The sequence below is a fragment of the Procambarus clarkii genome, chromosome 23 (genome assembly GCF_040958095.1).
Source record: "Procambarus clarkii isolate CNS0578487 chromosome 23, FALCON_Pclarkii_2.0, whole genome shotgun sequence".
Lineage (NCBI taxonomy): Eukaryota > Metazoa > Arthropoda > Malacostraca > Decapoda > Cambaridae > Procambarus > Procambarus clarkii.
Window position 1 is genome coordinate 16,241,985 of NC_091172.1, and position 72,089 is coordinate 16,314,073.

A 72,089-nucleotide genomic window follows, 5' to 3' on the forward strand; every position below is an offset into this window, starting at 1 on the left:
TGTGTTCCCTCACTGCTCAGTGCAGGTCATTGTGCTCCCTCACTGCTCAGTTTAGGTCATTGTGCTCCCTCACTGCTCAGTGGAGGTCATTGTGCTCCCTCACTGCTCAGTGGAGGTCATTGTGTTCCCTCACTGCTCAGTGGAGGTCATTGTGTTCCCTCACTGCTCAGTGGAGGTCATTGTGTTCCCTCACTGCTCAGTGGAGGTCATTGTGTTCCCTGTCTGCTCAGTGCAGGTCATTGTGTTCCCTCACTGCTCAGTGGAGGTCATTGTGCTCCCTCACTGCTCAGTGGAGGTCATTGTGTTCCCTCACTGCTCAGTGCAGGTCATTGTGCTCCCTCACTGCTCAGTGGAGGTCATTGTGCTCCCTCACTGCTCAGTGGAGGTCATTGTGTTCCCTCACTGCTCAGTGGAGGTCATTTTGTTCCCTGTCTGCTCAGTGCAGGTCATTGTGCTCCCTCACTGCTCAGTGGAGGTCATTGTACTCCCTCACTGCTCAGTGGAGGTCATTGTGTTCCCTCACTGCTCAGTGCAGGTCATTGTGCTCCCTCACTGCTCAGTGGAGGTCATTGTGTTCCCTCACTGCTCAGTGGAGGTCATTGTGTTCCCTCACTGCTCAGTGGAGGTCAGTGTGCTCCCTCACTGCTCAGTGGAGGTCATTGTGCTCCCTCACTGCTCAGTGGAGATCATTGTGTTCCCTCACTGCTCAGTGGAGGTCAGTGTGTTCCCTCACTGCTCAGTGGAGGTCATTGTGCTCCCTCACTGCTCAGTAGAATATAAGTATTTATGACTCGAATGGTCGCTTCAGTAAGATTTTGTCCCACGTGTTTAACAACTACTTCTGCTATGTTGAATCTAAGTTGAAATCTTATTGGGTTTGTAACTGTGCATCTGTGTTAGATAATGTTCCAGTGGTCTGTTGGGCATTTCTCCACAGTGCTGACATTTCCTCTCATCTTTCAGAAACTGTAAGCGTATTTCCCATGCACATGGGTATCCAAGCCTGATGCGATGTAAGTGTACTTCTGTTGTTCTACTGCTCCCTTTCATCAAACTAAGTGGTTCGTAGTTGGTTGAATTCTTGTACCAACCCGCAGATCCTGATGTTGCAACTGCTTTGTTGTGGTCACTGTACATCTTTTGCATTGCTCTGTTTCTAATTACTTTCTTAATCTGTGATAGACTCTGTGGTATGTAAATATGTACATTTCTTCTCTTTGTTGCAAGTTTTCCAGCTTCGTCGGCAATGTCATTTCCTATTATTCCCACATGACTTGGCACTCAGTTGATAAGTACCCGTCGGCCTTGTCGTTTGAGTGTTTGCATTAATGATATGACATTTGAGATTAAATGGATGTTATCACATATGTGTTCTTGTTGCAAGGTTTCAATGGCGGTTCTCGAATCTGTATGAATGAATAAATGTTGTCGGTGTTCAGCAAGAGATATTCCAAAGCCTTTTGAATGGCTAGCATTTCTGTTTGTAAAGTCGAACACCCATTTGAGAGTCTCCAACTATTTACAGAGTTTCCTGCTTTAACTGCAGCTCCGGTTTCTTGTCCCTGCTGGTCTACTGATCCATCTGTGAAGTAAGTGAAGCTGTCGGATGCCAAGTTTGCTTCTATATGCATCTGTGCAATGTTACGTAGCAGATGAGGATTTGTCTGGTTCTTTTTTCCTTCAATAACCATAATCTTAAAGTCTTCTGGCAGAGATTCCCAAAGGGCTTGCATAACAAAGTCTGCATGTATTTCGTCGACACCCTTCTCAGTGATTATGTTTGTTATATCGAATGTATTGATGGTGTTTATCGCACAATGTGTCCACCTGTTGCTATTGGAGGGAGCCAAGAGCAATATTTACTTCTGTCCAGAGTTAGTACTCCAGTGATCATATCTTTAAGTGAACTGATTCTAGGTCTAGTCAATCTCTTGTTCAGCATGCACGTAGCGATCCCTTTTACCCTTATTTCAATCGACGTTAGCTTGGTTTTTAGTCTTAGGTTCAGTATTTTAGTCCACCTGGGAGCTCCTGTTATGACTCGCATTGCATCGTTTTGAATAGCCTCAACGTTTGCCCACTGACCAGGAGAAAGAGTACGGCAGGCGCTGCCTAATTAGAGAACGAACGGCATGTATGTAGAACATTCCTAACACTTTGTGTCCCGCTCCTAGACGGGGCCCTGTGATTGCTCTCATTATATTTAGTCATGATTTTGCTTTCTCCTTCAGATATTGAATTTGCTTGTTGAATGTCATTTTTTAATCTATCCACACTCCGAGATATTGATATGGTATAACCCACTAAATACTGCTGACCGGACAAGATCAGATATTACGGACTGGGTAGCTCGCTTGACGCGAATTTTTCTCTGGTTTTGTCCTGATGGATTCTTTTTGCCTACTCTGTAGGCAGTATTTATGTCAGTTTTGTTGACCTCAACTAGCAGTTAGTCATTTATGAGAGCATGTACAATGTCAATACACTTTCTCACCTTCACTTTATCTTAGTATTTCCATCATTGATAATAGATAGACTATTTTACTTTTATCCTTTCCTGATCGTTTATTTTTATGAATACTGTACTCACTGTTTTTTTAATTATTTCCCTGGAAAGACAAATTTTCATTACAATTTAAGAGAGTAATATTTTTTTCTGACAAACTACTTAACTGAAAAACTTAGATTCGTCTTTTCCTTTGCTTCTGCCTAGGAGATGCATTACCACTTTCCTCACAAAAATCTCTTTTCTGCAGAAGCTTTTCCCTTTTTATTGTTAAATTCCTTCTCTGACGGAGTTTGGTCCGCTTCATCGTTGTTTTTTTGTTATTATTTTATTATGCACCCAGTACCCATCCCGTGGGCGGTAATGGAAAGGGTTACAGAGGCACATAATGGAATCAGGAACTGAACCCATAGTTCATTTAGTAAAGCAAGTGACAATCTTTTGAAGCTAGTTACACAATTATTATTGTTATATATGTATATATATATATATATATATATATATATATATATATATATATATATATATATATATATATATATATATATACATATATATATATATACATATATATATATATATATATATATATATATATATATATATATATATATATATATATATATATATATATATATATATATATATATATATATATATAGGGAGTACCACCTCTGGCTGGAAGAAGGGGGACCCATAGCCTCGGAGGAAACCACACTTAACGCATTGGAGGGAATGTAGGTCCCCTCCAATACAGTTTCTGTGTGCTTTTCTCCTACCACCCCCTTCCCTTTTTTTTTTCTTTTTTCCTTTATTGTGTATTTAAAGGTTACAAAACATACAAGACAAATGCCTAAAGGTTATGGATCTCTTGAAGCTCCTCCGCTTCTGGACAGGAACCGAGGACGCAGCAAGCATTTCCCCTCTGGATCGCCACACTGAGACGCTGAAATAAAAAACTGGAAGCCCTTGGGTCTCTGGTGACGTCAATGAGCTTGGAACCCAATTCCTTGAGAAATCCCAAGGCACTCTTGCCCCAGGGGCCATGCGTCTCAGACGCTATGGGAACAAAGAGGAATTGACCTTCCAGTCGCCTGTACTTGAGTGATTTTGCTGTTTCCTTGTGGTTGGCCGCCCCACCTGCTTGATCAGCTCCGAAGTGTACATAGGTGTCAGCCAGGGTGGATACACATGTGTAGTCCCACACCAACTGTCTACCCTCCTTCCATGGGTATATGGTGATGCCATCAGGGCGAAGTGCGGGGAAATCCAGGTTTTGGACCCCTAGGATGCGAGGTTCTCTCTCCGCTGGGCACCCAGCTGAGACGAGGCTTCTCTTGATGATGTCATTGACCTCGTTGTGTCTTGCATGACAGCCCTTTGTGCTTCCGCATTGCAACCCATGCAGTCCGTATTGGTCTGCTTCCACCCTGTTGCAAATACACTTGTATTCAGTGTGAATTGGGGCACCAAGGCGGAGGGCCACTGCTACACGAAGGGATTCTGGATCTAGGCGCGTGCCCATTGCTGACATGGGTACTGCCAGGAGGAAGTCTCCTGCATGGGGGGCACGCACTGCTCTGAGGCGGGCTTTCTCCTTGTCTGATGTTGCGACGCTGAGCATGGCATCAGCTACTTTTTCCACTAGAGGGTGGTCCCAGCCGGACTGTTTGTGTTGTTTTGTTGGCTCTATAATGGTTGCTGGGGCTGCAAGAACATCCCACTGATTTGAACATTCAGTGAAAGCAGGATCGTGTATTCCTGCTGAATCTCTCAGGGTTGCAGGTGAAATATCTCTGATGAGGTCGTGCGATGCATGAGAAGAGGAAAGGAAGGCTGGTAGAGCAATTTGGGAGGCTGTGCGGACACCAAGGCCGCCGAGTCTTACAGGAAGGGTTGCTTGCTCCCACTGAGAGTCGTCCAATGGCAGGTTAAGGACTTTCACCAGCATGGACCTCAGAAGGGTGTCATACACATTTTACTTAGGGCTGCTGTAGGATGGAGAACATCTCAGAAAGTAGGTCAACTTAGGGAGAGACAGGCATATATATATATATATATATATATATATATATATATATATATATATATATATATATATATATATATATATATATATATATATATGTTTCGTACCTAGTAACCAGAACGCACTTCTCAGCCTACTATGCAAGGCCTGATTTGCCTAATAAGCCAAGTTTTCATGAATTAATTGTTTTTCGACTACCTAACCTAACCTAACCTAACTTTTTCGGCTACCTAACCTAACCTAACCTATAAAGATAGGTTAGGTTAGGTTAAGTAGGGTCGGTTAGGTTTGGTCATATATCTACGTTAATTTTAACTCCAATAAAAAAAAATTGACCTCATACATAATGAAATGGGTAGCTTTATCATTTCATAAGAAACAAATTAGAGAAAATATATTATTTCAGGAAAACTTGGCTTATTAGGCAAATCCGGCCTTGCATAGTAGGCCGAGAAGTGCGTTCTGGCTACTAGGTACGACATATATATATATATATATATATATATATATATATATATATATATATATATATATATATATATATATATATATATATATATATATATATCCACCTCACCTTTGGGTGAGGTGGATGAGGTGAAAAACGAACTTTCAACAATGGGTATTCAGTGTTTTGTGATCGTCAATTGCATATATATAGAGATATATATATTATTAAATATGACCGATAAAGTAAGATTATTAATTCTAACACGAATTTTCTCAATGTTTCTTACATTTTTCTTCACTGTTGATGGTAACTGAAAAATCAGTTCTCCAAAATTCTCCAAAAATCAGTTCTCCATATATATATATATATATATATATATATATATATATATATATATATATATATATATATATATATATATATATATATATATATATATCTATATATATATATATATATATATATATATATATATATATATATATATATATCTATATATATATATATCTATATAGATATACCATGTATATCTTGTAACCATCAAATGCATAATAAAGCACAAAAAATATTCAAGGAAGGGGGTGGTAGGAGAAAAGCACACAGAAACTGTATTGGAGGGGATCTAAACATTCCCTCTAATGCGTTATGCGTGGTTTCCTCCGAGGCTATGGGTCCCCCTTCTTCCAGCTAGAGGTGGTACTCTTAAAATATATATATATATATATATATATATATATATATATATATATATATATATATATATATATATATATATATATAATATATATATATATATATATATATATATATATATATATATATATATATATATATATATTATTAAATATGACCGAAAAAGTAAGATTAATAATTCTAACACGAATTTTCTCTATCTTTCTTACGTTTCTTTTCACTGTTGATGGTAATTCAAAGATCAATTCTCCAAAATTCCTTTTTATTTCTAGTCTGACGCGACACTTGAGCGCGTTTCGTAAAACTTATTACATTTTCAAAGACTTTAGTTTACAAACACACAACTGAAACTGAATAGAGCTTACACATCTTCGAGGTTTATATCTACATTTGGGTGAGGTGGATGAGGTGAAAAACGAACTTTCAACAATGGGTATTCAATGGGTATTAAATTCCAACACAAGACAGAACACGAAACATGTAGAAGTTTGCAAACAGGACACCTAGGGGAGAACCCATGGCGACCCCATCTACTTGCTTATACATGTGTCCATCCGGGCTCAAGAAGGGTGCCTCTTTAGTACAAGATTGGAGTAGTTTCCTTAGACTGTTTTCTGGTATGTCAAGAGGAGTACAGGCCGGATCACGGTACACTTGTTTGCAAACTTCTACATGGGTACCATCGAGCAAAAAGTCTTAGTCGACATGAACTTGAAACCGGCCATATACTGCAGGTATGTTGACGACATTTTTACACAGGTACCTGATGTCAGACATCTGCAGGAGCTGAAGGAGGCATTTGAGCAGAATTCTGTGTTGCGTTTCACTTACGAGATGGAGAAGGATGGGAAGCTGCCCTTTCTAGATGTAACAGTCATGGAAAGGAGCGGAGTTTTCCACACTGCAGTCTACACTAAGGAAACAAACATAGGAATGTGCCTGAATGCCAACAGTGACTGCCCGGATAGGTACAAGAGGAGTGTTGTTAACGCTTATGTCGACCGTGGCCTCAGCCACAGCTCAGAATGGAAGCAAGTCGACGAAGAACTCTGTAGGGTAAGGAAGGTCCTAGTCAACAACAGCTTCTCCTATGGTTTCGTGGAAGACATCATAAGAAGGAAAGTGAAACGCCATGAAACCTCTGAAGAGACAATTAGCACAACACCTATACCCCCTATTAGACTATTTTACAGGAACTTCTTTTCCACAGCCCATAAAACGGAGGAAAGGGTCCTGAAAGATATTGTCAGTAGAAACGTTATCCCTACAGACAAAAATCAGAAGATACAACTGACGATTTACTATAAAACCAGAAAAACGGCCAGCCTATTCATAAGAAACTCTCCAGACACAAAGCAGAACGCTTTAAAAGAGACCAACGTCGTCTATGCCTTCAAATGCCCTCTTGGGGACTGTAAGCCTAAAAAAAACAGTATATAGGCAAGACAACAACATCTCTTTCTAGGCGTTTAACGATGCATAAGCAACAGGGCTCCATTAAGGAATTATAATCTCTTCCCACAAACAAACCATCACCAGAGAAATCTTAGCAAACAACACAGAAATCATCGATAGATACAGCGATAGCAGGCGGCTTGACGTCTGCGAGGCACTACACATCAAGAAGTCAACACCAGCAATCAACAGCCAATTAATGCACAACTATATTCTACCCACTTCAAGACTCCGCTTAAATATAGAAGCATCAAGAAATATGGACCAATAGACTTTCTACAATTACTTCCAATCAATACCCATTGTTTCGTGTTCTGTCTTGTTTTTGAATTTAATACCCATTCAATACCCATTGTTTCGTGTTCTGTCATGTGTTGGAATTTAATACCCATTGAATACCCATTGTTGAAAGTTCGTTTTTCACCTCATCCACCTCACCCAAATGTTGATATAAACCTCGAAGATGTGTAAGCTCTATTCAGTTTCAGTTGTGTGTTTGTAAACTAAAGTCTTTGAAAATGTAATAAGTTTTACGAAACGCGCTCAAGTGTCGCGTCAGACTAGAAATAAAAATGAATTTTGGAGAATTGATCTTTGAATTACCATCAACAGTGAAAAGAAACGTAAGAAAGATAGAGAAAATTCGTGTTAGAATTATTAATCTTACTTTTTCGGTCATATTTAATAATATATGTCTACAGGAAAGACTGCTACCAAAATATACTAATATACTAATATACATATATATATATATATATATATATATATATATATATATATATATATATATATATATATATATATATATATACAAACACTTACACAAATACATATACACATCGATAATCTTTTTATATCACAAGTGATTCAACAAGAGGCTCACAACAGTCATTATACAAGGCACTTTACATCTATGGTGAGTCACACAGTTACTAGTCTTGCTCTATGCCTAGCCAACTGGGGGGGCAGCTTTACAGTCATGTAATCGTTGTCTGGTGCAGAATGCGTTTTCTGCGTGGTCTTCGTTTGGGACCCGAGATCTTCAAGCAAAATAATATTATCCATCTTTTTCTCCAAAGTTAAGATAACACAGCATTAAAGCTTCAACAAGAAAATTGTATTACCTTCCTCCATGTCTGATGTTTTCTTCCAAAGATTTCTCAGATCATCCTTTAGACAGTCCAAATGTGGTCCAGTCATTTCTTCATTCATCAGGTGTTGGTGCTGACGTTTACTTGAAGTTTCGGCGCCAACGTGAACACTTCTTATATACATATACTATATATTCATATAGTATATGAATACTTCTTCTTCGGCGCCCATTGTTACTTGTAATGCAGCAGTTGGTGGTACACAGGGAAGATCAGTGGCGTCTTCCGTCCTCCGAGGTTGACCAGCAACTAATTTGTTTATTTTTCTGAGAGCAATTTTCTTGCGACAATTTTTAGGCTTTGGTCTTATAGCCCAATATTATTTTCATTTACTGGACGGACTGTAGACCGAAAGTCTTGTTTTGTGCAGATCGGCGTTCAATCCCAGACCGGTGAAGTGGTTGGGCACCATAGCTTACACGCCCCCCCCCCATCCCATCTTAAATCCATATCCTGATCCCTTCCAAGTGCTATAGTCGCAATGGCTTGACGGTTTCTCCTGATAATCAATTCCCTTTAACTACAAGCTTAGCAAAGAACATCTACTATATCGTGTTATAGATTCTAGTCTAGAAGATTATATGAGTGGGAAACTATGTCGCTTGCCTAGCCCCTTTAGTAAGTATACGTATGTATACCACATTATATGTGGACTAAATTACATTTTAATGTTATAATAAAAGGGTGAGTATAATATAAGACATCAAGAGAAAGCGCTAAGCTAGTATTACTATATAACACTTGGAAGGTATTTGATAATTTGAGGACATGTAACCGGGATATGAATATAACCTGAGGACCACTATCTCTAGCGGCCTTGACGAGGAAAGGAAACCAGCGGCTTGTCAAAGTTCCTCCCCCCCCCCCAGTTGTCCTGTTAGATTTTGAAATTCGGAAGCGTTTTGGCATTTGAAGACAAATGGTGGGGGGGGGGACCTTCGACAAGCCTCTGGCTTCCTGTCCTCGTCGAGGCCACTAGTGTTAGTGGCCCACAGGTAAATTTACGGCTTCGGCGGGTAGGCGGTTCCATGGGTATATAATGAATGAACGGTTCCCAACAGTTTGGACCATCGGAGACTGAACACTGACCCGGTAAGAACCCGTCCTTCCCGAACTGTGCAAGTGGTTAAAATACTTAATTTGCATCTAGCCAGTGATGATAATGTTTATCCACGGTAATTCATACTCTCGATGCTTTTCATAATGTCTAATTATAGTTTGGCTTCCTTTATAATTTGTTATCTGCACTATAAACCTATCACTCTTATCTGTTCCCGTCTACAAGTTAGTAATAAACGTATCACACGACGATTAAGCGTAGCCTTTGCATTTACATAGCGATACAAATGTTCCGTAAATGAATGCATGTTTTCTTTGAATCCATATATATATATATATATATATATATATATATATATATATATATATATATATATATATATATATATATATATATATATATATATATATCAATGTAGGTTGCCATCCTTCGATCTTAAAATATTGATTCTGGCCATAAAATTATTAATCGTTAACGAAACATTTCTTTGGGGGTCTTGTGTTGAGCATGTGAGCCCAAGTGACAAGTTGCACGCTGTCCTGTTGACTCTGATTTACGGGGCCGCCTCGCTCGATAACGTGCCACAACCTCATTTATTTATTTATTTATTTATTTATTTATATACAAGAAGGTACATTGGGTTTGTGAGAATACATAACAGAGTATTTACAATCTTGTAAAGCCACTAGTACGCGCAGCGTTTCGGACAGAGGCAACCTCAACCAACCTCATTCGGACAACCTCATTCTTATTCGCAGTGTAATTCTCACAAACTATTCGTCAATAAATGCCCATAGCAGATGAGGCTATTCTTGCTGTCGAATTGTCATTGCTGTGATGCCATTGATTGATTTGCTGGCATTGAGGCTGAAGGCCTAACGCTGGAAATTTAATTATTCGGCCATAATGGAGACGATGCCCGCAATTAAGTGCAAGCTAACAATTTGGCTGAAACGCTGTGCGTATTAGCGACTTCAGGCATTGTATATACTAGCTATGTCTATTAATCTGACATTATGTCTGTAACTCATTTTCAATGTATGTACTATTACCTGAATAAATATATCTTAATTAATTTTTTTCTTTATTATGCACCCCATACCCATCCCGTGGGCGGTGATGGAAAGATTACAGGGGCACATATGGGGTTCAGGAACTGAACCCCATAGTTCATTTAGCTGAGCAAGTGGCGGTCTTTTGAAGCTAGTTACACAATTATTAATGTTATATATACATGTACATATACATACAATCATTTACACAAATATATGTACACATCGATAATACTTTTATATCCAGTGATTCAACAAGAGGCTCACAACAGTCACTATACAAGGTACTTTACATCTATGGTGAGTCACACAGTTACTAGTCTTGTTCCACACACGCACCCAACTGGGCGGCAGCTTTACAGTCATGTGCTCCACACCCACCCAACTGGGCGGCAGCTTTATAGTCATGTGCTCCACACCCACCCAACTGGGCGGCAGCGTTACAGTCATGTGCTCCACACCCACCCAACTGGGCGGCAGCTTTACAGTCATGTGCATGCATTACCTACAGTAAGCAAATTTTGGATACTTCGTTAAGATTCCTGGTAGCACATAATTATGAATGAAGTACTTACATATTTCTTGGACACCATTGATGGTGTTATCTCTGAATTCCGCGATTTTTTCACATTCCATTATATAATGACACAAAATATGCGAATAGTTCTGCTGACAGAGTTTACATTTAGTCAAATCTACATCAGCAGATGTTACAAACTGCCAGAGGTACTTGAAGCCGAGCCTAAGCCTAAGTAGTGGTAAAGACAACTGACAATCTAAAAGTCACATCACAATTAATGCAAAAATGTATAATTGCTCACAAAGGAAAACTGTTTTCAATTGTTTTATCATGCTAGGCATAAATTAAATGTTGCAAACTCATGATGGGAGATAACAGATTGATGATCTTGAGTTTTCTATAGTTGGTATAATGTTGTTTCAATATTGGAGTTTTGGAATCAGCTTTAAAGGCTGTTATTCTCGTGCCTGAAGCTCTGAACGTACATTATCTCTCAAGGCACTTTAGTATAATTATATTAAATATTTATATGCTCCAAATGTATGAGATAATTACGAGATGATTAAGTTCTCTCACGCCCATAAGTGAGACTTGATCCATCACAATGCATATGGTTTAGTTAATGAAGCGAGACCTGTTTTTGATTCGCACAAAACCATGGAAGTTGCTTGCATTTTGTCTTCATTTGCAAGTATTCACGTTGAGAATTACAATATAAAGACACAGAAACAATATATTCACTTGTTTAAACAAGTGACTGATTTAAGACTTAAAATTTAATTTTTTTAAATAACACTTATTTAATTATCTGAAGGACAATTAACCCGGTTCACTTTACCGAATGATAACTTCTCATCAGTTTCTGTCCAATTTCCTGTGTACTCCTCAAGACTAAATAATTAGTATAAGAGCAGCAGCAGCAGCAGCAGCACCTCACGCGGTGGGGGTTGGTGGGTGACTGGTCTCTGGTATGAAGTGGAGCGGATCCCTGACTTCGTACTTGAGTTACTAACTTTCTCTCTCCACACATTTCTAGATTTTTACTTTTTATGTAGGATGGATAATAAATGAGGAATGTTGAAATATTCACAAATATTCGTATATTCATCTGTATCAGGCATAATCTATTAAAAATACACTTTTGTTTTTACATCTGTTTTCTAGAGACTTCACTTGAAAACATTTTGGCACCAAATTTCTAGTTATAACCCAACACAACTTACAAAACGAAAAAGATTGTAAACAATTTACACGACGCTGATTGGGGTCCCAGGTTAATGGGTTATTCATGCCCATGCATGTACCTCTTGGGAGGCTTAATCTTCAGCAATCAATTGGGGTCCCAGGGAGCCCCCGGACGTTTGGTGGTCGGGTTGTTATTATTGTTATTGTTTTAGATTCAACTACTGGGAATTAACACAGAGTTCCAAGTAGCACGGGCTATGGTGAGCCCGTAGTGGACTTACCTGGCATAGAAGCGGGGCTGTGACTGATGTGGAATCTGGGAACCCGCGGAGACCCGCCCATTAATACTTTATTTTTTATTTATTTTTTAATTTATTTAACAAGAGTTCTTACAATCTTGAACAGCCACCAGCACGCATAGCGTTTCGGCCAATTCCTTAATCCTAATTTTCCCCGGAATACAACCTGCCAAATCGTTTAACAACCCATTCACTGCTGTGTGGATAGAGGCTACAGTTAAGGATTGACGCCCAGTCACTCCACCCCAGCCAGGATACGAACCCAGGCCAAAGCGCTCACGAAGCGCTGGGCGAGTGCTTTATCACTGCACCACGGCGTGTTAAATACAGTGTTAACCTCTAAAATATACGAGAAAGCGCTGATCCAGTAGGACTAGTTAGCATTTGGAACTAGTATAAGGACAGGCTAAGAGCTACAGGATATGAGGACAGTATCGAGGAATGGCGCCTTAACCAATGGGCCGCGGGGGTCACGAACACCACTAGAAGAGATCGTCGCATATTACACTCAAGTTTTCTCTCAAAATAATTCATTGTGTCGTGTTTATACATGCAGTACATACTAGGCTTATATCGGCCCCCCCCCCCTCTCCACCAGGGTTGAAGTACTGGCCCTTCCTAGGATGCAGCCCCACAACAAGCTAACTAACTCTTTGGTTTCTATATACTGCTATTTGAACAGGGGGATATACAAATGATAGGAAACGCGCATTTCATCTTTAGGCGTTCCCGGGATTCGAGCCAGAAAAAATTATATTGTGAATCGAGAACGAACCAAACTGTACTACAAGGTCCTCATGAGTAAAATTCTTAGCAATGACAAGGTTGCAGGCATCACAAGTATTCAGGAGTCACCATCATGGGGTCAGGGTTCACTACGATAGACCATGTGAGATAGTGTGATATATCTCCATCATTTTTCCTCAACACTTACACACCAGTAATTATTTAATATCAGGCAGGGACATGGTTATACAGGATATATACACGACAGTCAGCCCGTACTGTAAGTGCGACAGGCAGCCCGCACTGTAAGTGCGACAGGCAGCCCGCACTGTAAGTGCGACAGGCAGCCCGCACTGTAAGCACTACTGGCAGCCCGCACTGTAAGTGTAACAGGCAGCCCACACTTACAGTGTAACAGGCAGCCCACATTGTAAGTGTAACAGGCAGCCCATACTGTAAGTGTAACAGGCAGCCCACACTGTAAATGTAACAGGCAGCCCACACTGTAAGTGTAACAGGCAGCCCACACTGTAAGTGTAACAGGCAGCCCACACTGTAAGTGTAACAGGCAGCCCACACTGTAAGTGTAACAGGCAGCCCACACTGTAAGTGTAACAGGCAGCCCACATTGTAAGTGTAACAGGCAGCCCACACTGTAAGTGTAACAGGCAGCCCACATTGTAAGTGTAACAGGCAGCCCACACTGTAAGTGTAACAGGCAGCCCACACTGTAAGTGTAACAGGCAGCCCACACTGTAAGTGTAACAGGCAGCCCACACTGTAAGTGTAACAGGCAGCCCACACTGTAAGTGTAACAGGCAGCCCACATTGTAAATGTAACAGGCAGCCCACACTGTAAGTGTAATAGGCAGCCCACACTGTAAGCGCGACAGGTAGCCCGCACTGTAAGCACGAAAGGCAGCCTTTACAAAGTGCGACAAATACCCACACTAAGCATGACAAGCAACTTTTATTAAGAGACAGCGAAGCAATACATATTACTAGTAACTTTGAATAAAACTTGGCTGGATAAAAATAAACTTGTATGAAGACATATACAAAAAGAAAATCGCGCCAAATCAATCTCTCGGCCGCCACAAAATCTTTAATGTGGTCTTTGTTAAAAGGAGCTACGTCCCTCCTCTGGCAGACGTGCGCAGTATATCAGGACGTCCACCCCCCCCCCCATTAAAATTATAGAGGGTCCGAAATGTTGCATTATTGTATAACTAGAAATAGATCTTTTGGTTTCAGTTATCGTCCAAATAAACTAATTTTGCCAAGAACAGACAGCATATAACATTTACACACAAGTGCATAACATATATATATATATATATATATATATATATATATATATATATATATATATATATATATATATATATATATATATATATATATATGCAGAATAACCACATATGAAAAATTGAAAATGCTTAACGCGTTTTCGGCTAATTCGCCTTCATCAGAGCAAAGTAGAATCAAAGTATCATCAGAGCAAAGTAGATTCTACTTTGCTCTGATGAAGGCGAATTAGCCGAAAACGCGTTAAGCATTTTCTATTTTTCATATGTGGTTATTCTGCATACTTGGATCAGTGTTTTTGTGATCATTGTTGCATATATATATATATATATATATATATATATATATATATATATATATATATATATATATATATATATATATATATATATATATATATATATATATATATATATATATATATATATATATATATATATATATATATATATATATATATATATATATATATATATATATATATATATATATATATATATATATATATATATATATATATATATATATATATATATATATATATATATATATATATATATATATATATATATATATATATATATATATATATATATATTGGACCTTAGAGTCCAGGTTTAAAAGAAGGTGGTGATTCAATTATCTAAATTTCGTGCGCCCCCACCTGGATTATTGCATCCAGACATGGAGACCTCATCTTCAGAACGACAGCTTCATTGAAGAAAGTTCAACACCAGGCAGGAAAAATAATTAAAAAACTAAACCAACTCTCCTACCAAGAAAGGTTGAGGGCCACAGGGCTAACACCACCAAACATGCCAGGGCGGATCTCATTGAAACGTACTAAATACTGAACATTTTGGAGGATGTTGATGCAGACAATTTCTTCAAAAGGTCAGATGTAACACAAACAAGGAGCAACGGTTTCAAGCTCAATAAGCCACAATGTAGGACTGAAAACAAAAGATGCTTTTTTACCCCAAGGAACCGCCTACCCGCCGAAGCCGTAAATGTCAAAATGGTCCTGGGTTCGATCCCAGGCGCCGGCGATAAACAATGGGCAGAGTTTCTTTCACTCTATGCCCCTGTTACCTAGCAGTAAAATAGGTACCTGGGTGTTAGCTGTCACGGGCTGCTTCCTGGGGGGTGGAAGCCTGGTCGAGGACCGGGCCGCGGGGACACTAAAAAGCCCCGAAATCATTTCAAGATAACCTCAAGAAGATGCTGCTAAACTGTAAACTCCAGCTTGAAAAATTCATCAGGACCCATATGGCTGACCTTTGACAAGCCATCAGTTTCCTGTCCTCGTCGAGGCCACTAGTGTGTTAGTGACCCTCAGGAGAGTCAGGTAAATTATTATTATTATTATTATTATTATTATTATTATTGTTGTTGTTATTATTACTATTATTATTATTATCGTCATCATTATTATTGTTGTTGTTATTACAGTATTACTATTACAATAATACAAGTGGTCCAATGGGTGGGCTAGTGAGGTGACTGGAGGCAGCCACTGAGGGACCCCTTATGGCTGGCACTCCCCTCGTGGTCAGTTTGAACCCCACCCGCGTTGTGGCCCGATGTTGGCTCCTTATACTATCACGTTTAATTGTGATAAAACGCACAGGCAGCGTGGCTCAGACGTACGACTCCTCGTGGCAGACATTAAGGTGATATAAACAATACATGTGACGTTGGAGCCGAGTGTGTCACACATGGCTGCTACACCACTCCCTGAGGCCACCATCTCTAGTGCCCAGTTTCTGATTATTTTTACCCGCTGAATTTTAAATTGCATCAATTAGGGTCTCGATGGCTTTGTTCTCGAATCACACTCGGGAATCCCAGCCGGTACAGAAATAGTTGGGCACGTTTCCCATCACCTAATGCCTCGGTTGTTCACTAAGTAGTGATTAATACCCAGGAGTTGATCATTTGTTATGAAGTTACATCCTGGGAGGGTCAGTAGCTCGACCTTGGATGGGACCTAGATATAAGTCTAACATATATTTACAGGCTTGCTGTCCCCAACAAAATGAATTAATGCCTTAGCAGTGACTACGGCGGGTAGGCGGTTCCTTGGGTTTATTATTATTATTGTTATTATTATTATTATTATTATTATTATTATTATTATTATTATTATTATTATTATTATTATTATTATTATTATTATTGTTATATTATTATTATTGTTATACTATTATTATTATTGGTATTAATATTGTTAGTAGTAGTAGTATGAGGACAATAATAGTGGTGGTGGATCACGTGGGGTCAGCCAGGGTGAGGCTCCACCACAGCTCCATAAGTGTCTCTCTGTCCGGGTCATGTGTCACATGAGTGTTCCACCAGTATAATAAGACTACTATAATCCATAAGGTATAACAATCATACTATATTTAGAAGACACATACATACATAGGATACAAGAAGAGTAAGTACAATGCCTGAGGCCAATAATACCCTGCATAATGTGGACAATAATGGTGAACAGTATAGAAGCTCAATGGTGTAACTTAAAACTACATGAGATGAGAAACATTATTAATGAATTGAAGTAGAGAAATATAAATCAAAATTACAATTGCTACGTGATGATTGGAACTGTTGTTTCAGTTGCAAACATTGCAACTGAACAACAGTTAGTAATTTTCACGGAATAAACAGATGGTATACAAGTTATTTTTTACATTTATACACTGCAGATATCAGCAACAGTGCCTGCTCGGTAATTAATGTTCAATAACACTAAAACATAGGCTGATATCTTATGCTGTATCTGTTCCATGAGTTAACCTGTTCCATGAGTGTAACCTGTTCCATGAGTGTAACCTGTTTCATGAGTGGAAACAGAATGTTCTCCAATACTCTGAGAGTAAGTATGGACTTAATGTTCTCCAGTGTTCTGAGAAGAGTTACAGATTGTTCTCCAGTGTTTTCAATAGATACAAAATAATCTTCAGTGTTTTGAGAGTAGCTGTAAAATGTTCTTCAGTTTTCTGAGTTGATATAGAATGTTCTCCAGTGTTTGATCTCAATTTGTTTTAATTTTTTTTTCCACATTTTGCCCAAAATACTTTGCATATTATTGGCTTTAGGCATTGTACCTGCCTTACCTATAAATCTGAGAATCTACTTACACCTTATGTGTGTGTATATGTAATTTTGCCTAAATAATAATATTATTACACAAAGAAATCACAATGTTATATATTAAATTGAACAAATCAACAAGGGCCTTGATGTCCATCATTCACTTACTAAAAACCAAAGCTTGGAACAGTGAAATACCATTATGGTATACAAGAGTGTCATACCTTCCCTGATATCCTTAAAAAAACACAAATAACTCCCATTCATAAAAGAGGCACTCCAGCAGACATAAACAGTTACAGGCCCATATCAAACCTACCCATATTATCAAAAACATTTCAAAAAATCATTTACAAAGGGCTCTACTCATACCTCGTAAAATTCAACACACTCAACCCAGTCAGTTTGGCTCCTGCCCCCAAAAAAGAGTACCAACGATGCAATTATTAGTCTTCTTGATATAATCTATTCAGCCCTTGAAAAAATGAGTTTCCGATTGGACTTTTCATTAACCTAAGATAGGCTTTTGATACCGTTAACCATAACTACAGTACTTCTTTCTTAACCCTTAAACTGCTCAGCATAAGGGGGCAGGGAAGCAAAAAAATATTAATTATGTAAAAATTACTTAAAAAGTTAAGCAAATATCCAACTTATTGGCTTCAGTGTTGTGAAACTTTCATCAAAATATTTTCAGAAATTGATTTTAGATAAATATTTAAAAAAAAGAACGATTTGTTGATAAGGAACACAGCTTCTATTAACTGGAACTGATGGATAATGCAATAATAAAGAGATGTAAGCACCTGTCCGACAAACAACGAAGAAGAAGAAGAATAGTAAGAAGTCTCCACAAAGTGGATATGCAGCTGGTGCTTTTATAGCATTGGTGAGTAATACATGATAACACAAATAATAATGAATAAGTATGTTATTATGCTCTATTATGTTATAAATACTGTACATTACCCAATGTCATTATGTTACTTTCAACAATGTCCAAATTTTTTTTATGGGATTTTTTTACTTTCTGGTTTTTAGTTTTTTCTCCTTTGTTTATTATTTAAATTTTTCTTAACCCTTACATCCTGGAGAGTGCAAACCCATCCCCATGTAAAGACAGAATTAAATTGGTCAACAAATAAATCGGTCACAAATCTCAGAACTTGGGACTTTGATTTTTTTTGGCTGGTATTTTCACAGATTTCAAACTATTTTCCTTGTTTCTTTAGGTTGTTTTGGTGATTAGGGACCAGATTAGAGTTTTTTACTTAGAAAAAGTATACTCTAAATATAACCCCTAAATCATTATAATTATTATAGTTATCCCAATTTTTTTTTTTGGGGGGGGTATATATTTTTTCTTGACCTCATTTCAACACATATTGACCTACAACTTTCACATATTTGAGTACGAATGCCAAACAATGTTTATTAAAACATACAAGTAAATTCATGAATTAAAACTGCCTTGTTTATTGTCGATAACTTCAACTTCAATTATATCTATAACTAGAATTTCAATTTACTTCAGTATCCAAAAATGTAGTTTCTGGCCGATTCTCACCATTTTTACATATAGCTGTCTGTTCTACAATCCCTATAAAATTGATTTTTCATAAACTAATCGTTTGCAGTTATAAATTTTTGTCTAAATTTGTGCATATTTCAATTGCCATATTGACAAAAAAATCTTCCGGCATACTGAAAACCTATATTCTAAATATATGAAAATGAAGATCATATGCTATTCTGAGAACATAATAACACCAAATGAACAATTGGTGATATTTTATATTTTTTTGCAGCCAATTTCAAAATCTGAAGTTTTCAATATTCAATTTTATATTTATTTTTTTATAGTCTTGTTCTTCAAGTTACACTGGTATCATTTAGACAAAGTTGGAGCATTTGCCTAGTAGATTATACACAAAACATTTGAAAGAGCTTCAGAAAATTTTAACACTGAGCTCAATGTCACACTTCATATGACGTTTTGCTTAGTTTAGGGGTTAAACTCCACCATTATGGGATCCGAGGCCTTGTCTGGAACTATATCCAATCCTATCTTAGTAACAGACACCAATATGTAGCCATCAATGATATAACCTCTCCCATTTTACCATTAACCATTGGGGTGCCACAGGGCAGCATCCTCATACCTCTTCTTTTTCTTACATACATCAATGATCTGCTTAATGCCTCTAACACTCTTAAAAATATATTGTTTGCTGATGATACTACTCTCATCTACTCAGACCCTAACCCACACATATTAAATAATGTTGTAAACAATGAACTAAAAAAAGTCTACTTATGGATGTCAACCAACAAACTCACACCAAACAAAAAAAGACCTACTACATCTTATTTGGATGTAAATCAACAAATGCAATTCAGCTTCAAATAGACAATGTTAACATCAGCATTAAAAATGATGGAAAGTTCCTTGGCCTATACATAGACAAGAGACTCAACTTCAGCACCCACATACAACACATAACTAAGAATGTCTCTAAAATGGTTGGTATACTCTCTAAAACCAGATATTATGTACCTAACTCTGCTCTCCTCTCACTATACCATGCACTAATCTATCCCCTATCTTACACATTGTATCTGTGCATGGGGTTCAACCACTGCAAACTACCTCACATCCAACATCACTCGGCAAAAATCTGCTATCAGAACAATAACAAACTCGGCTTTCAGACAACACTCAGCCCTCTTGTTTAAATCCCTAAACATGCTAAACATAAACTCACTCCACACATTCTCTTGTACCATTTACATTTACAAAACCCTGTTTTTAAATGCAAATCCTTATCTGAAACTCTCTCTGGACAGCTGTAATAGGACCCATAATCACTACACCAGAGATAAATATCTCTTTGATATCCCCACAGTTAAGCTTAATCTGTATAAACACACTGCAAATAAAGGGACCTAGTGAAAACTAGATAGTTTTCTTCAAGGAGTGCCGGACCAACCGGACTGCGATGGATATGTGGGCCTGCGAGCCGCTCCAAGCAACAGCCTGGTGGACCAAACTCTTCAATCTCGCAATTCAAGCCAGGACTTGGGGAGTAGAACTCCCAGAACCCCATCAAGCAGGTAGTCTATGGAACTCGCTCACAAACAAATTGAAAAGCTATCCAACTTTTGCCTTATTCAAAAATAAAACCAAAAAGTATCTAATTTCATCTTCATAGTTTTCTACCTAGTGCTTTAAACTCGCACTGTATCTAGTGCTGTCCAATCCCCCCCAATATATGTACTCAGACCATATAACTTTGCCATTGTAATCATTGATATATCATGGTTGTTATATTGAACATATTGTGTGCTACCCAATCCCTCAATATATGTGTACCTAATCATACAACTTTACCTTGTGATCATTACTGTCATCTTATATGTGCTTTAATGTGCCGTCTTATCTTTGTCAAATTATCATTCAAGCTTATCAATGCTTACAATCAAAGCTATCAATGTGCTTTAATGTGCCTATTAATCTTTTGTCAGATTTTCTTACAATGTACCTGTTAACATTTTATAAATTTTGCTAGAAATTACCTAATTAATATTATCTGTTTAATTAAGGACCTGCCCGAAATGCTATACGAACTAGTGGTTTTACAGGGGTGTAAAGGCACCATGCTATGGACTCGCATAAACCCAATGTACCTTCTTGTATATATATAAATAAATTGATGAGGGTCATGGTACAGGTGACTAGAGCGCATCTGCCAACATCCAGCACATAGGTTCGAACCCTCTACAAGGCCCTTGTTGATTTATTCAAGTAAAATTATTATTATAAACAAGCCCCAGTTACCCAGGGTCCCAACCAGCCATTCCCGGTCGCATAATAGCTACTGAATGACCAATTCCAAACATACTCGATAGTATGGTTGGAGTCGAACATTATCAGTTAGGACTTCAGTGCTGCTGCGCGTTATTCAGCAATGTAGTGTTGGTTATCCCTAGAAATTCTGTTCCTTGCTGGGCTGGTGCTTTATTTAGTTTATTTTTATATATCATGATTGGTTAATTAATACTAATCACTTTGTGTTCACTGACTTTTACTTTATCTGACTGCAGGCCAGGGTTTTCTTCCCTGGGGGCTGGCTTGTCTTCCTTCCTTCTACGATAGCTACATTCTCTGAGAGGTTCAGGTTTCTCCCAGGTTATTTTTGGGACTTGTTCTCAACTGTGAGGCTTTTTGGAGTTGATATGATTGATTCTGCTTGTATGTGTTGTGCCTGGCCCTGATTCATGTGTGTGTTAAGTCTTTTGTTCTCGGTGTACACTTGGGTTGTATTATTAAGGGATTTTTTCATGTTCATGATTTTGCATACCTTCTCTGCATTGTATGTTGGTTATGATTTGGTGTGCAACTCGCCGAGAACACTTCTCTTGTAAGCAGCCAGTACCCATTGTTTCCAGAAAGTGTGTTTAATTTATCTTCTCTGTCATTTAGAAGAGGATGGATTATCTGCCCATTTCAGAGCTTGACTTTTCTGCTTGCAGCATTCCAGGAGTGTGTCAATATTTTTGTAAGGCTGATGGTCATTCCTGTTGCCCACTTCATTCTGCCTGCTGGGTTAATGATTTCTTTCACTCTTGGGAACCATTGTTGATCTTTGACCTCTGTGCTGGCCAAACTACCCTCTGAAGTAGCTGCTTATCATTGTGCAATCTTGTTATGTAATTGTGCTTTGGTTTACAGGCTGTTACAACCCTGGCTGAGGTCTGCATTGCTGCTCCAGTTTAGTTGCTCTAGGTATCTCTTCCTCTATTGCTATTAACTGCTCTGCTGCTGCCCTTCCCTGCTCTGTCGAACTTGGCAGCACCACATCCAGTACCCAAGAAGCCGCCAACATTAATTGCAGTGGTTCAAGTCTTCTTGGAGCAGTTGTGGTTGATTTTGGTTCTCCATTCAAGGATTTCTCATCATCTGCTTTGCTGTCTAGTGACTGTACTGGTTCTGAAGGGTACTGTGATGAAAGTCTATGTAGCTTATTTTGTACCATTCAAACATCTGCCACTATAACTAAACCCTTACAAAAGGACAATAGACATTATAAGTCTAGATATTACAAAGGCGTCACCACTTGGTTGGTTCCATTAATTTATTTTACATTTTATCCCTAGCCTATGAATGACAAAACATTACTGATATCTGACTTACATTGAGACTTGTTGAGTTTGACACTTAATTGGGATTATTCAGTTGACAATTGGTATTAGTAACTAACAATTATAAGATTATTTTAAGTACTGTATATCATTTGTGAGCAAGTTGCTGAAGTCATCAAAATATTCAGTTACATTATTATTTTAAACTTTGATTTTGTTCTAGCTGCTGTTATATGGAGGACTTTTGAACAATGGGTAGCATTTGACTTCATTATATATATATATATATATATATATATATATATATATATATATATATATATATATATATATATATATATATATATATATATATATATATAAAATACACACACACACACACGTATATCTATATAAATAAAAATGTAAATGTTCGTTTATTCAAAATCGCTAATCTCCAAAAGTTCTTCACCGATTGCTTTGAAATTTTCACACATCGTTCCATTCGCATCCGAGCGGGTTTATATATACATTTTATATAGATGTCACGTCTGTGATGGGAAAAAACGTTTTTTTTTAAACTGTTTCATGTGTTTTTCATGGGAGGGAAATCTTCGAAACCTCTTTAGCAATTGCTTTGAAATTTTGACACAACGTTGCATTCGAATAGGTGCATGCTTTTATATATTTACTATATGCATGGCACACCTGTGACAGGAAAAAACAGCGCCATCTGTTGGACGTAACAGCAACATACGCTGTAATCTCCGAAAGTTCTTCATCGATTGCTTTGAAATATTGACACGACGTTCCATTCAAATACACTCGTGTTTTTATATATCAACTATATAGATGCCACATCTGTGACAGGTAAAAACATGCTTTTTTCAAAAAACAGTGCCATCTGTTGCACATAATACCAACTCACGCGATACTAAATATGTTACAATTCCATTTCAATGTTTCCGATTACATTGATAAATGAAATTTTCATAAAATTTGATTTATTTTCATTTTGATTTAATTTTTTTTGTGTGACATTGCGTTGAAATTGAGCTGTGTTGTTTATCATACCGTTCATTTAAAAAAATAAGTATAGATGCCACACCTGTAACAGGTAAAATCATTATTTTTTTAAGAAACAGCGCCATCTGTTGCATGTACAAGCAACACACACGTACTATACTAAATTTGTCACGATTCCATTTCACTGTTTCTGATTGCATTGACAAATTGAATTTTCATAGATTTTGACTGATTTTCATTTTGATTTAATTTTTTTGTGACATTGGATTGGAATTGAGCTGTTATGTTCACCATACCGTTCATTTCCTGAGTATAGTTTATTTTTGTATTTTTTTCATTGTTTTTCATTTCGTTTTTTTTAACTGATTCACATATTTCAGTGATGGGAATATCAGATCATTTGATGTTCCCAATTTTCTGATGGGAACATCAGATCATTTGGGAATGCGTCGAACGAGGGAGCCAAATTTTCTAATAGGAACATCAGATTGTTTGGGAATGCATCGAACGAGGGAGTGGGGAATGTTGGGGAGGACAAGGGGACGGGAGTGGGGGATGGTGGAGATTTCGAGAGGACAGGTGAGGGATGACGAGGGGATAGTCAATAGTGGGGATGACGAGAGGACGGGGCAGTTGGGGATGGTTAGGACGAGGGTATAAGGGAATGGAGAATGGTGGGAAGGACAAGGGGACAGAGGAGTAGGGGTTGGTGGAAAGGACGAGGGGACGGGGGCGGTTAGAATAGGAGGGAGGACGAGGGGAGGGGGGGAGTGGAATATGGCGAGGAGGAGAGGAAGGTGGAGGGGGGAATTGTTACGAACCCGGATCCAGCGTCCGAGCACGGATCAGTAACGACCGCGCCATCTGTGGGTCAGCTCCCGAAACCCCCGCCAAACGGACGACGACACCTGGTGAGGATGACGTGTACTGGCCACAAGGGCCAGTTTCCAGTCCTGTGCAGCTCACAACACAGCCGCTGCTGACCTCTGGTGAGGTGGTGCTTAGACTCCAGCGCCATCTATGGAGTGGATAGGTGGGCGTTTGTGTCTGAGCCTGTAAGTGAGGTGCCTTAGTGTGTCCCAGTTACTGATGACGTGTCTGCTTACAGAGTCGACCTGGGACTACTGTGTTGGAAGTTGAGTCAGTCTACCCGAGGCAGCCATCTCCATACCTTGTACTTTGCTGCAGCAGTTGTGAAGTCGTCCCCCCGGAAGAACACTGTGGTGTGTTAGCCTGCCAGTGGAGTGGCAGTAAAAGGATTACCCGGGACCGACTGTTGGAGACGATTATCCACTGGGGTACTGAGGACAGGAGAGTGATTTGTGATATCACACGAGACTCCTGTCTAGGGTGTTACCCTAATATCGTTCGTGGAGTGGCCTGACCAGCGTTGCGGGTCCGGAACCTGCCAGCAGACCGGCTGGATTTGTGGTTGACGGCCTCCACGACGGTGCCCCCAGTGGACCTGTGTTTTGGCTGACCTGTGGCCAGGGTAGGCTAATCACGGCCATTCATTAGCCAGATACCCACACCCACGTACAGACTGGCGAAGCGACTCAACGGCCTGCTGACTCCTTATGTTCCTTGCGCCTTCAGCCTGAAGTCTCCAAAGGAATTTGTTGACTTACTGCGGGGCACACGGGCCACAGGGATAAGAGCCTCGTTGGACGTAGAATCGCTGTTTACCAACGTACCTGTGGACGAGACAATCGGAATGATAGCCGACAGAGTGTATCGTGATCCAGCCTGTACTCCTCTTGACATACCAGAAAATATTCTGAGGAAACTACTCCAAGCTTGTACTAAAGAGGCACCCTTCTTGAGCCCGGATGGGCACATGTATAAGCAAGTAGATGGGGTCGCCATGGGTTCTCCCCTAGGTGTCCTGTTTGCAAACTTCTACATGGGTACCATCGAGCAAAAAGTCTTAGTCGACATGAACTAGAAACCGGCCATATACTGCAGGTATGTTGACGACATTTTTACACAGGTACCTGATGTCAGACATCTGCAGGAGCTGAAGGAGGCATTTGAGCAGAGTTCCGTGCTGCGTTTCACTTACGAGATGGAAAAGGATGGGAAGCTGCCCTTTCTAGATGTAACAGTCATGGAAAAGGGCGGAGGTTTCCACACTGCAGTCTACACTAAGGAAACAAACATAGGAATGTGCCTAAATGCCAACAGCGACTGCCCAGACAGGTACAAGAGGAGTGTTGTTAACGCATATGTCGACCGTGCTCTCAGCCACAGCTCAGAATGGAAGCAAGTCGACGAAGAACTCTCTAGGGTAAGGCAGGTCCTAGTCAATAACGGCTTCTCCAATGGTTTCGTCGAAGACATCATAAGAAGGAAAGTGAAAAGCCATGCAACCTCTGAAGAGACAACTAACACAAATCCTATACCCCCTATTAGACTATTTTACAGGAACTTCTTTTCCACAGCACATAAAACGGAGGAAAGGGTCCTGAAAGATATTGTTAATAGAAACGTTATCCCTACAGACAAAAATCAGAGGATACAACTGACGATTTACTATAAAACCAGAAAAACGGCCAGCCTACTCATGAGAAACTCTCCAGACACAAAACAGAACGCTTTAAAAGAGACTAACGTCGTCTATGCCTTCAAATGCCCTCTTGGGGACTGTAAGCTCCAAAAAACCCAGTATATAGGCAAGACAACAACATCTCTTTCTAGGCGTTTAACGATGCATAAGCAACAGGGCTCCATTAAGGAACATATAATCTCTTCCCACAACCAAACCATCGCCAGAGAAATCCTAGTAAACAACACAGAAATCATCGATAGATACAGCGATAGCAGGCGGCTTGACGTTTGCGAGGCACTACACATCAAGAAGTCAACACCAGCAATCAACAGCCAATTATTGCACAACTATATTCTACCCACCTCAAGACTCCGCTCCAATATAGAAGCATCAAGAAATATGGACCAATAGGCTTTCTACAAACACTTCTATTCAATATCCATTGTTTCGTGTTCTGTCTTGTGTTGATGAAATTAATACCCTATTAATACTCTTGTTCTGTCTTGTGTTGATGAAATTAATACCCTATTAATACCACATCTTGTTCTGTCTTGTGTTAATGCCACATCACCCCTTCCACCTCACTCAAATGTAGATATAATATCGGAGATGCGTAAGTTCTATTCAGTTGTGTATTTGTGAACTAAAGTCTTTGAAAATGTAATAAGTTTTACGAAACGCGCTCGTGTCGCGTCAGACTAGAAATAAAAATGAATTTTGGAGAATTGATTTTTGATTTACCTCCAACAGTGAAACGAAATGTACGAAAGATTGAGAAAATTCGTGTTAGAATTATTAATCTTACTTTTTCGGTCATATTTAATAATATATGTCTACAGGAAAGACTGCTACCAAAATATACTAATATATATATATATATATATATATATATATATATATATATATATATATATATATATATATATATATATATATATATATATATACTAATATACTATATATATACTAATATACTAATATATATATATATATATATATATATATATATATATATATATATATATATATATTAGTATATTTTGGTAGCAGTCTTTCCTGTAGACATATATTATTAAATATGACCGAAAAAGTAAGATTAATAATTCTAACACGAATTTTCTCTATCTTTCGTACATTACGCTTCACTGTTGGAGGTAAATCAAAAATCACTTCTCCAAAATTCATTTTTATTTCTAGTCTGACGCGACACGGGCGCGTTTCGTAAATCTTATTACATTTTCAAAGACTTCACAAATACACAACTGATTAGAACTTGCGTTTCCCTGATTTTATATCTACATTTGAGTGAGGTGGGAAGGGTGATGTGGCATTACATTTGAGTGAGGTGGGAAGGGTGATGTGGCATTAACACAAGACAGAACACTAGGGGATATTAATAGGGTATTAAAAGTATCAACACAAGACAGAACAGAAACAATGGGTATTGAATAGAAGTGTTTGTAGAAAGCCTATTGGTCCATATTTCTTGATGCTTCTATATTGGAGCGGAGTCTTGAGGTGGGTAGAATATAGTTGTGCAATAATTGGCTGTTGATTGCTGGTGTTGACTTCTTGATGTGTAGTGCCTCGCAAACGTCAAGCCGCCTGCTATCGCTGTATCTATCGATGATTTCTGTGTTGTTTACTAGGATTTCTCTGGCGATGGTTTGGTTATGGGAAGAGATTATATGTTCCTTAATGGAGCCCTGTTGTTTATGCATCGTTTAACGCCTAGAAAGAGATGTTGTTGTCTTGCCTATATACTGGGTTTTTTGGAGCTTACAGTCCCCAAGTGGGCATTTGAAGGCATAGACGACGTTAGTCTCTTTTAAAGCGTTCTGTTTTGTGTCTGGAGAGTTTCTCATGAGTAGGCTGGCCGTTTTTCTGGTTTTATAGTAAATCGTCAGTTGTATCCTCTGATTTTTGTCTGTAGGGATAACGTTTCTATTAACAATATCTTTCAGGACCCTTTCCTCTGTTTTATGAGCTGTGGAAAAGAAGTTCCTGTAAAATAGTCTAATAGGGGGTATAGGTGTTGTGTTAGTTGTCTCTTCGGAGGTTGCATGGCTTTTCACTTTCCTTTTTATGATGTCTTCGATGCAACCATTGGAGAAGCCGTTATTGACTAGGACCTGCCTTACCCTACTCTGAAGAACTCTGTAGGGTAAGGCAGGTCCTAGTCAATAACGGCTTCTCCAATGGTTTCATCGAAGACATCATAAAAAGGAAAGTGAAAAGCCATGCAACCTCCGAAGAGACAACTAACACAACACCTATACCCCCTATTAGACTATTTTACAGGAACTTCTTTTCCACAGCTCATAAAACAGAGGAAAGGGTCCTGAAAGATATTGTTAATAGAAACGTTATCCCTACAGACAAAAATCAGAGGATACAACTGACGATTTACTATAAAACCAGAAAAACGGCCAGCCTACTCATGAGAAACTCTCCAGACACAAAACAGAACGCTTTAAAAGAGACTAACGTCGTCTATGCCTTCAAATGCCCACTTGGGGACTGTAAGCTCCAAAAAACCCAGTATATAGGCAAGACAACAACATCTCTTTCTAGGCGTTTAACGATGCATAAACAGGGCTCCATTAAGGAACATATAATCTCTTCCCATAACCAAACCATCGCCAGAGAAATCCTAGTAAACAACACAGAAATCATCGATAGATACAGCGATAGCAGGCGGCTTGACGTTTGCGAGGCACTACACATCAAGAAGTCAACACCAGCAATCAACAGCCAATTATTGCACAACTATATTCTACCCACCTCAAGACTCCGCTCCAATATAGAAGCATCAAGAAATATGGACCAATAGGCTTTCTACAAACACTTCTATTCAATACCCATTGTTTCTGTTCTGTCTTGTGTTGATACTTTTAATACCCTATTAATATCCCCTAGTGTTCTGTCTTGTGTTAATGCCACATCACCCTTCCCACCTCACTCAAATGTAATGCCACATCACCCTTCCCACCTCACTCAAATGTAGATATAAAATCAGGGAAACGCAAGTTCTAATCAGTTGTGTATTTGTGAAGTCTTTGAAAATGTAATAAGATTTACGAAACGCGCCCGTGTCGCGTCAGACTAGAAATAAAAATGAATTTTGGAGAAGTGATTTTTGATTTACCTCCAACAGTGAAGCGTAATGTACGAAAGATTGAGAAAATTCGTGTTAGAATTATTAATCTTACTTTTTCGGTCATATTTAATAATATATATATATATATATATATATATATATATATATATATATATATATATATATATATATATATATTTTACTCCATTTATGTAGTTTATGAAAAGAATTGAACTATACCAAGTCTTTTGCACTCTCCTGAGTGCACTATCAAATTCTGAGTATATGGTTGTTGAGATGCAAGTCCTGTTCAAACCATACTTGTACTCATAATGGACATAGGAGAGTGCAAAAGACTTGGTATAGTTCAATTCTTTACAAGAACTACATAAATGCACAAGTGTGGGTCTTTTATCCTATCCATTTAAATCAAATGAAATTGGATATTTAATCTTTATTTGCTAGATTATTTGTGTTGTATAATAAAGTTTTGATCATCTAAATACTAGCTATTACAGATGTAAATATAGCTTTGGATCAACATGAAAATGCATGAGTTTAATACAGTATTACAGTACTAAAAAAGAATAAGAAAGGATGATTAACGTTAGTACTTTCTAGGCTTTGATTGCCAGCAATATTGAACCTTAAGAATGTGATTCCAGTTGTAGAATTAGGGGATGCTAAGTTTATATTATTTTCTTTTTACATACACAGATTGAGCTGCCTTGTCTGTGTCATCATGACTAATTATACTAAATGAGATAATGTCCATGCAAAGAAAATTCTAATGCTAATAGTGTGTATTTTATAAACTTTGCTGGCAGTTCCATTGTGGCATGTTGATGGTTGAACCAAACCATCGAAACTGACCCAGCCATCAGCTGTTCCAGAGCCCTATAGTCATCCACCAGCTGCTTCAACACCTATGACCAGCCAACAGTATTTTCAATCCATGTGATCAGTCATCAGCTGTTGCAACCTCTATGCTCAGCCGTCTCGGCCATTCCAACACGTGACCAACTGTCCTGTTCGTTTTCTGTACATGCTGATCCAATGTTTCATTATCTTTAACCGAGTTCATTATTACATTATTCAGTTAAGCAAGGATTAACCCCCTATTTGTGGGCATAACAGCCACTGCTTTTTAACAAAGCATTAGTGTTTTTAACAGGGCATAGAGTAACTGTTCTGATCAATGTATAAATAACAATGACTGTCAGTATTTGATATTATGTTATTGCTGAACTTTCTGGTTTAACTGAAAGGAATGGTTCTGTGAGATGTTGAGCTCAAACTAATGATATACGAGAAACATATGTTGCCAAGATAGATTAATTAATTTATGAATTTGAATAAGCTTAGGAACAACAAATTGAGAAACAATTCATATAACGACAACATAATTAGAATTTGTACTATATTATTTAACTTAATTAAAGAGTGAAATAAGTTCTGGCACGAAATTTGTCGCAGGCAGCGTAGCACGATGTACACTGCAAATCGACGGCAAAGGGGCCATCAGACGAGTGCACCCTTGAAATCAACGGATCTCGTTTCTTCTGATATTACTGCACCATTCTGTGTGCCCAGCTGTAGTGGCTCATACTCAAGCGTATCTACCTGTTTCACTTGTGGGCAGTTGGGTCACAAGCAGGATATATGTTGGCAAGTACCACTGGAGAAAAATCGTTCAAATAACAATCCTCCTGCTGACCTTTGTAACGACAACCAGCCCTCTAACTCCAGTAATTCCCAGCATGCCCCTACTTTGGAAGAGCCTTACTGCGATCATCATAAGATGCACGGTCACAGCACATCAAATTGTCGTGCTCTCTCCAGTAATTATCAGCATACCCGTACTTCAGGAGTGCCTTATTGTGACTATCACATGAGACCAGGTCACAGTACATCAAATTGTCGTGCTCTCTCCAGAAATGATCGTTATGATCCTACTTTAGGAGAGCCTTATTGTGATAATCACATGATGCTGGGCCATAGCACATCAGATTGTTATGGTTTATCCAGAGATTATTTTTAAGCTACTGCAGGAGAGCCTTACTGTAGCTACCATATGGTGTCTGGCCACAGAACATCAGTGTACTGCCCTACATGAATTTAACTAACAAACGTTTGAGCAAGCCATTAGCCGAGCAAACATTTGACCATCAGTATTGTAACTCATTTAACATTTCCAATAACTACATGGTTTCATCTAGGGAAGATATAGTTGGGCCAGTTATTCCTGTCATATCAGCCCATTCTCTAATTTGAGTGCAAACCCTGAACTAAATTACTGTATACCCATAAAGAAGTCTTCCGTTTCCCTTAATAGGTAAGACAGCATTCCAGTATCCCCCTACTGGAATGCTGTCTTACCAGTATCCCAGTATCCCCCTGTCTGGAATGTTCATAGGTGCATTGTTGCACCTATGAACAGGTGCAACAATTGAGTCACCATTGTAGAGGCCTCGCAAAATTATACTTTTACTCTACATTAGGCTCCTAATACTAACTTAATATTGTACTTTTATTCACTATGGACACAATGCTTTTAATGTTAGTAACAAATTAAATAGGCTATAAGTACTGAATGTGAAAAACATTTTCAACATTGGAATTTAATTGACTTGGAAGTTCAAATCAGTATTTGGTACCAATAGTTTTCTATATAGTTGTACTGGCTTGAGTTTTGGCCTCATAATTACCTCACCTCACTTCTCAATAGTTTCAAAGTACAGTATTGTACAGCGGTTATGTCATTATTGTATGCCATTATTGTGTCAATAAATAATGAAGTATTGTGTGTAATTTTTATTTTATGTATCCTTTGGCTATGCTAGGTGACAACAATCGTTTTGTGAAAAACAGATATGCAACATTGTAATGTTTGGCAAGGTCTATCTGACCCCCAAAACAAAACCCAAACTTAGTAAATGATGCTGGCCATTAAAGACAGAACCAAATGTCACCCCATGAAGACATGCCAAAAATCTGCAAAGATCTTTTATCCCAAATATCCCAATTTCGAGGCCTGAGCCATATTTTGGAGCCAAATTCTGGCGCTCTGCACGTATTCGCAGTTTGAAATTACGAATTTTTTATACCCAACATATGCCAAATATTGAAAGCGGCGTTTTCGTCACATTTGTCTCAATCCCCCCTGAAGTTTTCAAAATATCCCAAACATCCCAATTTCGAGGCCTGAGCCATATTTTGGTGCCAAATTCTGCCACTCTGCACGTATTCGCAGTTTGAAATTACGATTTTTTATACCCAACATATGCCAAGTCCTGAAAGCGGAAGTGAGTCACATAATGCACAAACTTCCCGGCAGTTTTCGAAATATCCCAAATATCCCAATTTCGAGGCCTGAGCCATATTTTGGAGCCAAAATGGAGCTCTCTGCACGTATTCGCAGTTTGAAATTACGACTTTTTTATACCCAACATGTGCCGAGTACTGAAATCGGCGTTTGGTCACATTTGTCTCAATTTCTCCTTCAATTTTCAAAATATCCCAAACATCCCAATTAAGAGGCCTAAGCCATATTTTGGAGCCAAATTCTGGCTCTCTGCACGTATTCGTAGTTTGAAATTACGACTTTTTATACCCAACATATGCCAAGTACTGCAAGCGGCAGAGAGTCACATTTTGCACAAACTCCCCTGCAGTTTTCAAAATATCCCAAATATCCCAATTTCGAGGCCTGAGCAATATTTTGGAGCCAAATTCTGGCTCTCTGCATGTATTCTCTGTTTGAAATTACGACTTTTTATACCCAACATATGCCAAGTTCTGAAAGCGGTAGTGAGTCACATTTTGCACAAACTCCACTGCAGTTTTCAAAATATCCCAAATATCCCAATTTCGAGGGCTGAGCCATATCTTGGAGCCAAATTCTGGCTCTCTGCACGTATTCGCAGTTTGAAATTGCGACTTTTTTATACCCAACATATGCCAAGTACTGAAAGCAGCGTTTGGTAACATTTCTCCCAATCCCCCTGGCAGTTTTCAAAATATCCCAAACATCTCAATTTCGAGGCCTGAGCCATATTTTGGAGCCAAATTCTGGCTCTCTGCACGTATTCGCAGTTTTAAATTACGAATTTTTTATACCCAACATATTCCTAGTACTGAAAGCGGCGTTTGGTCACATTTGTCTCAATCCCTCCTGCAGTTTTCAAAATATCCCAAACATCCAAATTTCGAGGGCCTGAGCCATATTTTGGAGCCAAATTCTGGCTCTCTGCACGTTTTCGCAGTTTGAAATTACGACTTTTTATACCCAACATATGCCAAGTACTGAAAGCGGCTATAAGTCATATTTGTACCAAACCACCCTGCAGTTTTCAAAATATCCCAAACATCCCAATTTCGAGGCCTGAGCTATATTTTGGAGCCAAATTCTGGATCTTTGAACGTATTCGCAGTTTGAAAGTACGACTTTTTATACCCAACATATGCCAAGTCCTGAAAGCATCAGTGAGTCACATATTGCACAAACTCCCCTGCAGTTTTTGAAATATCCCAAATATCCCAATTTCGAGGCCTGAGCCATATTTTGGAGCCAAATTCTGGCTCTCTGCATGTATTCACAGTTTGAAATTAAGATTTTTAATACACAACATATGCCAAGTACTGAAAGCGGCGTTAGTCACATTTGTCTCAATCCCTCCTGCAGTTTTCAAAATATCCCAAACATCTCAATTTCGAGGCCTGAGCCATATTTTGGAGCCAAATTCTGGCTCTCTGCACGTATTCGCAGTTTGAAATTAAGATTTTTAATACACAACATATGCCAAGTACTGAAAGCGGCGTTAGTCACATTTGTCTCAATCCCTCCTGCAGTTTTCAAAATATCCCAAACATCCCAATTTCGAGGCCTGAGCCATATTTTGGAGCCAAATTCTGGCTCTCTGCACGAATTCGCAGTTTGAAATTACGAGTTTTTCAAACCAGACATATGCCAAGTACTGAAAGCGGCGTTTGGTCACGTTTGTCTCAATCCCCCCTGCAGTTTTCAAAATATCCCAAACATCAAAATTTCGAGTCCTGAGCCATATTTTGGAGCCAAATTCTGGCTCTCTGCACGTATTCGCAGTTTGAAATTACGACTTTTTATACCCAACATATGCCAAGTCCTGAAAGCGGCAGTGAGTCACATTTTGCACAAACTCCCCTGCAATTTTCAAATTATCCCAAATATCCAAATGGAGCCAAATTCTGGCTCTCTGCACGTATTCGCAGTTTAAAATAGCGACTTTTTTATACCCAACATATGCCAAGTACTGAAAGCAGCGTTTGGTCACATTTGGCCCAATCCCCCCTGCAGTTTTCAAAATATCCTAAACATCCTAATATCGAGGCCTGAGCCATTTTTGGAAGGAAATTCTGGCTCTCTGTATGTATTCGCAGTTTGAAATGACGAATTTTTATACCCAACATATGCCAAGTACTGAATGCGGCAGAGACTCACATTTTGCACAAACTCCCCTGCAGTTTTCAAAATATCCAAAACATCCCAATTTCGAGGCATGAGCCATATTTTGGAACCAAATTCTGGCTCTCTGCACGTATTCGCAGTTTGAAATTACGAATTTTTTATTCCCAACATATGCCAAGTAATGAAAGCGGCAGTGAGTCACATTTTGCACAAACTCCCCTGCAGTTTTCAAAATACCCTAAATATCCCATTTTCGAGGCCTGTGCCATATTTTGGAGCTAAATTCTGGTTCTCTGCACGTATTCGCAGTTTGAAATTACGACTTTTTATACCCAACATATGCCAAGTACTGAAAGCAGCAGTGAGTCACGTTTTGCATAAATTCCCCCTGCAGTTTTCAAAATATCCCAAACATCCCAATTTCGAGGCCTGAGCCATATTTTGGAGCCAAATTCTGGCTCTCTACACGAATTCGCAGTTTGAAATTACGACTTTTTCAAACCAGACATATGCCAAGTACTGAAAGCGGCGTTTGGTCACATTTCTCTCAATCCCCCCTGCATTTTTCAAAATATCCCAAACATCAAAATTTCGAGTCCTGAGCCATATTTTGGAGCCAAATTCTGGCTCTCTGCACGTATTCGCAGTTTGAAATTACGACTTTTTATACCCAACATATGCCAAGTCCTGAAAGCGGCAGTGAGTCACATTTTGCACAAACTCCCCTGCAATTTTCAAATTATCCCAAATATCCAAATGGAGCCAAATTCTGGCTCTCTGCACGTATTCGCAGTTTAAAATAGCGACTTTTTTATACCCAACATATGCAAGTACTGAAAGCAGCGTTTGGTCACATTTGGCCCAATCCCCCCTGCAGTTTTCAAAATATCCTAAACATCCTAATATCGAGGCCTGAGCCATATTTTGGAAGCAAATTCTGGCTCTCTGTATGTATTCGCAGTTTGAAATTACGAATTTTTATACCCAACATATGCCTAGTACTGAATGCGGCAGAGACTCACATTTTGCACAAACTCCCCTGCAGTTTTCAAAATATCCCAAACATCCCAATTTCGAGGCATGAGCCATATTTTGGAACCAAATTCTGGCTCTCTGCACGTATTCGCAGTTTGAAATTACGACTTTTTTATTCCCAACATATGCCAAGTAATGAAAGCGGCAGTGAGTCACATTTTGCACAAACTCCCCTGCAGTTTTCAAAATACCCTAAATATCCCATTTTCGAGGCCTGTGCCATATTTTGGAGCCAAATTCTGGTTCTCTGCACGTATTCGCAGTTTGAAATTACGACTTTTTATACCCAACATATGCCAAGTACTGAAAGCAGCAGTGAGTCACGTTTTGCACAAATTCCCCCTGCAGTTTTCAAAATATACCAAATATACCAATTTCGAGGCCTGAGCCATATTTTGGAGCCTAATTCTGGCGCTCTGCTCGTATTCGCAGTTTGAAATTAGGACTTTTTTATACCCAACATATGCCAAATATTGAAAGCGGCGTTTTTGTCACATTTGTCTCAATCCCCCCTGAAGTTTTCAAAATATCCCAAACATCCCAATTTCGAGGCCTGAGCCATATTTTGGAGCCAAATTCTGACACTCTGCACGTATTCGCAGTTTGAAATGACGATTTTTTATACCCAAAATATGCCAAGTAATTAAAGCGACAGTGAGTCACGTTTTGCACAAACTCCCATGCAGTTTTCAAAATATCCCAAATATCCCAATTTCGAGGCCTGAGCCATATTTTGGAGAAAAATTCTGGCTCTCTGCACGTATTCGCAGTTTGAAATTACGACTTTTTTATACCCAACATATGCCAAGTACTGAAATCAGCGTTTGGTCACATTTGTGTCAATCCCTCCTGCAGTTTTCAAATTATCCCAAACATCCCAATTTCGAGGCCTGAGCCATATTTTGGAGCCAAATTCTGGCTCTCTGCACGAATTCGCAGTTTGAAATTACGACTTTTTCAAACCAGACATATGCCAAGTACTGAAAGCGGCGTTTGGTCACATTTGTCTCAATCCCCCCTGCAGTTTTCAAAATATCCCAAACATCAAAATTTCGAGTCCTGAGCCATATTTTGGAGCCAAATTCTGGCTCTCTGCACGTATTCGCAGTTTGAAATTACGACTTTTTATACCCAACATATGCCAAGTCCTGAAAGCGGCAGTGAGTCACATTTTGCACAATCTCCCCTGCAATTTTAAAATTATCCCAAATATCCCAATTTCGAGGCATGAGCCATATTTTGGAGCCAAATTCTGGCTCTCGGCACGTATTCGCAGTTTAAAATAGCAACTTTTTTATACTCAACATATGCCAAGTACTGAAAGCAGCGTTTGGTCACATTTGGCCCAATCCCCCCTACAGTTTTCAAAATATCCTAAACATCCTAATATCGAGGCCTGAGCCATATTTTGAAAGCAAATTCTGGCTCTCTGTATGTATTCGCAGTTTGAAATTACGAATTTTTATACCCAACATATGCCAAGTACTGAATTCCGCAAAGACTCACATTTTGCACAAACTCCCCTGCAGTTTTCAAAATATCCCAAACATCCCAATTTCGAGGCATGAGCCATATTTTGGAACCAAATTCTGGCTCTCTGCACGTATTCGCAGTTTGAAATTACGACTTTTTTATTCCCAACATATGCCAAGTAATGAAAGCGGCAGTGAGTCACATTTTGCACAAACTCCCCTGCAGTTTTCAAAATACCCTAAATATCCCATTTTCGAGGCCTGTGCCATATTTTGGAGCCAAATTCTGGCTCTCTGCACGTATTCGCAGTTTGAAATTTCGACTTTTTATACCCAATATATGCCAAATCCTGAAAGCATCAGTGAGTCACATATTGCACAAACTTCCCTGCAGTTTTCGAAATATCCCAAATATCCCAATTTCGAGGCCTGAGCCATATTTTGGAGCCAAATACTGGCTCTCTGCACGTATACGCAGTTTGAAATTACGACTCTTTTATTCCCAACATATGCCAAGTAATGAAAGCGGCAGTGAGTCACATTTTGCACAAACTCCCCTGCAGTTTTCAAAATATCCCAAATATCTCAATTTAGAGGCCTGAACCATATTTTGGAGCCAAATTCTGGTTCTCTGCACGTATTCGCAGTTTGAAATTACGACTTTTTATACACAAAATATGCCAAGTACTGAAAGCAGCAGTGAGTCACGTTTTGCACAAATTCCCCCTGCAGTTTTCAAAATATACCAAATATACCAATTTCGAGGCCTGAGCCATATTTTGGAGCCAAATTCTGGCTCTCTGCACGTATTCGCAGTTTGAAATTACGACTTTTTTATACCCAACATATGCCATGTAATGAAATCAGCGTTTGGTCACATTTGTCTCAATCCCTCCTTCAGTTTTCAAAATATCCCAAACATCCAAATTTCGAGGCTTGAGCCATATTTTGGAGCCAAATTCTGGCTCTCTGCACGTATTCGCAGTTTGAAATTACGACTCTTTTATTCCCAACATATGCCAGGTACTGAAAGCGGCAGTGAGTCAAGTTTTGCAAAAACTCCCCCAGCAGTTTTCAAAATATCCCAAATATACCAATTTCGATGCCTGAGCCATATTTTGGAGCCAAATTCTGGCTCTCTGCACGTATTCGCAGTTTGAAATTAAGATTTTTAATACACAACATATGCCAAGTACTGAAATCAGCGTTTGGTCACATTTGTCTCAATCCCTCCTTCAGTTTTCAAAATATCCCAAACATCAAAATTTCGAGTCCTGAGCCATATTTTGGAGCCAAATTCTGGCTCTCTGCACGTATTCGCAGTTTGAAATTACGACTTTTTATACCCAACATATGCCAAGTCCTGAAAGCGGCAGTGAGTCACATTTTGCACAAACTCCCCTGCAATTTTCAAATTATCCCAAATATCCAAATGGAGCCAAATTCTGGCTCTCTGCACGTATTCGCAGTTTAAAATAGCGACTTTTTTATACCCAACATATGCAAGTACTGAAAGCAGCGTTTGGTCACATTTGGCCCAATCCCCCCTGCAGTTTTCAAAATATCCTAAACATCCTAATATCGAGGCCTGAGCCATATTTTGGAAGCAAATTCTGGCTCTCTGTATGTATTCGCAGTTTGAAATTACGAATTTTTATACCCAACATATGCCTAGTACTGAATGCGGCAGAGACTCACATTTTGCACAAACTCCCCTGCAGTTTTCAAAATATCCCAAACATCCCAATTTCGAGGCATGAGCCATATTTTGGAACCAAATTCTGGCTCTCTGCACGTATTCGCAGTTTGAAATTACGACTTTTTTATTCCCAACATATGCCAAGTAATGAAAGCGGCAGTGAGTCACATTTTGCACAAACTCCCCTGCAGTTTTCAAAATACCCTAAATATCCCATTTTCGAGGCCTGTGCCATATTTTGGAGCCAAATTCTGGTTCTCTGCACGTATTCGCAGTTTGAAATTACGACTTTTTATACCCAACATATGCCAAGTACTGAAAGCAGCAGTGAGTCACGTTTTGCACAAATTCCCCCTGCAGTTTTCAAAATATACCAAATATACCAATTTCGAGGCCTGAGCCATATTTTGGAGCCTAATTCTGGCGCTCTGCTCGTATTCGCAGTTTGAAATTAGGACTTTTTTATACCCAACATATGCCAAATATTGAAAGCGGCGTTTTTGTCACATTTGTCTCAATCCCCCCTGAAGTTTTCAAAATATCCCAAACATCCCAATTTCGAGGCCTGAGCCATATTTTGGAGCCAAATTCTGACACTCTGCACGTATTCGCAGTTTGAAATGACGACTTTTTATACCCAAAATATGCCAAGTAATTAAAGCGACAGTGAGTCACGTTTTGCACAAACTCCCATGCAGTTTTCAAAATATCCCAAATATCCCAATTTCGAGGCCTGAGCCATATTTTGGAGAAAAATTCTGGCTCTCTGCACGTATTCGCAGTTTGAAATTACGACTTTTTTATACCCAACATATGCCAAGTACTGAAATCAGCGTTTGGTCACATTTGTGTCAATCCCTCCTGCAGTTTTCAAATTATCCCAAACATCCCAATTTCGAGGCCTGAGCCATATTTTGGAGCCAAATTCTGGCTCTCTGCACGAATTCGCAGTTTGAAATTACGACTTTTTCAAACCAGACATATGCCAAGTACTGAAAGCGGCGTTTGGTCACATTTGTCTCAATCCCCCCTGCAGTTTTCAAAATATCCCAAACATCAAAATTTCGAGTCCTGAGCCATATTTTGGAGCCAAATTCTGGCTCTCTGCACGTATTCGCAGTTTGAAATTACGACTTTTTATACCCAACATATGCCAAGTCCTGAAAGCGGCAGTGAGTCACATTTTGCACAATCTCCCCTGGAATTTTAAAATTATCCCAAATATCCCAATTTCGAGGCATGAGCCATATTTTGGAGCCAAATTCTGGCTCTCGGCACGTATTCGCAGTTTAAAATAGCAACTTTTTTATACTCAACATATGCCAAGTACTGAAAGCAGCGTTTGGTCACATTTGGCCCAATCCCCCCTACAGTTTTCAAAATATCCTAAACATCCTAATATCGAGGCCTGAGCCATATTTTGAAAGCAAATTCTGGCTCTCTGTATGTATTCGCAGTTTGAAATTACGAATTTTTATACCCAACATATGCCAAGTACTGAATTCCGCAGAGACTCACATTTTGCACAAACTCCCCTGCAGTTTTCAAAATATCCCAAACATCCCAATTTCGAGGCATGAGCCATATTTTGGAACCAAATTCTGGCTCTCTGCACGTATTCGCAGTTTGAAATTACGACTTTTTTATTCCCAACATATGCCAAGTAATGAAAGCGGCAGTGAGTCACATTTTGCACAAACTCCCCTGCAGTTTTCAAAATACCCTAAATATCCCATTTTCGAGGCCTGTGCCATATTTTGGAGCCAAATTCTGGCTCTCTGCACGTATTCGCAGTTTGAAATTACGACTTTTTATACCCAATATATGCCAAATCCTGAAAGCATCAGTGAGTCACATATTGCACAAACTTCCCTGCAGTTTTCGAAATATCCCAAATATCCCAATTTCGAGGCCTGAGCCATATTTTGGAGCCAAATACTGGCTCTCTGCACGTATACGCAGTTTGAAATTACGACTCTTTTATTCCCAACATATGCCAAGTAATGAAAGCGGCAGTGAGTCACATTTTGCACAAACTCCCCTGCAGTTTTCAAAATATCCCAAATATCTCAATTTAGAGGCCTGAACCATATTTTGGAGCCAAATTCTGGTTCTCTGCACGTATTCGCAGTTTGAAATTACGACTTTTTATACACAAAATATGCCAAGTACTGAAAGCAGCAGTGAGTCACGTTTTGCACAAATTCCCCCTGCAGTTTTCAAAATATACCAAATATACCAATTTCGAGGCCTGAGCCATATTTTGGAGCCAAATTCTGGCTCTCTGCACGTATTCGCAGTTTGAAATTACGACTTTTTTATACCCAACATATGCCATGTAATGAAATCAGCGTTTGGTCACATTTGTCTCAATCCCTCCTTCAGTTTTCAAAATATCCCAAACATCCAAATTTCGAGGCTTGAGCCATATTTTGGAGCCAAATTCTGGCTCTCTGCACGTATTCGCAGTTTGAAATTACGACTCTTTTATTCCCAACATATGCCAGGTACTGAAAGCGGCAGTGAGTCAAGTTTTGCAAAAACTCCCCCAGCAGTTTTCAAAATATCCCAAATATACCAATTTCGATGCCTGAGCCATATTTTGGAGCCAAATTCTGGCTCTCTGCACGTATTCGCAGTTTGAAATTAAGATTTTTAATACACAACATATGCCAAGTACTGAAATCAGCGTTTGGTCACATTTGTCTCAATCCCTCCTTCAGTTTTCAAAATATCCCAAACATCAAAATTTCGAGTCCTGAGCCATATTTTGGAGCCAAATTCTGGCTCTCTGCACGTATTCGCAGTTTGAAATTACGACTTTTTATACCCAACATATGCCAAGTCCTGAAAGCGGCAGTGAGTCACATTTTGCACAAACTCCCCTGCAATTTTCAAATTATCCCAAATATCCAAATGGAGCCAAATTCTGGCTCTCTGCACGTATTCGCAGTTTAAAATAGCGACTTTTTTATACCCAACATATGCAAGTACTGAAAGCAGCGTTTGGTCACATTTGGCCCAATCCCCCCTGCAGTTTTCAAAATATCCTAAACATCCTAATATCGAGGCCTGAGCCATATTTTGGAAGCAAATTCTGGCTCTCTGTATGTATTCGCAGTTTGAAATTACGAATTTTTATACCCAACATATGCCTAGTACTGAATGCGGCAGAGACTCACATTTTGCACAAACTCCCCTGCAGTTTTCAAAATATCCCAAACATCCCAATTTCGAGGCATGAGCCATATTTTGGAACCAAATTCTGGCTCTCTGCACGTATTCGCAGTTTGAAATTACGACTTTTTTATTCCCAACATATGCCAAGTAATGAAAGCGGCAGTGAGTCACATTTTGCACAAACTCCCCTGCAGTTTTCAAAATACCCTAAATATCCCATTTTCGAGGCCTGTGCCATATTTTGGAGCCAAATTCTGGTTCTCTGCACGTATTCGCAGTTTGAAATTACGACTTTTTATACCCAACATATGCCAAGTACTGAAAGCAGCAGTGAGTCACGTTTTGCACAAATTCCCCCTGCAGTTTTCAAAATATACCAAATATACCAATTTCGAGGCCTGAGCCATATTTTGGAGCCTAATTCTGGCGCTCTGCTCGTATTCGCAGTTTGAAATTAGGACTTTTTTATACCCAACATATGCCAAATATTGAAAGCGGCGTTTTTGTCACATTTGTCTCAATCCCCCCTGAAGTTTTCAAAATATCCCAAACATCCCAATTTCGAGGCCTGAGCCATATTTTGGAGCCAAATTCTGACACTCTGCACGTATTCGCAGTTTGAAATGACGATTTTTTATACCCAAAATATGCCAAGTAATTAAAGCGACAGTGAGTCACGTTTTGCACAAACTCCCATGCAGTTTTCAAAATATCCCAAATATCCCAATTTCGAGGCCTGAGCCATATTTTGGAGAAAAATTCTGGCTCTCTGCACGTATTCGCAGTTTGAAATTACGACTTTTTTATACCCAACATATGCCAAGTACTGAAATCAGCGTTTGGTCACATTTGTGTCAATCCCTCCTGCAGTTTTCAAATTATCCCAAACATCCCAATTTCGAGGCCTGAGCCATATTTTGGAGCCAAATTCTGGCTCTCTGCACGAATTCGCAGTTTGAAATTACGACTTTTTCAAACCAGACATATGCCAAGTACTGAAAGCGGCGTTTGGTCACATTTGTCTCAATCCCCCCTGCAGTTTTCAAAATATCCCAAACATCAAAATTTCGAGTCCTGAGCCATATTTTGGAGCCAAATTCTGGCTCTCTGCACGTATTCGCAGTTTGAAATTACGACTTTTTATACCCAACATATGCCAAGTCCTGAAAGCGGCAGTGAGTCACATTTTGCACAATCTCCCCTGGAATTTTAAAATTATCCCAAATATCCCAATTTCGAGGCATGAGCCATATTTTGGAGCCAAATTCTGGCTCTCGGCACGTATTCGCAGTTTAAAATAGCAACTTTTTTATACTCAACATATGCCAAGTACTGAAAGCAGCGTTTGGTCACATTTGGCCCAATCCCCCCTACAGTTTTCAAAATATCCTAAACATCCTAATATCGAGGCCTGAGCCATATTTTGAAAGCAAATTCTGGCTCTCTGTATGTATTCGCAGTTTGAAATTACGAATTTTTATACCCAACATATGCCAAGTACTGAATTCCGCAGAGACTCACATTTTGCACAAACTCCCCTGCAGTTTTCAAAATATCCCAAACATCCCAATTTCGAGGCATGAGCCATATTTTGGAACCAAATTCTGGCTCTCTGCACGTATTCGCAGTTTGAAATTACGACTTTTTTATTCCCAACATATGCCAAGTAATGAAAGCGGCAGTGAGTCACATTTTGCACAAACTCCCCTGCAGTTTTCAAAATACCCTAAATATCCCATTTTCGAGGCCTGTGCCATATTTTGGAGCCAAATTCTGGCTCTCTGCACGTATTCGCAGTTTGAAATTACGACTTTTTATACCCAATATATGCCAAATCCTGAAAGCATCAGTGAGTCACATATTGCACAAACTTCCCTGCAGTTTTCGAAATATCCCAAATATCCCAATTTCGAGGCCTGAGCCATATTTTGGAGCCAAATACTGGCTCTCTGCACGTATACGCAGTTTGAAATTACGACTCTTTTATTCCCAACATATGCCAAGTAATGAAAGCGGCAGTGAGTCACATTTTGCACAAACTCCCCTGCAGTTTTCAAAATATCCCAAATATCTCAATTTAGAGGCCTGAACCATATTTTGGAGCCAAATTCTGGTTCTCTGCACGTATTCGCAGTTTGAAATTACGACTTTTTATACACAAAATATGCCAAGTACTGAAAGCAGCAGTGAGTCACGTTTTGCACAAATTCCCCCTGCAGTTTTCAAAATATACCAAATATACCAATTTCGAGGCCTGAGCCATATTTTGGAGCCAAATTCTGGCTCTCTGCACGTATTCGCAGTTTGAAATTACGACTTTTTTATACCCAACATATGCCATGTAATGAAATCAGCGTTTGGTCACATTTGTCTCAATCCCTCCTTCAGTTTTCAAAATATCCCAAACATCCAAATTTCGAGGCTTGAGCCATATTTTGGAGCCAAATTCTGGCTCTCTGCACGTATTCGCAGTTTGAAATTACGACTCTTTTATTCCCAACATATGCCAGGTACTGAAAGCGGCAGTGAGTCAAGTTTTGCAAAAACTCCCCCAGCAGTTTTCAAAATATCCCAAATATACCAATTTCGATGCCTGAGCCATATTTTGGAGCCAAATTCTGGCTCTCTGCACGTATTCGCAGTTTGAAATTAAGATTTTTAATACACAACATATGCCAAGTACTGAAATCAGCGTTTGGTCACATTTGTCTCAATCCCTCCTTCAGTTTTCAAAATATCCCAAACATCCAAATTTCGAGGCTTGAGCCATATTTTGGAGCCAAATTCTGGATCTCTGCACGAATTCGCAGTTTGAAATTACGACTCTTTTATTCCCAACATATGCCAGGTACTGAAAGCGACAGTGAGTCACATTTTGCACAAACTCCCCTGCAGTTTTCAAAATATCCCAAAAAACTCAATTTCGAGGCCTGTGCCATATTTTGGAGCCAAATTCTGGCTCTCTGCGCGTATTCGCATTTTTAAATTACGAATTTTTTATACCCAACATATGCCGAGTACTGAAAGCGTCGTTTGGTCACATTTGTCTCAATCCCTCCTGCAGTTTTCAAAATATCCCAAACATCCTAATATCGAGGCCTGAGCCATATTTTGGATGCAAATTCTGGCTCTCTGTATGTATTCGAAGTTTGAAATTACAAATTTTTATACCCAACATATGCCAAGTACTGAAAGCGGCAGAGACTCACATTTTGCACAAACTCCCCTGCAGTTTTCAAAATATCCCAAACATCCCAATTTCGAGGCATGAGCCATATTTTGGAGCCAAATTCTGGCTCTCTGCACGTTTTCGCAGATTGAAATTACGACTTTTTATACCCAACATATGCCAAGTCCTGAAAGCATCAGTGAGTCACATATTGCACAAACTCCCCTGCAGTTTTCGAAATATCCTAAATATCCCAATTTCGAGGCCTGAGCCATATTTTGGAGCCAAATTCTGGCTCTCTGCACGTATTCGCAGTTTGAAATTACGACTTTTTATACCCAATATATGCCAAATCCTGAAAGCATCAGTGAGTTACATATTGCACAAACTCCCCTGCAGTTTTCGAAATATCCCAAATATACCAATTTCGAGGCCTGAGCCATATTTTGGAGCCTAATTCTGGCGCTCTGCTCGTATTCGCAGTTTGAAATTAGGACTTTTTTATACTCAACAAATGCCAAATATTGAAAGCGGCGTTTTTGTCACATTTGTCTCAATCCCCCTTGAAGTTTTCAAAATATCCCAAACATCCCAATTTCGAGGCCTGAGCCATATTTTGGAACCAAATTCTGACACTCTGCACTTATTCGCTGTTTGAAATTACGACTTTTTATACCCAACATATGCCAAGTTCTGAAACCGGTAGTGAGTCACATTTTGCACAAACTGCCCTGCAGTTTTCAAAATATCCCAAATATCCCAATTTCGAGGCCTGAGCCCTATTTTGGATCCAAATTCTGGCTCTCTGCACGTATTCACAGTTTGAAATTGCTACTTTTTTATACCCAACATATGCCAGGTACTGAAAGCGGTGTTTGGTCACATTTCTCCCAATCCCCCCGGCAGTTTTCAAAATATCCCAAACATCTGAATATCGAGGCCTGAGCCTTATTTTGGAGCCAAATTCTAGCTCTCTGCACGTATTCGTAGTTTGAAATTAAGATTTTTAATACACAACATATGCCAGGTACTGAAAGCGGCAGTGAGTCACATTTTGCACAATCTCCCCTGCAGTTTCAAAATATCCCAAACATCCCAATTTCGAGGCCTGAGCCATATTTTGGAGAAAAATTCTGGCTCTCTGCACGTATTCGCAGTTCGAAAATACGAATTTTTATACCCAACATATGGCAGGTACTGAGAGCGGCATTTGGTCACATTTGTCCCACACCTCCCTGCAGTTTCAAAATATCCCAAATATCCCAATTTCGAGGCCTGAGCCATATTTTGGAGCCAAATTCTGGCTCTCTGCACGTATTCGCTATTTGAAATTACGAATGTTTATACCCAACATATGCCAAACTCTGAAAGCGGTAGTGAGTCACATTTTGCACAAACTCCAATGCAGTTTTCAAAATATCCCAAATATCCGAATTTCGAAGCCTGAGCCATATTTTGGAGCCAAATTCTGGCTCTCTGCACGTATTCGATGTTTGAAATTGCGACTTTTTTATACCCAAAATATGCCAAGTACTGAAAGCTGCATTTGGTCACATTTCTCCAAATCCCCCCTGCAGTTTTCAAAATATCCCAAACATCTCAATTTCGAGGCCTGAGCCATATTTTGGAGCCAAATTCTGGCTCTCTGCACGTATTCGCAGTTTGAAATAAAGATTTTAATTCAGAACATATGCCAAGTAATGAAAGCGGCAGTGAGTCATATTTTGCACAAACTCCCCTGCAGTTTTCAAAATATCCCAAATATTCCAATTTCGAGGCCTGAGCCATATTTTGGAGCCAAATTCTGGCTCTCTGCACGTATTCGCAGATTGAAATTACGAATTTTTACACCCAACATATGCCAAGTACTGAAAGGTGCGTTTGGTCATAATTTGTCCAAAACCCCCCTGCAGTTTTCAAAATATCCCAAACATCCCAATTTCGAGGCATGAGCCATATTTTGGAACCAAATTCTGGCTCTCTGCACGTATTCGCAGTTTGAAATTACGACTTTTTTATTCCCAACATATGCCAAGTAATGAAAGCGGCAGTGAGTCACATTTTGCACAAACTCCCCTGCAAATTTCAAAATACCCTAAATATCCCATTTTCGAGGCCTGTGCCATATTTTGGAGCCAAATTCGGGCTCTCTGCACGTATTCGCAGTTTGAAATTACGACTTTTTATACCCAATATATGCCAAATCCTGAAAGCATCAGTGAGTCACATATTGCACAAACTCCCCTGCAGTTTTCGAAATATCCCAAATATCCCAATTTAGAGGCCTGAACCATATTTTGGAGCCAAATTCTGGTTCTCTGTACGTATTCGCAGTTTGAAATTACGACTTTTTATACCCAAAATATGCCAAGTACTGAAAGCAGCAGTGAGTCACGTTTTGCACAAATTCCCCCTGCAGTTTTTAAAATATACCAAATATACCAATTTCGAGGCCTGAGTCATATTTTGGAGCCTAATTCTGGAGCTCTGCTCGTATTCGCAGTTTGAAATTAGGACTTTTTTATACCCAACATATGCCAAGTACTGAAATCAGCGTTTGGTCACATTTGTCTCAATCCCTCCTTCAGTTTTCAAAATATCCCAAACATCCAAATTTCGAGGCTTGAGCCATATTTTGGAGCCAAATTCTTGCTCTCTGCACGTATTCGCAGTTTGAAATTACGACTCTTTTATTCCCAACATATGCCAAGTAATGAAAGCGGCAGAGAGTCACATTTTGCACAAACTCCACTGCAGTTTTCAAAATATCCCAAATATCCCAATTTGGAGGCCTGAGCCATATTTTGGAGTCAAATTCTGGCTATCTGCACATATTCGCCGTTTGAAATTACGACTTTTTATACCCAACATATGCCAGGTACTGAAAGCGGCAGTGAGTCACGTTTTGCACAAACTCCCCCTGCAGTTTACAAAATATCCCAAATATACCAATTTCGATGCCTGAGCCATATTTTGGAGCCAAATTCTGGCTCTCTGCGCGTATTCGCAGTTTTAAATTACGACTTTTTTATACCCAACATATGCCGAGTACTGAAAGCGTCGTTTGGTCACATTTGTCTCAATCCCTCCTGCAGTTTTCAAAATATCCCAAACATCCTAATATCGAGGCCTGAGCCATATTTTGGATGCAAATTCTGGCTCTCTGTATGTATTCGCAGTTTGAAATTACAAATTTTTATACTCAACATATGCCAAGTACTGAAAGCGGCAGAGACTCACATTTTGCACAAACTCCCCTGCAGTTTTCAAAATATCCTAAATATCCCAATTTCGAGGCCTGAGCCATATTTTGGAGCCAAATTCTGGCTCTCTGCACGTATTCGCAGTTTGAAATTACGACTTTTTATACCCAATATATGCCAAATCCTGAAAGCATCAGTGAGTTACATATTGCACAAACTCCCCTGCAGTTTTCGAAATATCGCAAATATACCAATTTCGAGGCCTGAGCCATATTTTGGAGCCTAATTCTGGCGCTCTGCTAGTATTCGCAGTTTGAAATTAGGACTTTTTTATACCCAACATATGCCAAATCTTGTAAGCGGCGTTTTTGTCACATTTGTCTCAATCCCCCCTGAAGTTTTCAAAATATCCCAAACATCCCAATTTCGAGGCCTGAGCCATATTTTGGAGCCAAATTCTGACACTCTGCACGTATTCGCAGTTTGAAATTACGACTTTTTATACCCAACATATGCCAAGTTCTGAAACCGGTAGTTAGTCACATTTTGCACAAACTGCCCTGCAGTTTTCAAAATATCCCAAATATCCCAATTTCGAGGCCTGAGCCCTATTTTGGATCCAAATTCTGGCTCTCTGCACGTATTCGCATTTTGATATTACGACTTTTTATACCCAACATATGCCAAGTCCTGAAAGCGGCAGTGAGTCACATTTTGCACAAACTCCCCTGCAATTTTCAAATTATCCCAAATATCCAAATGGAGCCAAATTCTGGCTCTCTGCACGTATTCGCAGTTTAAAATAGCGACTTTTTTATACCCAACATATGCCAAGTACTGAAAGCAGCGTTTGGTCACATTTGGCCCAATCCCCCCTGCAGTTTTCAAAATATCCTAAACATCTTAATATCGAGGCCTGAGCCATTTTTGGAAGGAAATTCTGGCTCTCTGTATGTATTCGCAGTTTGAAATGACGAATTTTTATACCCAACATATGCCAAGTACTGAATGCGGCAGAGACTCACATTTTGCACAAACTCCCCTGCAGTTTTCAAAATATCCCAAACATCCCAATTTCGAGGCATGAGCCATATTTTGGAACCAAATTCTGGCTCTCTGCACGTATTCGCAGTTTGAAATTACGACTTTTTTATTCCCAACATATGCCAAGTAATGAAAGCGGCAGTGAGTCACATTTTGCACAAACTCCCCTGCAGTTTTCAAAATAAACTAAATATCCCATTTTCGAGGCCTGTGCCATATTTTGGAGCTAAATTCTGGTTCTCTGCACGTATTCGCAGTTTGAAATTACGACTTTTTATACCCAACATATGCCAAGTACTGAAAGCAGCAGTGAGTCACGTTTTGCACAAATTCCCCCTGCAGTTTTCAAAATATCCCAAACATCCCAATTTCGAGGCCTGAGCCATATTTTGGAGCCAAATTCTGGCTCTCTACACGAATTCGCAGTTTGAAATTACGACTTTTTCAAACCAGACATATGCCAAGTACTGAAAGCGGCGTTTGGTCACATTTGTCTCAATCCCCCCTGCATTTTTCAAAATATCCCAAACATCAAAATTTCGAGTCCTGAGCCATATTTTGGAGCCAAATTCTGGCTCTCTGCACGTATTCGCAGTTTGAAATTACGACTTTTTATACCCAACATATGCCAAGTCCTGAAAGCGGCAGTGAGTCACATTTTGCACAAACTCCCCTGCAATTTTCAAATTATCCCAAATATCCAAATGGAGCCAAATTCTGGCTCTCTGCACGTATTCGCAGTTTAAAATAGCGACTTTTTTATACCCAACATATGCCAAGTACTGAAAGCAGCGTTTGGTCACATTTGGCCCAATCCCCCCTGCAGTTTTCAAAATATCCTAAACATCCTAATATCGAGGCCTGAGCCATATTTTGGAAGCAAATTTTGGCTCTCTGTATGTATTCGCAGTTTGAAATTACGAATTTTTATACGCAACATATGCCTAGTACTGAATGCGGCAGAGACTCACATTTTGTACAAACTCCCCTGCAGTTTTCAAAATATCCCAAACATCCCAATTTCGAGGCATGAGCCATATTTTGGAACCAAATTCTGGCTCTCTGCACGTATTCGCAGTTTGAAATTACGACTTTTTTATTCCCAACATATGCCAAGTAATGAAAGCGGCAGTGAGTCACATTTTGCACAAACTCCCCTGCAAATTTCAAAATACCCTAAATATCCCATTTTCGAGGCCTGTGCCATATTTTGGAGCCAAATTCTGGTTCTCTGCACGTATTCGCAGTTTGAAATTACGACTTTTTATACCCAACATATGCCAAGTACTGAAAGCAGCAGTGAGTCACGTTTTGCACAAATTCCCCCTGCAGTTTTCAAAATATACCAAATATACCAATTTCGAGGCCTGAGCCATATTTTGGAGCCTAATTCTGGCGCTCTGCTCGTATTCGCAGTTTGAAAATAGGACTTTTTTATACCCAACATATGCCAAATATTGAAAGCGGCGTTTTTGTCACATTTGTCTCAATCCCCCCTGAAGTTTTCAAAATATCCCAAACATCCCAATTTCGAGGCCTGAGCCATATTTTGGAGCCAAATTCTGACACTCTGCACGTATTCGCAGTTTGAAATTACGACTTTTTTATACCCAACATATGCCAAGTACTGAAATCAGCGTTTGGTCACATTTGTGTCAATCCCTCCTGCAGTTTTCAAAATATCCCAAACATCCCAATTTCGAGGCCTGAGCCATATTTTGGAGCCAAATTCTGGCTCTCTGCACGAATTCGCAGTTTGAAATTACGACTTTTTCAAACCAGACATATGCCAAGTACTGAAAGCGGCGTTTGGTCACATTTGTCTCAATCCCCCCTGCAGTTTTCAAAATATCCCAAACATCAAAATTTCGAGTCCTGAGCCATATTTTGGAGCCAAATTCTGGCTCTCTGCACGTATTCGCAGTTTGAAATTACGATTTTTATACCCAACATATGCCAAGTCCTGAAAGCGGCAGTGAGTCACATTTTGCACAATCTCCCCTGCAATTTTAAAATTATCCCAAATATCCCAATTTCGAGGCATGAGCCATATTTTGGAGCCAAATTCTGGCTCTCTGCACGTATTCGCAGTTCAAAATAGCAACTTTTTTATGCTCAACATATGCCAAGTACTGAAAGCAGCGTTTGGTCACATTTGGCCCAATCCCCCCTGCAGTTTTCAAAATATCCTAAACATCCTAATATCGAGGCCTGAGCCATATTTTGAAAGCAAATTCTGGCTCTCTGTATGTATTCGCAGTTTGAAATTACGAATTTTTATACCCAACATATGCCAAGTACTGAATTCCGCAGAGACTCACATTTTGCACAAACTCCCCTGCAGTTTTCAAAATATCCCAAACATCCCAATTTCGAGGCATGAGCCATATTTTGGAACCAAATTCTGGCTCTCTGCACGTATTCGCAGTTTGAAATTACGACTTTTTTATTCCCAACATATGCCAAGTAATGAAAGCGGCAGTGAGTCACATTTTGCACAAACTCCCCTGCAGTTTTCAAAATACCCTAAATATCCCATTTTCGAGGCCTGTGCCATATTTTGGAGCCAAATTCTGGCTCTCTGCACGTATTCGCAGTTTGAAATTACGACTTTTTATACCCAATATATGCCAAATCCTGAAAGCATCAGTGAGTCACATATTGCACAAACTTCCCTGCAGTTTTCGAAATATCCCAAATATCCCAATTTCGAGGCCTGAGCCATATTTTGGTGCCAAATACTGGCTCTCTGCACGTATACGCAGTTTGAAATTACGACTCTTTTATTCCCAACATATGCCAAGTAATGAAAGCGGCAGTGAGTCACATTTTGCACAAACTCCCCTGCAGTTTTCAAAATATCCCAAATATCTCAATTTAGAGGCCTGAACCATATTTTGGAGCCAAATTCTGGTTCTCTGCACGTATTCGCAGTTTGAAATTACGACTTTTTATACACAAAATATGCCAAGTACTGAAAGCAGCAGTGAGTCACGTTTTGCACAAATTCCCCCTGCAGTTTTCAAAATATACCAAATATACCAATTTCGAGGCCTGAGCCATATTTTGGAGCCAAATTCTGGCTCTCTGCACGTATTCGCAGTTTGAAATTACGACTTTTTTATACCCAACATATGCCATGTACTGAAATCAGCGTTTGGTCACATTTGTCTCAATCCCTCCTTCAGTTTTCAAAATATCCCAAACATCCAAATTTCGAGGCTTGAGCCATATTTTGGAGCCAAATTCTGGCTCTCTGCACGTATTCGCAGTTTGAAATTACGACTCTTTTATTCCCAACATATGCCAGGTACTGAAAGCGGCAGTGAGTCACGTTTTGCACAAACTCCCCCAGCAGTTTTCAAAATATCCCAAATATACCAATTTCGATGCCTGAGCCATATTTTGGAGCCAAATTCTGGCTCTCTGCACGTATTCCCAGTTTGAAATTAAGATTTTTAATACACAACATATGCCAAGTACTGAAATCAGCGTTTGGTCACATTTGTCTCAATCCCTCCTTCAGTTTTCAAAATATCCCAAACATCCAAATTTCGAGGCTTGAGCCATATTTTGGAGCCAAATTCTGGCTCTCTGCACGTATTCGCAGTTTGAAATTACGACTCTTTTATTCCCAACATATGCCAGGTACTGAAAGCGACAGTGAGTCACATTTTGCACAAACTCCCCTGCAGTTTTCAAAATATCCCAAAAAACTCAATTTCGAGGCCTGTGCCATATTTTGGAGCCAAATTCTGGCTCTCTGCGCGTATTCGCATTTTTAAATTACGAATTTTTTATACCCAACATATGCCGAGTACTGAAAGCGTCGTTTGGTCACATTTGTCTCAATCCCTCCTGCAGTTTTCAAAATATCCCAAACATCCTAATATCGAGGCCTGAGCCATATTTTGGATGCAAATTCTGGCTCTCCGTATGTATTCGCAGTTTGAAATTACAAATTTTTATACCCAACATATGCCAAGTACTGAAAGCGGCAGAGACTCACATTTTGCACAAACTCCCCTGCGGTTTTCAAAATATCCCAAACATCCCAATTTCGAGGCATGAGCCATATTTTGGAGCCAAATTCTGGCTCTCTGCACGTTTTCGCAGATTGAAATTACGACTTTTTATACCCAACATATGCCAAGTCCTGAAAGCATCAGTGAGTCACATATTGCACAAACTCCCCTGCAGTTTTCGAAATATCCTAAATATCCCAATTTCGAGGCCTGAGCCCTATTTTGGATCCAAATTCTGGCTCTCTGCACGTATTCACAGTTTGAAATTGCTACTTTTTTATACCCAACATATGCCAAGTACTGAAAGCGGTGTTTGGTCACATTTCTCCCAATCCCCCCGGCAGTTTTCAAAATATCCCAAACATCTGAATATCGAGGCCTGAGCCTTATTTTGGAGCCAAATTCTAGCTCTCTGCACGTATTCGTAGTTTGAAATTAAGATTTTTAATACACAACATATGCCAGGTACTGAAAGCGGCAGTGAGTCACATTTTGCACAATCTCCCCTGCAGTTTCAAAATATCCCAAACATCCCAATTTCGAGGCCTGAGCCATATTTTGGAGCCAAATTCTGGCTCTCTGCACGTATTCGCAGTTCGAAAATACGACTTTTTATACCCAACATATGGCAAGTACTGAGAGCGGCATTTGGTCACATTTGTCCCACACCTCCCTGCAGTTTCAAAATATCCCAAATATCCCAATTTCGAGGCCTGAGCCATATTTTGGAGCCAAATTCTGGCTCTCTGCACGTATTCGCTATTTGAAATTACGAATGTTTATACCCAACATATGCCAAACTCTGAAAGCGGTAGTGAGTCACATTTTGCACAAACTCCAATGCAGTTTTCAAAATATCCCAAATATCCGAATTTCGAAGCCTGAGCCATATTTTGGAGCCAAATTCTGGCTCTCTGCACGTATTCGATGTTTGAAATTGCGACTTTTTTATACCCAAAATATGCCAAGTACTGAAAGCTGCATTTGGTCACATTTCTCCAAATCCCCCCTGCAGTTTTCAAAATATCCCAAACATCTCAATTTCGAGGCCTGAGCCATATTTTGGAGCCAAATTTTGGCTCTCTGCACGTATTCGCAGTTTGAAATAAAGATTTTAATTCACAACATATGCCAAGTAATGAAAGCGGCAGTGAGTCATATTTTGCACAAACTCCCCTGCAGTTTTCAAAATATCCCAAATATTCCAATTTCGAGGCCTGAGCCATATTTTGGAGCCAAATTCTGGCTCTCTGCACGTATTCGCAGATTGAAATTACGAATTTTTACACCCAACATATGCCAAGTACTGAGAGCGGTGTTTGGTCACATTTGTACCAAACCTCCCTGCAGTTTTCAAAATATCCCAAATATCCCAATTTTGATGCCTGAGCCATATTTTGGAGCCAAATTCTGGCTCTCTGCACGTATTCGCAGTTTGAAATTACGAATTTTTATACCCAACATATGCCAATTACTGAAAGGTGCGTTTGGTCATAATTTGTCCAAAACCCCCCTGCAGTTTTCAAAATATCCCAAACATCCCAATTTCGAGGCATGAGCCATATTTTGGAACCAAATTCTGGCTCTCTGCACGTATTCGCAGTTTGAAATTACGACTTTTTTATTCCCAACATATGCCAAGTAATGAAAGCGGCAGTGAGTCACATTTTGCACAAACTCCCCTGCAAATTTCAAAATACCCTAAATATCCCATTTTCGAGGCCTGTGCCATATTTTGGAGCCAAATTCTGGCTCTCTGCACGTATTCGCAGTTTGAAATTACGACTTTTTATACCTATCATATGCCAAGTAATGAAAGCGGCATTGAGTAACATTTTGCACAAACTCCCCTGCAGTTTTCAAAATATCCCAAATATCTCAATTTAGAGGCCTGAACCATATTTTGGAGCCAAATTCTGGTTCTCTGCACGTATTCGCAGTTTGAAATTACGACTTTTTATACCCAAAATATGCCAAGTACTGAAAGCAGCAGTGAGTCACGTTTTGCTCAAATTCCCCCTGCAGTTTTTAAAATATACCAAATATACCAATTTCGAGGCCTGAGCCATATTTTGGAGCCTAATTCTGGCGCTCTGCTCGTATTCGCAGTTTGAAATTAGGACTTTTTTATACCCAACATATGCCAAATATTGAAAGCGGCGTTTTTGTCACATTTGTCTCAATCCCCCCTGAAGTTTTCAAAATATCCCAAACATCCCAATTTCGAGGCCTGAGCCATATTTTGGAGCCAAATTCTGACACTCTGCACGTATTCGCAGTTTAAAATTACGATTTTTTATACCTAAAATATGCCAAGTAATTAAAGCGACAGTGAGTCACGTTTTGCACAAACTCCCCTGCAGTTTTCAAAATATCCCAAATATCCCAATTTCGAAGCCTGAGCCATATTTTGGAGAAAAATTCTGGGTCTCTGCACGTATTCGCAGTTTGAAATTACGACTTTTTTATACCCAACATATGCCAAGTACTGAAATCAGCGTTTGGTCACATTTGTCTCAATCCCTCCTTCAGTTTTCAAAATATCCCAAACATCCAAATTTCGAGGCTTGAGCCATATTTTGGAGCCAAATTCTTGCTCTCTGCACGTATTCGCAGTTTGAAATTACGACTCTTTTATTCCCAACATATGCCAAGTAATGAAAGCGGCAGAGAGTCACATTTTGCACAAACTCCACTGCAGTTTTCAAAATATCCCAAATATCCCAATTTGGAGGCCTGAGCCATATTTTGGAGTCAAATTCTGGCTATCTGCACATATTCGCCGTTTGAAATTACGACTTTTTATACCCAACATATGCCAGGTACTGAAAGCGGCAGTGAGTCACGTTTTGCACAAACTCCCCCTGCAGTTTTCAAAATATCCCAAATATACCAATTTCGATGCCTGAGCCATATTTTGGAGCCAAATTCTGGCTCTCTGCACGTATTCGCAGTTTGAAATTAAGATTTTTAATACACAACATATGCCAAGTACTGAAAGCGACAGTGAGTCACATTTTGCACAAACTCCCCTGCAGTTTTTAAAATATCCCAAAAAACTCAATTTCGAGGCCTGTGCCATATTTTGGAGCCAAATTCTGGCTCTCTGCGCGTATTCGCAGTTTTAAATTACGACATTTTTATACCCAACATATGCCGAGTACTGAAAGCGTCGTTTGGTCACATTTGTCTCAATCCCTCCTGCAGTTTTCAAAATATCCCAAACATCCTAATATCGAGGCCTGAGCCATATTTTGGATGCAAATTCTGGCTCTCTGTATGTATTCGCAGTTTGAAATTACAAATTTTTATACTCAACATATGCCAAGTACTGAAAGCGGCAGAGACTCACATTTTGCACAAACTCCCCTGCAGTTTTCAAAATATCCCAAACATCCCAATTTCGAGGCATGAGCCATATTTTGGAGCCAAATTCTGGCTCTCTGCACGTTTTTGCAGATTGAAATTACGACTTTTTATACCCAACATATGCCAAGTCCTGAAAGCATCAGTGAGTCACATATTGCACAAACTCCCCTGCAGTTTTCGAAATATCCTAAATATCCCAATTGCGAGGCCTGAGCCATATTTTGGAGCCAAATTCTGGCTCTCTGCACGTATTCGCAGTTTGAAATTACGACTTTTTATACCCAATATTTGCCAAATCCTGAAAGCATCAGTGAGTTACATATTGCACAAACTACCCTGCAGTTTTCGAAATATCGCAAATATACCAATTTCGAGGCCTGAGCCATATTTTGGAGCCTAATTCTGGCGCTCTGCTAGTATTCGCAGTTTGAAATTAGGACTTTTTTATACCCAACATATGCCAAATCTTGTAAGCGGCGTTTTTGTCACATTTGTCTCAATCCCCCTTGAAGTTTTCAAAATATCCCAAACATCCCAATTTCGAGGCCTGAGCCATATTTTGGAACCAAATTCTGACACTCTGCACTTATTCGCTGTTTGAAATTACGACTTTTTATACCCAACATATGCCAAGTTCTGAAACCGGTAGTGAGTCACATTTTGCACAAACTGCCCTGCAGTTTTCAAAATATCCCAAATATCCCAATTTCGAGGCCTGAGCCCTATTTTGGATCCAAATTCTGGCTCTCTGCACGTATTCGCATTTTGATATTACGACTTTTTATACCCAACATATGCCAAGTACTGAAAGCGGCAGAGTCACATTTTGCACAAACCCCCCTGCAGTTTTCAAAATATCGCAAATATCCCAATTTCGAGGCCTGAATCATATTTTGGAGCCAAATTCTAACTCTCTGCACGTATTCGCAGTTTGAAATTACGACTTTTTTATACCTAACATATGCGAAGTACTGAAAGCGGCGTTTGGTCACATTTGTCCCAAACCCCCCTGGAGTTTTCAAAATATCCCAAACATCCCAATTTCGAGACCTGAGCCATATTTTGGAGCCAAATTCTGGCTCTCTGCACGTATTCCCAGTTTGAAATTACGACTTTTTTATACCCAACATATGCGAAGTACTGAAAGCAGCGTTTGGTCACATTTGTCCCAAACCTCCCTGCAATTTTCAAAATATCCCAAACATCCCAATTTCGAGGCCTGAGCCATATTTTGGCGCCAAATTCTGCCACTCTGCACGTATTCGCAGTTTGAAATTACGATTTTTTATACCCAAAATATGCCGAGTAATGAAAGCGGCAGTGCGTCACATTTTGCAAAAACCCCCCTGCAGTTTTCAAATTATCGCAAATATCCCAAATTCGAGGCCTGAGCCACATTTTGGAGCCAAATTCTAACTCTCTGCACGTATTCGCAGTTTGAAATTACGACTTTTTTATACCCAACATATGCGAAGTACTGAAAGCGGCGTTTGGTCACATTTGTCCCAAACCCCCCTGGAGTTTTCAAAATATACCAAACATCCCAATTTCGAGGCCTGAGCCATATTTTCGAGCCTAATTCTGGCTCTATGCATGTATTCGCAGTTTTAAATTACGACTTTTTATACTTAACATATGCCATGTCCTGAAATCGGCAGTGAGTCACATTTTGCACAAACTTTCCTGCAGTTCTCAAAATATCCCAAACATCCCAATTTCGAGGCCTGAGCCATATTTTGGAGCCAAATTCTGCCTCTCTGCACGTATTCCCAGTTTGAAATTACGACTTTTTATACCCAACATATGCCAAGTACTGAAAGCACCGTTTGGTCACATTTGTCCCAAACCTCCCTTCAGTTTTCAAAATATCCCAAACATCCCAATTTCGATGCCTGAGCCATATTTTGGAGCCAAATTCTGGCTCTCTTCACGTATTCGCTGTTTGGAATTACGACTTTTTATACCTAACATATGCCAAGTACTGAAAGCGGCAGTGAGTCACATTTTGCACAAACTCCATTGCAGTTTTCAAAATATCCCAAATATCCCAATTTCGAGGCCTGAGCTATATTTTGGAGCCAAATTCTGGCTCTCTGCACCTATTCGTTGTTAGAAATTACGAATGTTTATACCCAACATATGCCAAGTTCTGAAAGCGGTAGTGAGTCACATTTTGCACAAACCCCCATGCAGTTTTCAAAATATCCCAAATATCCTAATTTCGAGGCCTGAGCCATATTTTGGAGCCAAATTCTGGCTCTCTGCACGTATTCGCAGTTTGAAATTGCGATTTTTTATACCCAAAGTATGCCAAGTACTGAAAGCGGCATTTGGTCACATTTCTACCAATCTCCCCTGCAATTTTAAAAATATCCCAAACATCTCAATTTCGAGGCCTGAGCCATATTTTAGAGCCAAATTCTGGCTCTCTGCATGTATTCGCAGTTTGAAATTACGACTTTTTATACCCAATATATGTCAAGTACTGAAAGCGGCGTTTGGTCACATTTGTCCCAAACCTCCCTGCAGTTTTCAAAATATCCCAAATATCCCAATTTCGAGGCCAGAGCCATATTTTGGAGCCAAATTCTGGCTCTCAGCACGTATTCGCAGTTTGATATTACGACTTTTTATACACAACATATGCCAAGTACTGAAAGCGGCAGAGTCACATTTTGAACAAACTCCCCTAGAGTTTTCAAAATATCGCAAATATCCCAATTTCGAGGCCTGAGCCATATTTTGGAACCAAATTCTAACTCTCTGCACATATTCGCAGTTTGAAATTATGACTTTTTTATACCCAACATATGCGAAGTACTGAAAGCGGCGTTTGGTCACATTTGTCCCAAACCCCCCTGGAGTTTTCAAAATATACTAAACATCCCAATTTCGAGGCCTGAGCCATATTATCGAGCCTAATTCTGGCTCTATGCATGTATTCGCAGTTTTAAATTACTACTTATTATACATAACATATGCAATGTCCTGAAAGCGGCGGTTAGTCACATTTTGCACAAACTTTCCTGCAGTTTTCGAAATATTCCAAATATTCCAATTTCGAGGCCTGAGCCATTTTTTGGAGCCAAATTCTGGCTCTCTGCACGTATTCACAGTTTGATATTACGAATTTTTTATACCCAACATATTCCAAGTACTGAAAGCGGCGTATGGTCACATTTGTCTCAATCCCCCCTGCAGTTTTCAAAATATCCCAAACATCCCAATTTCGAGGCCTGAGCCATATTTTTGAGCCAAGTTCTGGCTCTCTTCACGTATTCGCTGTTTGGAATTGCGAATTTTTATACCCAACATACCCCAAGTACTGAAACCGGCAGTGAGTCAGATTTTGCACAAACTCCCCTGCAGTTTTCAAAATATCCCAAATATCCCAATTTTTTAGGCCTGAGCCATATTTTGGAGCCAAATTCTGGCTCTCTGCACATATATATTCGCTGTTTGGAATTGCGACTTTTTGTACCCAACATACGCCAAGTACTGAAAGCGGCAGTGAGGCAAATTTTGCGCAAACTCCCCTGCAGTTTTCAAAATATCCCAAATATCCCAATTTCGAGGCCTGAGCCATATTTTTGGAGCCAAATTCTGGCTCTTTGCACGTATTCGCTGTTTGAAATTAAGACTGTTTATGCCCAACATATGCCAAGTTCTGAAAGCGGTAGTGAGTCACATTTTGCACAAACTCCCATGAAGTTTTCAAAATGTCCCAAATATCCTAATTTCGAGGCCTGAGCCATATTTCTGAGCCAAATTCTGGCTCTCTGCACGTATTCGCAGTTTGAAATTACGACATTTTTATACCCAACATATGCCAAGTACTGAAAGCGGCGTTTGGTCCCATTTCTCCCAATACCCCCTGTAGTTTTCAAAATATCCCAAACATCTCAATTTCGAGGCGTGAGCCATATTTTGGAGCCAAATTCTGGCTCTCTGCATGTATTCGCAGTTTGAAATTAAGATTTTTAATGCACAACATATGCCAAGTACTGAAAGCGGCAGTGAGTCATATTTTGCACAAACTCCCATGCAGTTTTCAAAATATCCCAAATATTCCAATTTCGAGGCCTGAGCCATATTTTGGAGCCAAATTCTGGCTCTCTGCACGTATTCGCAGTTTGAAATTACGACATTTTATACCCAACATATGCCAAGTACTGAAAGCGGCGTTTGGTCACATTTGTCCCAAACCTCCCTGCAGTTTTCAAAATATCCCAAATATCCCAATTTCGAGGCCAGAGCCATATTTTGGAGCCAAATTCTGGCTCTCAGCACGTATTCGCAGTTTGATATTACGACTTTTTATACACAACATATGCCAAGTACTGAAAGTGGCAGAGTCACATTTTGAACAAACTCCCCTAGAGTTTTCAAAATATCGCAAATATCCCAATTTCGAGGCCTGAGCCATACTTTGGAACCAAATTCTAACTCTCTGCACATATTCGCAGTTTGAAATTACGACTTTTTTATACCCAACATATGCGAAGTACTGAAAGCGGCGTTTGGTCACATTTGTCCCAAACCCCCCTGGAGTTTTCAAAATATACCAAACATCCCAATTTCGAGGCCTGAGCCATATTATCGAGCCTAATTCTGGCTCTATGCATGTATTCGCAGTTTTAAATTACTACTTTTTATACATAACATATGCCATGTCCTATAAGCGGCAGTTAGTCACATTTTGCACAAACTTTCCTGCAGTTTTCGAAATATTCCAAATATTCCAATTTCGAGGCCTGAGCCATTTTTTGGAGCCAAATTCTGGCTCTCTGCACGTATTCACAGTTTGATATTACGAATTTTTTATACCCAACATATGCCAAGTACTGAAAGCGGCGTATGGTCACATTTGTCTCAATCCCCCCTGCAGTTTTCAAAATATCCCAAACATCCCAATTTCGAGGCCTGAGCCATATTTTTGAGCCAAATTCTGGCTCTCTTCACGTATTCGCTGTTTGGAATTGCGAATTTTTATACCCAACATATGCCAAGTACTGAAAGCGGCAGTGAGTCAGATTTTGCACAAACTCCCCTGCAGTTTTCAAAATATCCCAAATATCCCAATTTTTTAGGCCTGAGCCATATTTTGGAGCCAAATTCTGGCTCTCTGCACGTATTCGCAGTTTGAAATTACGACTTTTTATACCCAACATATGCCAAGTACTGAAAACCGCGTATGGTCACATTTGTCTCAATCCCCTCTGCAGTTTTCAAAATATCCCTAACATCCCAATTTCGAGGCCTGAGCCATATTTTTGAGCCAAATTCTGGCTCTCTTCACATATATATTCGCTGTTTGGAATTGCGACTTTTTGTACGCAACATACGCCAAGTACTGAAAGCGGCAGTGAGGCAAATTTTGCGCAAACTCCCCTGCAGTTTTCAAAATATCCCAAATATCCCAATTTCGAGGCCTGAGCCATATTTTTGGAGCCAAATTCTGGCTCTTTGCACGTATTCGCTGTTTGAAATTTAGACTGTTTATGCCCAACATATGCCAAGTTCTGAAAGCGGTAGTGAGTCACATTTTGCACAAACTCCCATGAAGTTTTGAAAATGTCCCAAATATCCTAATTTCGAGGCCTGAGCCATATTTCTGAGCCAAATTCTGGCTCTCTGCACGTATTCGCAGTTTGAAATTACGACATTTTTATACCCAACATATGCCAAGTACTGAAAGCGGCGTTTGGTCCCATTTCTCCCAATACCCCCTGTAGTTTTCAAAATATCCCAAACATCTCAATTTCGAGGCCTGAGCCATATTTTGGAGCCAAATTCTGGCTCTCTGCATGTATTCGCAGTTTGAAATTAAGATTTTTAATGCACAACATATGCCAAGTACTGAAAGCGGCAGTGAGTCATATTTTGCACAAACTCCCCTGCAGTTTTCAAAATATCCCAAATATTCCAATTTCGAGGCCTGAGCCATATTTTGGAGCCAAATTCTGGCTCTCTGCGCGTATTCGCAGTTTGAAATTACGAATTTTTATACCCAACATATGCCAAGTACTGAAAGTACATTTGGTCACATTTGTCCCAAACCTCCCTGCAGTTTTCAAGACATCCCAAATATCCCAATTTTGAGGCCTGAGCCATATTTTGGAGCCAAATTCTGGCTCTCTGCACGTATTCGCAGTTTGAAATTACGACTTTTTATACCCAACATATGCCAAGTACTGAAAACCGCGTATGGTCACATTTGTCTCAATCCCCTCTGCAGTTTTCAAATTATCCCTAACATCCCAATTTCGAGGCCTGAGCCATATTTTTGAGCCAAATTCTGGCTCTCTTCACATATATATTCGCTGTTTGGAATTGCGACTTTTTGTACGCAACATACGCCAAGTACTGAAAGCGGCAGTGAGGCAAATTTTGCGCAAACTCCCCTGCAGTTTTCAAAATATCCCAAATATCCCAATTTCGAGGCCTGAGCCATATTTTTGGAGCCAAATTCTGGCTCTTTGCACGTATTCGCTGTTTGAAATTAAGACATTTTTATACCCAACATATGCCAAGTACTGAAAGCGGCGTTTGGTCCCATTTCTCCCAATACCCCCTGTAGTTTTCAAAATATCCCAAACATCTCAATTTCGAGGCCTGAGCCATACTTTGGAGCCAAATTCTGGCTCTCTGCATGTATTCGCAGTTTGAAATTAAGATTTTTAATGCACAACATATGCCAAGTACTGAAAGCGGCAGTGAGTCATATTTTGCACAAACTCCCCTGCAGTTTTCAAAATATCCCAAATATCCCAATTTCGAGGCCTGAGCCATATTTTGGAGCCAAATTCTAACTCTCTGCACGTATTCGCAGTTTGAAATTACGACTTTTTTATACCCAACATATGCGAAGTACTGAAAGCGGCTTTTGTTCACATTTGTCCCAAACCCCCCTAGAGTTTTCCAAATATCCCAAACATCCCAATTTCGAGGCCTGAGCCATATTTTCGAATCTAATTGTGGCTCTATGCACGTATTCGCAGATTAAATTACGACTTTTTATACATAACATATGCCATGTCCTGAAAGCGGCAGTGAGTCACATTTTGCACAAACTTTCCTGCAGTTTTCGAAATATTCCAAATATCCCAATTTCGAGGCCTGAGCCATATTTTGGAGCCAAATTCTGGCTCTCTGCACGTATTCGCAGTTTGAAATTACGACTTTTTTAAACCCAACATATGCCAAGTACTGAAAGCGGCGTATGGTCACATTTGTCTCAATCCCCCCTGCAGTTTTCAAAATATCCCAAACATCCCAATTTCGAGGCCTAAGCCATATTTTTGAGCCAAATTCTGTCTCTCTTCACGTATTCGCTGTTTGGAATTGCGAATTTTTATACCCAACATATGCCAAGTACTGAAAGCGGCAGGGTCACATTTTGCACAAACTCCCCTGCAGTTTTCAAAATATCGCAAATATCCCAATTTCGAGGCCTGAGCCATATTTAGGAGCCAAATTCTAACTCTCTGCACGTGTTCGCAGTTTGAAATTACGACTTTTTTATACCCAACATATGCGAAGTACTGAAAGCGGCGTTTGGTCACATTTGTCCCAAAAACCCTGGAGTTTTCAAAATATCCAAAACATCCCAATTTCGAGGCCTGAGCCATATTTTCGAGCCTAATTCTGGCTCTCTGCACGTATTCGCTGTTTAAAATTACGACTGTTTATACCCAACATATGCCAAGTTCTGAAAGCATTAGTGAGTCACATTTTGCACAATCTCCCATGCAGTTTTCAAAATATCCCAAATATCCCAATTTCGAGGCCTGAGCCATATTTTGGAGCCAAATTCTGGCTCTCTGCACGTATTCGCAGTTTGAAATTAAGATTTTTAATACACACCATATGCCAATTACTGAAAGCGGCAGTGAGTCACATTTTGCACAAACTCCCCTGCAGTTTTCAAAATATCGCTAATAGCCCAATATCGAGGCCTGAGCCATATTTTGGAGCCAAATTTTAACTCTCTGCACGTATTCGCAGTTTGAAATTACGACTTTTTTATACCCAACATATGCGAAGTAATGAAATCGGCGTTTGGTCACATTTGTCCCAAACCCCTGTGGAGTTTTCTAAATATCCCAAACATCCCAATTTCGAGACCTGAGCCATATTTTCGAGACTAATTCTGGCTCTCTTCACGTATTCGCTGTTTGGAATTACGACTTTTTATACCCAACATATGCCAAGTACTGAAAGCGGCAGTAAGTCACATTTTGCACAAACACCCCTGCGGATTTCAAAATATCGCCAATATCCCAATTTCGAGGCCTTAGCCATATTTTGGAGCCAAATTCTGGCTCTCTGCACGTATTCTGTGTTTGAAATTACGACTTTTTTATTACCAACACATGCCAAGTAATGAAAGCGGCGTATGGTCACATTTGTCTCAATCCCCCCTGCAGTTTTCAAAATATCCCAAACATCCCAATTTCGAGGCCTGAGCCATATTTTTGAGACAAATTCTGGCTCTCTTCACGTATTCGCTGTTTGGAATTGCGACTTTTTATACCCAACATATGCCAAGTACTGAAAGCGGCGTATGGTCACATTTGTCTCAATCCCCCCTGCAGTTTTCAAAATAACCCAAACATCCCAATTTCGAGGCCTAAGCCATATTTTAGAGCCAAATTCTGGCTCTCTGCACGTATTCGCAGTTTGAAATTACGACTTTTTTATACCCAACATATGCCAAGTACTGAAAGCGGCAGTGAGTCACATTTCGCACAAAATCCCCAGCAGTTTTTAAAATATCGCAAACTTCCCAATTTCGAGGCCTGAGCCATATTTTAGAGCCAAATTCTAGCTCTCTGCACGTATTCGCCGTTTGAAATTGCGAATTTTTTATACCTAACATATGCCTGGTACTGAAAGCGGCGTTTGGTCACATTTGTCCCAATCCCCTTTGCAGTTTTCAAAATATCCCAAACATCCCAATCTCGAGGCCTGAGCAATATTTTGGAGCCAAATTCTGGCTCTCTGCACGTATTCGCAGTTTGATATTACGACTTTTTATACATAACATATACCATGTCCTGAAAGCGGCAGTGAGTCACATTTTGCACAAACTTTCCTGCAGTTTTCAAAATATCCCAAACATCCCAATTTAGAGGCCTGAGCCATATTTTGGAGCCAAATTCAGGCTCTCTGCACGTATTCGCAGTTTGAAATTACGACTTTTTATACCCAACATATGCCAAGTACTGAAAACGGCAGTGAGTCACATTTTGCACAAACTCCCCTGCAGTTTTCAAAATATCGCTAATAGCCCAATATCGAGGCCTGAGCCATATTTTGGAGCCAAATTTTAACTCTCTGCACGTATTCGCAGTTTGAAATTACGACTTTTTTATACCCAACATATGCGAAGTACTGAAATCGGCGTTTGGTCACATTTGTCCCAAACCCCTGTGGAGTTTTCTAAATATCCCAAACATCCCAATTTCGACACCTGAGCCATATTTTCGAGACTAATTCTGGCTCTCTGCACGTGTTCGCAGTTTGAAATTACGACTGTTTATACCCAACATATGCCAAGTACTGAAAGCGGTAGTGAGTCATATTTTGCACAAACTCCTTTGCAGTTTTCAAAATATCATAAGTATTCCAATTTCGAGGCCTGAGCCATATTTTGGAGCCAAATTCTGGCTCTCTGTACGTATTCGCAGTTTGAAATTAATATTTTAATAAACACAATATGCCAAGTACTGAAAGTGGCAGTGAGTCATATTTTGCACAAACTCCCCAGCAGTTTACAAAATATTCCAATTTCGAGGCCTGAGCCATATTTTGGAGCCAAATTCTGGCTCTCTGCACGTATTCGCAGTTTGAAATTACGACATTTTATACCCAACATATGCCAAGTACTGAAAGCGGCGTTTGGTCACATTTGTCCCAAACCTCCCTGCAGCTTTCAATATATCCCAAATATCCCAATTTTGAGGCCTGTGCCATATTTTGGAGCCAAATTCTGGCTCTCTGCACGTATTCGCAGTGTGAAATTACGACTTTTTATACAAAACATATGCTAATTACTGAAAGCTGCGTTTGGTCATAATTTGTCCAAATCACCCTGCAGATTTCAAAATATCCCAAACATCCCAATTTCGAGGCCTGAGCCATATTTTAGAGCCAAATTCTGGCTCTCTGCACGTATTCGCCGTTTGAAATTGCGAATTTTTTATACCCAACATATGCCTGGTACTGAAAGTGGCGTTTGGTCACATTTGTCCCAATCCCCTTTGCAGTTTTCAAAATATCCCAAACATCATAATTTCGAGGCCTGTGCCATATTTTGGACCCAAATTCAGGCTCTCTGCACGTATTCGCAGTTTGATATTACGACTTTTTATACCCAACATATGCTAAGTACTGAAAGCGGCGTTTGGTCACATTTGTCCCAAACCTCCCTTCATTTTTCAAAATATCCCAAATATGCCAATTTCGAGGCCTGTGCCATATTTTCGAGCCTAATTCTGGCTCTATGCATGTATTCGCAGTTTTAAATTACGACTTTTTATACATAACATATGCCATGTCTTGAAAGCTGCAGTGAGTCACATTTTGCACAAACTTTTCTGCAGTTTTCAAAACATCCCAATTTCGAGACCTGGGCCATATTTTGGAGCCAAATTCTGGCTCTCTGCACGTATTCGAAGTTTGAAATTACGACATTTTATACCCAACATATGCCAAGTACTGAAAGCGGCGTTTGGTCACATTTGTCCCAAACCTCCCTTCATTTTTCAAAATATCCCAAACATCCCAATTTCGAGGCCTGAGTCATATTTTTGAGCCAAATTCTGGCTCTCTGCATGTATTCGCAGTTTGAAATTACGACTTTTTATACCCAACATATGCCAAGTACTGAAAGCAGCGGTGAGTCACATTTTGCTCAAACCTTCCCCCCCCCCCCCGTAGTTGTAAAAATATCCCAAACATCCCAATTTCGAGGCCTGAGCCATATTTTGGAGCCAAATTCTGGCTCTCTGCACGTATTCGCAGTTTGGAATTACGACTTTTTATACCCAACAAATGCCTAGTACTGAAATCGGCGTTTGGTCATATTTGTCCCAAACCCCCCTGGAGTTTTCCAAATATCCCAAACATCCCAATTTCGTGGCCGGAGCCATGTTTTCGAGCCTAATTCTGGCTCTATGCACGTATTCGCAGATTTAAATTACGACTTTTTATACATAACATATGCCATGTCCAGAAAGCGGCAGTGAGTCACATTTTGCACAAATTTTCCTGCAGTTTTCGAAATATTCTAAATATCCCAATTTCGAGGCCTGAGCCATATTTTGGAGCCAAATTCTGGCTCTCTGCACGTATTCGCAGTTTGAAATTACGACTTTTTTATACCCAACATATGCCAAGTACTGAAAGCGGCATATGGTCACATTTGTCCCAAACCTCCCTACAGTTTTCAAAATATCCCAAACATCCCAATTTCAAAGCCTATGCAATTTTTTTGAGCCAAATTCTGTCTCTCTTCATGTATTCGCTGTTTGGAATTGCGACTTTTAATACCCAACATATGCCAAGTACTGAAAGCGGCAGTGAGTCAAATTTTGAACAAACTCCCCTGCAGTTTTCAAAATATCCCAAATATCCCAATTTCGAGGCCTGAGCCATATTTTGAAGCCAACTTCTGGCTCTCTGCACGTATTCGCAGTTTGATATTACGAATTTTATACCCAACATATGCCAAGTATTGGAAGCGGCAGTGAGTCACATTTTGCACAAACTCCCCTGCAGTTTTCAAAATATCCCAAACATCCCAATTTCGAGGCCTGAGCCATATTTTAGAGCCAAATTCTGGCTCTCTGCACGTATTCGCAGTTTGAAATTACGACTTTTTTATACCCAACATATGCCAAGTACTGAAAGCGGCGTTTAATCACATTTGTCCCAATCCCCCCTGCAGTTTTCAAAATATCCCAAACATCCCAATTTCGAGGCCTAAGCCATATTTTGGAGCCAAATTCTGGCTCTCTGCACGTATTCGCAGTTTGATATTACGACTTTTTATATCCAACATATGCCAAGTAATGAAAGCGGCAGTGAGTCACATTTTGCACAAAATCCCCAGCAGTTTTCAAAATATCCCAAATATCCAAATTTCGAGGCCTGAGCCATATTTTGGAGCCAAATTCTGGCTCTCTGCACGTGTTCGCAGTTTGATATTACGAATTTTTATACCCAACATATGCCAAGTACTGAAAGTGGCGATTGGTCACATTTGTCCCAAAAACCATGGTGTTTTCAAAATATCCCAAACATCCCAATTTCGAGGCCTGAGCCATATTTTCGAGCCCTTTTCTGGCTTTATGCACGTATTCGCAGTTTGATATTACGAATTTTATACCCAACATATGCCATGTCTTAAAAGCGGCAGTTGTCACATTTTGCACAAACTTTCCTGCAGTTTTCGAAATATTCCAAATATCCCAATTTCGATGAATGAGCCATATTTTGGAGCCAAATTCTGGCTCTCTGCACGTATTCTGTGTTTGAAATTACGACTTTTTTATTCCCAACATATGCCAAGTAATGAAAGCGGCGTATGGTCACATTTGTCTCACTCCCCCCTGCAGTTTTCAAAATATCCCAAACATCACAATTTCGAGGCCTGAGCCATATTTTTGAGACAAATTCTGGCTCTCTTCACGTATTCGCTGTTTGGAATTACGACTTTTTATACCCAACATATGCCAAGTACCGAAAGCGGCAGTGAGTCACATTTTGCACAAACTCCCCTGCGGTTTTCAAAATATCGCAAATATCCCAATTTCGAGGCCTTGGCCATATTTTGGAGCCAAATTCTGGCTCTCTGCACGTGTTCGCTGTTTGAAATTACGACTGTTTATACCCAACAAATGCCAAGTTCTGAAAGCGGTAGTGAGTCACATTTTGCACAAACTCCCATGCAGTTTTCAAAATATCCCAAATATCCAAATTTTGAGGCCTGAGCCATATTTTGGAGCCAAATTCTAGCTCTCTGCACGTATTCGCAGTTTGAAATTAAGATTTTTAATTCACACCATATGACAATTACTGAAAGCGGCAGTGAGTCATATTTTGCACAAACTCCCCTGCAGTTTTCAAAATATCCCAAATATTCCAATTTCTAGGCCTGAGCCATATTTTGGAGCCAAATTCTGGCTCTCTGCACTTATTCGCAGTTTGAAATTACGACTTTTTATACCCAACATATGCCTAGTACTGAAAGCGGCGTTTGGTCTCATTTGTCCCAAACCTCCCTGCAGTTTTCAATATATCCCAAATATCCCAATTTTGAGGCCTGAGCAATATTTTGGAGCCAAATTCTGGCTCTCAGCACGTATTCGCAGTTTGAAATTACGAATTTTATACCCAACATATGCCAATTACTGAAAGCTGCATTTGGTCATAATTTGTCCAAAACCCCCCTGCAGATTTCAAAATATCCCAAACATCCCAATTTCGAGGCCTGAGCCATATTTAGGAGCTAAATTCTGGCTCAATGCACGTATTCGCAGTTTGATATTACGACTTTTTATATCTAACATATGCCAAGTACTGAAAGCTGCAGTGAGTCACATTTTTCACAATCTCTCCTGCAGTTTTCAAAATATCGCAAACTTCCCAATTTCGAGGCCTGAGCCATATTTTAGAGCCAAATTCTGGCTATCTGCACGTATTCGCCGTTTGAAATTGCGAATTTTTTGTACCCAACATTTGCCTGGTACTGAAAGCGGCGTTTGGATACATTTGTCCCAATCCCCTTTGCAGTTTTCAAAATATCCCAAACATCCCCATCTCGAGGCCTGAGCAATATTTTGGAGCCAAATTCTGGCTCTCTGCACGTGTTCGCGGTTTGATCTAACGAATTTTTATACCCAACATATGCCAAGTACTGAAAGCGGCAGAGTCACATTTTGCACAAACTCCCCTGCAGTTTTCAAAATATCGCAAATATCCCAATTTCGAGGCCTGAGCCATATTTAGGAGCCAAATTCTAACTCTCTATACGGATTCGCAGTTTAAAATTACGACTTTTTTATACCCAACATATGCGAAGTACTGAAAGCGGCGTTTGGTCACATTTGTCCCAAAAACCATGGAGTTTTCAAAATATCCAAAACATCCTAATTTCGAGGCCTGAGCCATATTTTCGAGCCTAATTCTGGCTCTATGCACGTATTCGCAGTTTTAAATTACGACTTTTTATACATAACATATTCCATGTCTTCAAAGGCAGTGAGTCACATTTTGCAAAAACTCCCCTGCAGTTTTCAAAATATCCCAAATATCCCAATTTCGAGGCCTGAGCCATATTTTGGAGCCAAATTCTAACTCTCTGCACGTATTCGCAGTTTGAAATTACGACTTTTTTATACCCAACATATGCGAAGTACTGCAATCGGCGTTTGGTCACATTTGTCCTAAACCCCTCTGGAGTTTTCCAAATATCCCAAACATCTCAATTTCGAGGCCTGAGCCATATTTTGGAGCCAAATTCTGGCTCTCTGCTCGTATTCGCAGTTTGAAATAACGACTTTTTATACCCAACATATGCCAAGTACTGAAAGCGGCGTTTGGTCACATTTGTCCCAAACCTCCCTGCAGTTTTCAATATATCCCAAATATCCCAATTTTGAGGCCTGAGCCATATTTTGGAGCCAAATTCTGGCTCTCTGCACGTATTCGCAGTTTGAAATTACGAATTTTATACCCAACATATGCCAATTACTGGAAGCTGCGTTTAGTCACATTTGTCCCAAACCTCCCTGCAGTTTTCAATATATCCCAAATATCCCAATTTTGAGGCCTGAGCCATATTTTCGAGCTAAATTCTGGCTCAATGCACGTATTCGCAGTTTGATATTACGACTTTTTGTATCTAACATATGACAAGTACTGAAAGCGGCAGTGAGTCACATTTTGCACAAACACTCCAGCAGTTTTTAAAATATCGCAAACTTCCCAATTTCGAGGCCTGAGCCATATTTTAGAGCCAAATTCTGGCTCTCTGCACGTATTCGCTGTTTGAAATTGCGAATTTTTTATACCTAACATATGCCTGGTAGTGAAAGCGGCGTTTGGTCAC